Genomic DNA, 72,089 nt, shown 5'->3' with positions numbered 1-72,089 from the left:
AGAGTGGCCCCCACTTGCCGTAACTAGAGAAAGCCCTCGCACGAACCGAAGACCCAACACAGCCAAATAAATAAATAAATAAATAAATAAATAAAGTAGATATAAAAAAAAACAAAAAAAATAAAACAAAAAAAAACCCCTCCCCCGTTCCCACAGCCTTTAAAAAAAAAGAAGAAAAATTGTGTATATTTAAGGTGTACAATTTGATGTTTTTTTGTTTTTTAATTTTTAAATTTTAAAAAATTGAAGTATAGTTGATTTACAATATTATATGAGTTTCAGGTGAACAACAAAATGATTCAAAATTTTTATAGATTATATTTCATTTAAAGTTATTATAAAATAATGGCTATATTTCCCTGAGCTGTACAATATAGCCTTGTAGCTTATTTATTTTATGCATAGTAGCTTGTACCTCTTTTTTTTTTTTAGTTTATTTATTTATTTATGGCTGTGTTGAATCTTCGTTTCTGTGCGAGGGCTTTCTCCAGTTGCGGCAAGCGGGGGCCACTCTTCATCGCGGTGCACGAGCCTCTCACTATCGCGGTCTCTCTTGTTGTGGAGCACAGGCTCCAGACGCGCAGGCTCAGTAATTGTGGCTCACAGGCCTAGCCGCTCCGCAGCATGTGGGATCCTCCCAGACCAGGGCTCGAACCCGTGTCCCCTGCATTGGCAGGCAGACTCTCAACCACTGCGCCACCAGGGAAGCCCAATAGCTTGTACCTCTTAATCCCTACCCTTATCCTGCTCCTCCCCCCTTCTCTCTCTCCTCTGATTATTGAGTTTGAGCATGTCTTCATATATTTGCTGACCTTTTGGGTTTCTTCTGAAAATTGGCTATTCATCTACTTTTTTTTTTTAAGATTTCCCATTTCTTGTTGATTTGCAGTAGTTCTCTGCAAACCATAAAGAATAACAATTAAACATTAAGAATATTGATTACCCCTAGGGTTGAAGTTGGAAGAGGAATGGAATCTGGAAAGATTTATAGGTAATTTCAACTGTATTGTAATGTTTAATTTCTTAGATTAGGTGGTAGGTCAAGTATGTTTATTTACTTACTCTTTATCTCTTTGTAAATCTTATATGGTATGTAACTTTAAACAAATTCTACATGCTGGAATCTACTCAGTATTCTAAATCAGTGCTTCTCAAAGTGTGGTGCCCAGAGCAACAGCATTAGCAACACCAGAGAATTTGTTAGAAATGCAAAATCAGCCTGCATGCCAGACTTCGGGCATCAGAAACTCTGGGAGTAGAGCCCAGCAATCTGTGTCCCAGGTGACTCTGGGGCAGATAAAGTTTTTGAACTATTGTTGTAGGGAAAAACTAAAGCACATTTTGATGCTATCTTCAAAATATGAGATTATACTGTTGAGACCCCCAACTATTCTTTTTCATTTTCATTTTTTATGCTAATTCTTTGTATCTGCAGTATTTTATATGTCTGAACCACATTTCAAAATCTTATTAATTATTTGATACAATGCTACAGCATAAATACTGGGATATATAACTACCTCACTAAGTGTTTTCGAATGAAAGTTAAACTAATCTAATTTCTGTCTAATTTCTTTTAAATCAGGATATTCGACGTTCATCTTTAATAATTCAATCACTAAATTAGTCCCAATTTTTGCATGTTTATCCTTCTTATGAAGAATGGAAATCCCTTTAACAATGTTTGCTACACTTTCCGTACAATTTCTTGAAATCTTGGTGAAGAGAAAATAATAGCCAAACAGTCCTGGATTTCTGTCTCTTTCTCTTGATGCCAGCTCCCCAGGGAAACCCGCGAAACAGTGTCTCTTGAACAACCTTCTGGTAAACAAATACCCCATCTCACATTCCAAAGAACCTTTAATGGGGATGATTGGGTGTCATCTGCTGAGATAAGTGCCTGGAAATTTGCATGTACATTTAACGTCAGCGAATTTTTAAAAGTTTCCCCACGATTTTGCAGAATAATTTCAGAGATAACTAATCTTTATGTCTGACTAATCTCTATTTGGCTGTACAAAGGTAGCCTCAGGTAAACTCTGACTGATGCAGGTGAGATCTGCCTTTGACACCATACCGGCTTTTTGTTGTTGTAAACCCTTGTCCGGGCCTGTCTGTATTCTGATTGTAGGACTCTCCTACCTTCCCCTTCACTGGAGCCCTTGCCCTTTCTTCATATTCTCGGCTGTTGAGGTATCCTTACTGTGCTCCATGGGTCAGGATGTTCATCCCACCTCCTCCTTTCTGCACATGCAAAAATTAAGCCTCGGGTCCCTAGTCCTTCAGAGGTTGGATCTACTGACAAAGGTGTTAAAAGATTTAAATAGAACTAATCAGTCCTGACTGTACCCAGCCTGTGGTTTCACACTTCTTTTAAGAAAATCTTTCATTGACAAAGAAGTAAAACAAACTGGTTTAAGATTTAATTAATCCTGTTGAAGGAGGGTTAAATTTGGAGCTCAGCCAATTAACTCCTTTCTCTTGGTTGCGGGGACTCTCTAAGGAAGTGATTCTCTATCCGACATTGGAAGACCTGAAGAGTGTTGTGAACCATATTGATGCCAAGACTCCATCCTCAGAGATTCTGATTTAATTGTTCTGGGACCGGCCTGGGCATTGGTAGTTCTTAAAGCTGCTGTGTTACTAATTTGGTTCTCCACCTCTTTCAAGCATTAGAATCACCGGTAGGACTTTGTTAACATTTGATCACTGGGTCCCACCAAGAGTTCCTGGTTCAGTATGTCTGGGATTGGACCTGATAATTCGCATTTCTAACAAGTTCCCAGGGGATGCTGAGGCTGCTGGTCCAGGGACCACACTTTGAGAACCACTGCACTGCTCTAGTGAAAACTTGAAAACCACTGTGTTAGGTGAATTTTGTCCGGTCCAGAAAATACTGCCAACCTCCCTTTAAAAAATACTTTAAGAACTTTAGAATGATTAAGAACATTATTCTCCTTAATTCGTTCCATTTTATTATCATCATGAGTCCATGAAAACTCTCATTTTAGTTTTTTAAAACTTTTTACCTTACTTCTCAACCCCTACTCCCATTCCCTCCTCCCCCACCCTCCCCTTCTAACTCATTTGATTTGTGGTCTTTTATAATTATACAATAAAAACTCCCATCTGAAGTAGTGACACTAATCTGAGAGTTACAGTCACAGAGAGTTTGCTCAGAGGAGAATTTTAAATCTGGAGTGCTTTAGGGGAAACTTCAAGTTACAAAAAGGCCCTGTACTACTAAGACTTTATACCCCTAAACTTTAAATTTATTATTTTTTTTTAAGAAATAATATATGGAAACTTTGCCTAAAAATAATAATTAAGGTTGATTTCCTTGTAGTGATACTTATTTTCTATAGGGTAAGAAATCTCTTTAGAGTATTTATTATCCTTGATAAAATACTGCTAACACATATGGGAAACGTTATAAATCATTCCTAGATTATCTTTAAAATTGCACAAAATCATGTGGATAAAATATAAATGGTAATTTGTTTCCCATGGAGTTCCTGGGTTCAGATATTTTCTAATCCTATTGTTTTAATCCAGTTCTTTAATATATTCCCCTCTCTCAGCAAAGTTACTGAGATATCCTTAAACCTTTATGATTGGCTTTCAGATACCAGCAAAGCCATAAAATAAAATGACCTGTGCCAAAAATAAACATATGTATTGATTTTTACTTTTTAAATTTTATTTATTTAATTTTTTTAAACATCTTTATAAGATATATTGATTTTTAACTAGTCATGATGTTCTGGAAGGCTGTCAGGTTTCTGATCCTTTGATATATGTGGGGCACAGTTCTTGTGACTAACTCATCAAAGCTACTCTAAGTGTGTTCGTGATGTTGCTCTGCGTATCACACTTATTTTTATAAATAATTCTATATTTGTATTAACATTCAAATTATCTCATAATACTACCTTTAGAGAAATCATAATGACACATATAATTGACAAATGCCACTAATTTCAGTTATGGAATAAGTGAAATTTGTTAACTATTCAATTAAGGAAGAAAATGCATATTATTGTTGTGTTTTTCATCCTTCCAAATCCTCTTTTATGCACAACTACATAAGATATGCATCTTATTGCCTATAGTGCTTGGTGCAATGTTATGTATAAATGTTTTATAAGTACTGGTTGAACTGACTTCGATAGACCCCAATTTTAGGCCCCCTGTGTCACTGCTCTGATTCCTTCCACTCAGAAAAAAATCTATAGAAATCTATCAGATACAGAAACTCTGTAGTCAAATACCCTCAGAAAACCATTTTCTCAGGACTTCCTTGGCAGTCCAGTGGTTAAGACTCCAGGCTTGAGAGACCTTCAAGATGGTGGAAGAGTAAGACGTGGAGATCACCTTCCTCCCCACAAATACATCAGAAATACATCTACACGTGGAACAACCCCTACAGAACACCTACTGAATGCTGGCAGAAGACCTCAGACCTCTCAAAAGGCAAGAAACTCCTCATGTACCTGGGTAGGGCAAAAGAAAAAAGAAAAAACAGAGACAAAAGAATAGGGACGGGATCTGCACCAGTGGGGGTGAGCCGTGAAGGAGGAAAGGTTTCTACACACTAGGAGCCCCTTCGCGGGCAGAGACTGCAGGTGGCAGAGGGGGGAAGCTTTGGAGCCATGGAGGAGAGCGCAGCCACAGCGGTGCGGAGGGCAAAGCGGAGAGATTCCCGCACAGAGGATCGGCACCGAGCAGCGCTCACCAGCCCAAGAGGCTTGTCTGCTCACCCGCCGGGGCAGGCGGGGGCTGGGAGCTGTGGCTCGGGCTTCGGAGGTCGGATCCCAGGGAGAGGACTTGGGTTGGCGGCGTGAACACAGACTGAAGGGGCTAGTGCGCCATGGCTAGCCGGGAGGGAGTCCAGGAAAAACTCTGGACCTGCCTAAGAGTCAAGAGACCATTGTTTTGGGGTGCGAGAGGAGAGGGGATTCAGAGAGCCGCCTAAATGAGCTCCAGAGATGGGCGCGAGCCGTGGCTATCAGCGCAGACCCCAGAGACGGGCATGAAATGCTAAGGCTGCTGCTGCCGCTACCAAGAAGCCTGAGTGCAAGCACAGGTCACTATCCACACCTCCCCTCCTGGGAGCCTGTGCAGTCCGCCACTGCCAGGGTCCCGCGATCCAGGGACAACTTACCCAGGAGAACGCATGGTGCGCCTCAGGCTGGTGCAACGTCACGCCGGTCTCTGCCGCTGCAGGCTCGCCCCGCATCCATACCCTCCCTACCCCCGGCCTGAGTGAGCCAGAGCCCCCTAATCAGTGCCCCTTTAACCCCGTCCTGTCTGAGCGAAGAACAGACGTCTTCAGGGGACCCACACGCAGAGGCGGGTCCAAATCCAAAGCTGAACCCCGGGAACTGTGCGAACAAAGAAGAGAAAGGGAAATCTCTCCCAGCAGCCTCAGAAGCAGCAGATTAAATCTCCACAGTTAACTTGATGTACCTGCATCTGTGGAATACCTGAATAGACAAGGAATCATCCTGAAATTGAGGTAGTGGACTTTGGGAGCAACAACATAGATATATTCTTTTCCTTTCCCTCTTTTTGTGAGTCTGTATGTGTATGCTTCTGTGTGTGATTTTGTCTGTATAGCTTTGATTCACCATTTGTCCTGGGTTCTGTCTGTCCATTTTTTGTTTTTTTTTTTGTTTTTATTATAGTTTTCAGCACCTGTTATCATTGGTGGATTTGTTTTTTGGTTTGGTTGCTCTCTTCTTTCTTTCTTTTCTTGTTTAATTACTTTTTAATGTTTTTATTTTTAATAATACTTTTTTATTTTAATAACTTTCTTTTTGTTTCTTTCTCTTTCTTTCTTTCTTCCTCCCTCTCTCTCTCTTCCTTCCCCCCTTCTTTCCTTCCTTCCCTCCTTCCTTCCTTCCTTCCTTCCTTCTTTCCTTCCTTTCTTTCTTTCTTTCTTTCTTTCTTTCTTCCTTTCTTTCTTTTTCTCTCCATTTTCTTCCGAGCCGTGGGGCTGACAGGGTCTTGGTGCTCCAGCCGGGTGTCAGGCTTGTGCCTCTGAGGTGGGAGAGCCGAGTTCAGGACATTGGTCCACCAGAGACCTCCCGGCTCCACGTAATATCAAACGGCAAAACTCTCCCAGAGATCTCCAACTCAACGCTAAGACCTAGCTCCACTCAACGATGAGCAACCTACAGTGTGGGACACCCTAGGCCAAACAACTAGCAAGACAGGAACACAACCCCACCCATTAGCAGAGAGGCTGCCTAAAATCATAATAAGGTCACACACACACCCCAAAACACAGCACCTGACGTGGTCCTGCCCACCAGAAAGACAAGATCCAGCCTCATCCACCAGAACACAGGCACCAGTCCCCTCTACCAGGAAACCTACACACACTGAACCAAACTTAGTCACTGGGGGCAGACGACAAAAACAACAGGAACTACGAACTTGAAACCTGCAAAAAGGAGACCCCAAACACAGTAAGTTAAGCAAAATGAGAAGACAGAGAAACATACAGCAGATGAAGTACCAAGGCAAAAACCCACCAGACCAAACAAATGAAGAGGAAATAGGCAGTCTACCTGAAAAAAAATTCAGAGTAATGATAGTAAAGATGATCCAAAATTTTGGAAATAGAATGGAGAAAATGCAAGAAACGTTTAACAAGGACCTAGAAGAACTAAAGAGCAAGCAAACAATGATGAACAGCACAATAAATGAAATTAAAAATTCTCTAGAAAGAATCAATAGCAGAAAAACTGAGGCAGAAGCACGGATAAGTGACCTGGAAGATAAAATAGTGGAAATAACTACTGTGAAGAAGAATAAAGAAAAAAGAATGAAAAGAATTGAGGACAGTCTCAGAGACTTCTGGGACAACATTAACCACACCAACATTTGAATTATAGGGGTCCCAGAAGAAGAGGAGAAAAAGAAAGGGACTGAGAAAATATTTGAAGAGATTATAGTTGAAAACATCCCTAATATGGGAAAGGAAATAGTTAATCCAGTCCAGGAAGTGCAGAGAGTCCCATACAGGATAAATCCAAGGAGAAACACGCCAAGACACATATTAATGTAACTATCAAAAATTAAATACAAAGAAAAAATATTAGAAGTAGCAAGGGAAAAACAACAAATAACATACAAGGGAATCCCCATAAGGTTAACAGCTGATCTTTCAGGAGAAACTCTGCAAGCCAGAAGGGAGTGACAGGACATATTTAAAGTGATGAAAGAGAAAAACTTACAAACAAGAATACTCTACCCAGGAAAGATCTCATTCAGATTCAAAGGAGAAATTCAAACAGACAAGCAAAAGCAAAGAGAATTCAGCACCGCTAAACCAGCTTTACAACAAATGCTAAAGGAGCTTCTCTAGCCAGGAAACACAAGAGAAAGAAAAGACCTACAATAACAAACCAAAAACAATTAATAAAATGGTAATAGGAACATACATACTGATAATTACCTTAAATGTAAATGGATTAAATGATCCAATTAAAAGACATAGACTGGCTGAATGGATACAAAAACAAGACCCGTATATATGCTGTCTACAAGAGACCCACTTCAGACCTAGGAACACATACAGACTGAAAGTGAGGGGGTGGAAAAAGATATTCCATGCAAATGGAAATCAAAAGAAACATGGAGTTGCAATACTAATATCAGACAAAAGAGACTTTAAAATAAAGACTATTACAAGAGACAAAGAAGGACACTACATAATGATCAAGGGATCAATCCAAGAAGATATAACGATTGTAAATATTTATGCACCCAACATAGGAACACCTCAATACATAAGGCAAATGCTAACAGCCATAAAAGGGGAAATCGACAGTAACGCAATCATAGTAGGGGACTTTATCACCAATGGACAGATCATCCAAAATGAAAATAAATAAGAAATCACAAGCTTTAAATGATACATTAAACAAGATGGACTTAATTGATATTTATAGACAGTCCATCGAAAAACAACAGAATACACTTTCTTCTCAAGTGCTCATGGAACATTCTCCAGGATAGATCATATTTTGCATCACAAATCAAGCCTTGGTAAATTTAAGAAAATTGAAATCGTATCAAGTGTCTTTTCCAACCACAGCGCTATGAGATTAGATATCAATTACAGGAAAAAATCTGTAAAAAATACAAACATATGGAGGCTAAACAATACACTACTTAATAACCAAGAGATCACTGAAGATATCAAAGAGGAAATCAAAAAATACCTAGAAACAAATGACAATGGAGACACGATGACCCAAAACTTTTGGGATGCAGCAAAAGCAGTTCTAAGAGGGAAGAGTATAGCAATACAATCCTGACTCAAGAAACAAGAAACATCTCAAATAAAGAACCTAACCTTACACCTAAAGCAATCAGAGAAAGAAGAACAAAAAAACCCCAAAGTTAGCAGAGGGAAAGAAATCCTAAAGATCAGATCAGAAATAAATGAAAAAGAAATAAAGGAAGCAATAGCAAAGATAAATAAAACTAAAAGCTGGTTCTTTGAGAAGATAAACAAAATTGATAAACCATTAGCCAGACTCATCAGGAAAAAAAGGGAGAAGACTTAAATCAATAGAATTAGAAATGAAAAAGGAGAAGGAACAACTGACATTGCAGAAATGCAAAGGATCCTGAGAGATTACTACAAGCAACTATATGCCAATAAAATGGACAACCTGGAAGAAATGGACAAATTCTTAGAAAAGCACAACCTTCTAAGACTGAACCAGGACGAAATGGAAAATGGAAACAGACCGTTCACAAACACTGAAATTGAGACTGTACTTAAAAATCTTCCAACAAACAAAAGCCCAGGACCAGATGGCTTCACAGGTGAATTCTATCAAACATTTAGAGAAGAGCTAACACCTATTCTTCCCAAACTCTTCCAAATTATAACAGAGGGAGGAACACTCCCAAACTCATTCTACAAGGCCACCATCACCCTGATACCAAGGTTAGTCTGATACCAGACTAACATGTCACAAACAAAGAAAACTACAGGCCAATATCACTGATGAACATAGATGCAGAAATCCTCAATATAATACTAGCAAACAGGATCCAACAGCACATTAAAAGGAACATACACCATGATCAAGTGGGGTTTATCCCAGGAATGCAAGGATTCTTCAATATATGCAAATGAATCAATGTGATACACCATATTAACAAACTGAAGGAGAAAAACCATATGATCATCTCAATAGATGCAGAAAAAGTTTTTGACAAAATTCAATAACCATTTATGATAAAAACCCTCCAGAAAGTAGGCATAGAGGGAACTTACCTCAACATAATAAAGGCCATATATGACAAACCCAGAGCCAACATCTTTCTCAATGGTGAAATACTGAAACCATTTCCACTAAGATCAGGAACAAGACAAGGTTGCCCACTCTCACCACTATTATTCAACATAGTTTGGAAGTTTTAGCCACAGCAATCAAAGAAGAAAAAGAAATAAAAGGAATCAAAATTGGAAAAGAAGAAGCAAAGCTGTCACTGTTTGCAGATGACATGATACTACACCTAGAGAATCCTAAAGACTCTACCAGAAAACTACTAGATCTAATCAATGAATTTGGTAAAGTAGCAGGATACAAAATTAATGCTCAGAAATCTCTTGCATTCCTATACATTAATGATGAAAAATCTGAAAGAGAAATTAAGGAAACACTCCTATTAACCACTGCAACAAAAGAATAAAGTACCTAGGAATAAACTTACCTAAGGAGACAAAACACCTGTATGCAGAAAACTATAAGACACTGATGAAAGTAATTAAAGATGATACAAACAGATGGAGAGATACACCATGTTCTTGGATTGGAAGAATCAACATTGTGAAAATGACTCTACTACCCAAAGCAATCTACAGATTCAATGCAATCCCTATCAACCTACTAATAGCATTTTCCACAGTACTAGAAAGGAAAATGTCACCATTTGTATGGAAACACAAAAAACCCGAATAGCCAGAGCAATCTTGAGAAAGAAAAAAACGGAGCTGGAGGAATGAGGCTCCCTGACTTCAGACTATACTACAAAGCTACAGTCATCAAGACAGTATGGTACTGGCACAAAAACAGAAATACAGATCATTGGAACAGGTTAGAAAGCCCAGAGATAAACCCATGCACATATGGTCACCTTATTTTTTTTTTAACATCTTTATTGGAGTATAAATGCTTTATAATGGTGTATTACTTTCTGCTTTATAACAAAGTGAATCAATTATACATATACATATATCCCCATATCTCTTCCCTCTTGTGTCGGTCACCTTATTTTTGATAAAGGAGGCAAGAATATGCAATGGAGAAAAGACAGCCTCTTCAATAAGTGGTGCTGGGAAAACTGGACAGCTATGTGTAAAAGAATGAAATTAGAACACTCCTTAACACCATACACAAGAGTAAACTCAAAATGGATTAAAAACCTAAATGTAAAGCCAGACACTCTAAAACTCTTAGAGGAAAACATAGGCAGAACACTCTATGACATAAACCACAGCAAGATCCTTTTTGACCCAGCTCCTAGAGAAATGGAAATAAAAACAAAAATAAACAAATGGGACATAATGTAACTTAAAAGCTTTTGCACAGCAAAGGAAACCATAAATAAGATAAAGACAACCCTCAGAATGGGAGAAAATATTTGCAAATGAAGCAACTGACAAAGGATTAATCTCCAAGATTTACAAGCAGCTCATGCAGCTCAATATCAAAAAAACAAGCAACCCCATCCAAAAATGGGCAGAAGACCTAAATAGACATTTCTCCAAAGAAGATATACAGATTGCCAACAAACATATGAAAGAATTCTCAACATCACTAATCATTAGAGAAATGCAAATCAAAACTACAATGAGGTATCAACCTCACACTGGTCAGAATGGCCATCATCAAAAAATCTACAAACAATAAATGCTGGAGAGGGTGTAGAGAAAAGGGAACCCTCTTGCACTGTTGGTGGGAATGTAAATTGATACAGCCACTATGGAGAACAGTATGGAGGTTCTTTAAAAAGCTAAAAACAGAACTACCATACGACCCAGTTATCCCACTACTGGGCATATGCCCTGAGAAAACCATAATTCAAAAATAGACATGTACCACAATGTTCATTGCAGCAGCATTTACAATAACCAAGACATGGAAGCAACCTAAGTGTCCATCGACAGATGAATGGATAAAGATGTGGCACATATATACAATGGAATATTACTCAGCTATAAAAAAGAAATGAAATTGAGTTATTTGTAGTGAGGTGGATAGACTTAGAGTCTGTCATACAGAGTGAAGTAAGTCAGAAAGAGAAAAACAAATACAGTATGTTAACACATATATATGGAATCTAAAAAAAAAAAAAAGGTTCTGATGAATCTAGGGGTAGGACAGGAATAAAGGCCAGACGTAGAGAATGGACTTGAGGACCCGGGGAGGGGGAAGTGTAAGCTGGGACGATGTGAGAGAATAGTAGCATTGACATATACACAGTACCAAATGCAAAGTCGATAGCTAGTGGGAAGCAGTTGCATAGCACAAGGAGATCAGCTCAGTGCTCTGTGACCACCTAGAAGGGTGGGATTGGCAGGGTGGGAGGGAGATGCAAGAGGGAGGAGATATGGTTATATATGTGTATGTATAGCTGATTCACTATGTTATGAAGCAGAAACTAATACACCATTGTAAAGCAATTATACTCCAATAAAGATGTTAAAAAAAAAAAAGACTCCACGCTTCCATTGCAGGGGGCATGGGTTCCATCCCTGGTCATGGAACTACGATCTTGTGTGCCACTCCATGCAGCAAAAAAAAAAAAAACAAACAATTTTTTTTTTTTTTTTCAGAATTAGAGTATACCTTGACCCAGGAGAGATTGCATGGTACCAGATGTAGTGGGAAAACATTATTTTCTGTTTCCTTTCAATTACAGTGTTGTTAAACCACATCCAAAATGAAGCATTAAAAAAATTTTAATTGCTATACTTACTGAAGTGTATTCAATTTGAGATGGAATGTGATTTCTGCATTTAAAAAAAGTTAAAGAATTTGCTACATTTTGTTTGTGTAGATAAAAAATTCCTAATTGTACTTTATTGCACATTGCTCAATGCAATTGCTTCTCAGTCTTTTTATGACTCCTTTTCCAGCTTTGCAAGGTCATTTAGAATTCTAATCCTATCCAAAGTAATAACCACTTATTCTAATTCGCTGTCATCTGTAAATGTAATCATTATGTGCTCCAGTCCGTCAACCACACCTGATGGAAATGCTAAACAGCCTTGTATTCAAGATGAAACAATGAACGCCATAGTTTGTTGGGCACTGTTCCTTGCACAATGTCAGTATGATTCTCCAACCAAACTATTTTTCAAATAGCTATACACTAGCGTTTATTTTCTCATGTAATTAATGTGTATAATATAAAATTAATATGTTATTAATGCCAAGATATATTTTATTGTTTTCTTTTACTCTATCAAGTATTTTAAAGGAGAAAATGAATGCCTATAGATTTTGATGCCCCTATCAGGTCAGTAGTTCTACAAAGGCAGGGCCTGGTGATACATTTCTGTGTCTACCCCTCCTCCCTCATGCCGTGGGATATAGACTCGCATCAGGAATGTAATACATGAACAAATTACTAACTAATTAACTAATAAGTAGATATAATTTGATCATCATAACAAAAGAAATTGTGCACTACCTTATCTTTTCCCATAGTCTGTTGCCAAATATATAGAATGCAATCTTATGGGATCTGAATACTGATTTAACATGGTCATAATGTTTTGTAAAATTTGTAACAATGGGACATTTTAACTCTGGTCAGTTAGGACTGATTTTTGCTTCATTGTCTAACACCTCCATCACACTTGCCCTTCAGTTGGGTGATGTGCCTAGATACAATTTGAGATCCAATTAAGGGGATGGTGTATAGGGAATATTTTGGTTTGGGGTTAATGGCATATATTTACCTTGTTTGCAATTGCTCTCATGTACAGTTAGCTGCCCTCGTGTAGAAATGGCTTCCAGAAATAATCCCAGCATCCATTGTGCTGTGCCAACCCCGGCATAGGATGGTATGAAGCCATGAGCAAGTCCCATAGTGCCTGGTGCTGGCAGTATTTGGATAGTCGAGGAGATTTTACCTTTGAGAGGTGCAGATCCAGAAGCTAGACTTTGGAAAATTGTTCTCAATTTTATGGCCATATGTGAAAAAAATAACTTGATAGAGTTCTACCTAAATTTGATAACATTCCTGAAAATTTGTATGACATCACTGATAACAAATTGTGATGCTAAAAATTTTTTTTGAAATTATCAATAATGCCAACAATTTCAAATAATATATGCTAGAGGAAAGACAATTATATTTCTTTATGTTTTCTTTATTAACCATTACACAGTTGTCACATGAAGAGGCAATCCAAGAGAATGTGGACAAAAAATTGTGGAAAAAGGTATAAAGGGAAGTGTCAGGATGTAAATTAATAAAAATGTCACGCTCTCTTTTCTGAATTTTGTGATGTCTATGGCATTTGGCATTTAAAAAAAATTTATATTGTGTTCTTTTCATTCTAAATAAATGTTCACTTTCTTAATAAATTTGTATTTTAGAAACTGTATCACTTAAAGAGAACCCCCAGATTGTGTTAAGTTCCAGGCTTCACAAAGCCTGTCCTTGCCCTTTTCCCAGTGTGCAGCAACGATATGTAGTGATCCCTGGTCCAGTGTCAGTCCTGATTCATCTCCTGCCTGTGATTGGTTTAGGGGTGGACAGTTCCTCTCGCCATTGGCCATGGGCCAGGAATCACATGGTTCCAGTTCCTGCTGGCAGGTATGAGGTCTAGACAGATGCCAGCCCAAGAGGTTGGCAGCACAGAGAGAACCTCAGAGCAGAGGGAACTGCACTTGAAACCTGGTGTGCCTCTGGATGTGCAGTATACAAGTTTGCTGCATTTATAAGAGAATCAGGGCTTTCAAAAGCAAAGCCAATCCTTATATTTTATTGAATAGTTTAAAATGCAAAACTAGTTTAAAATGCAAACACATGTAGAAAAATAGTGCCCAATTCTCTAAAGGATTTTCCTTCTGTATAAAAACCATTCTAATCATTACATCTTTGACATTTTGTAACATTAAAGCTACAAATACTATTAATTTGGATGTTTTCAGCTACTAATTTATTTATTTTTTATTTATTTATTTTTTCAACCTTCCTAACACACAGACACACACACACACACACATGTAGAGACTTTCAATGTCCTAATTCATATCATTAGTTTCAGCTACTAATTTATTAAATGCTGTTAAATTATTTAAAAGCTGCTTATTTATTCTATGTGAAAATACGGAAATCTAGGAATAAGGAAAAGTGAATTCAGGCATTTTTCCAGAAATTTTATAATTTCCTTCTGGTCATTTTTCTATGTTTTATTTGGGAAAAAAATCACTATCATACTTTATATTTAAACTTATATCCCGCTTTCTTCTCTTATTCTATACGACCCTGGTGGTTTACCCTGAGGAGTATCCACGTCTAACAAAGTCAGGGTCCCCTTTCACATAATAGTCTGTGTGAATGGTGCCCTGGAGTTGTGGAGTAAACCATCTGCTTGGCTGTACAAGGCACCATTTGTGTCTGGATGGCTGAGTCTTCAAGGCAATCTGGAGCATCTTCTTGGACCATCCACTTAAACTATAGACTTGGGAATAAAAGGCGGGGCAAACAAGCCAGCTATACCTGGCTGCCAACACCATATACATTTAGGATTTAACCTTTGTGCCATTTTCTTAGACTAGATTTCTCTGCAGCTGTGTCCAACCACTCTTCTCTTGCAGGGTTATACGGGTATCTTTTTCCTACCTTGAGATGATCTGCTGACTCCAGTGAATGAAAAAGGGTATGAAGTAAATGAACCTCATGGTTATTTTAACAATTGTATTTCATCGTTACATCATTTTGCGTGGTTCCAATTTGACTTCCTTCTGCCAGTTTGTTTGCATTGATTTTTTGTCTGCTCATTTTCAGGAATCTATACTGTTATTATCCTTGCCCTATCTCCAGCAACTGTTAATCTTCATGATTCTAATCTTCTTGTTTCAGAAAATGAAGTATTGCTCATCATCCTACAAAAACACCTAAATAATGGTGAAAAGCCAAATTACATAATTATTTATAATGGCAAAACGTCATATTTCTCTAATAGTGAAAATACAAATTTACCAGTAACTGTAGACATATTTTTACACTTAATTTATAATTTTTAGCCCTCTGATCGTTTCCTGCCAAACTCCTCTTAAGCACATATTTTACCAATATATATAAGATGTGGGTGAATGACGGGTAAGTCAGAAAAACTGTAGTTCATTCTCTGCTGATTGCATGAATTCAGGGACCATGGACTGTGCGATAAAATTCATAATTCTCCCCGCCACCCTTACTCCATGAAACTTTTTGTTTTCTAACTTTTATTTTATGCAAACAGGATTGACTCCTCAGATCAGGATTTAAGGAAAGTGCAGCAAATAAAGCAGTTTCTTAAAAGGTTGAGCCCCTAGTCCACAAAAGGAAAGGAAATGAGAAGAATTAGAAGGGAGAGAGGTAGAAGGGGAAGACCAGATGGCTAGGAAAAGGCAGGCAAGGCCAGAGCGGTGAAAGAGGGCCAGGGGTGAGAATGTGACACAATGCTGGCCACATTTTTGCTTAAAAGTTTGAGACATTATCTACTTGAACTGATGTAGGAAATTAAGTTTTACCAGGTTTGATCTTTGTTCCAATCTAATGTTTGTCTTGCAATATGACCATCGTATGTATCAAATATTATACAGTGGAAAAGTAGATATTAATTATAATATTTTTTGAGACCAGAGAACCTGGGTACCTGTTGAAATTATCTAAATGCTCCATAAAGTTATTAACAATTTTTTTTTTTTTTGCCCACGCGGCCTGCAGGATCTTAGTTCCCTGACCAGGGATGGAACCCGTGCCCCCTGCAGTGGAAGCGCGGAGCCCTAACCACTGGACCGCCAGGGAATTCACTAACAAATATTTTTATAAAGCCACGTTCTTCACTACAAATCTCTGTGGAGGGTGCCACCAAAGGCATATATGAATCCTATTTTTCAGAGAGCTCGACAGGAACAGAAAATTCATTCATTCAGCGTATTCAAACCACCTGCACTATGCCACTCTCTGTGGCCGGCGTGTTTGAAATTTGTGGGCCAGTTAGAATGTCAGTGGCTCGCTAGACTTTATGAACAAGTACAAAGGACTGGGTCAGCCAGCGGCGACTCAGCTTTAAGATGGGAAGAAGGGAACATGGGGAAGCCACACTTACCTCTCTGCTCCCTGCTTTCCTCCTCCCAGCGCCGTGCTCCTGGCTGGGCTCGGGGGGTAGAGGGGGATCCTCCAAGAGCCCACAGATGCTTGTCCAACTTCAGCAGGAATCTGGCTCCATGGCCTGACCAGAGTCCTGCCACACGGCCTGGCACTGCTGCTGGGAATCCTCAGTCACTGCTCTCGGGAGGCGCCTGGTGTTGAAGCAAGGCTCTGCAGAGGAGGAAGGGCCATCTGTCAGGTGCGCTCAGCACCAGCATAATCACTGTCTGCTCCTGACTTCCCCAGAGACAGGGTGATGTGTGTGAAAGGAGCCCTTGTCAAATGCCAGGAATAGCACTGTCTCATTATGTGACCTTGGATAAGGTCACTTAAATTCTCAGAGCCTTAGTTTCCTTAGTTAAAGTGGAAAGTGGTTCTACAGACTTGGCACCAAAATTTAAACAGTTAAGGTATGGAAAGTATTATGCAGATCTAGACAAATGAAAAAATTATTTTATAGCACTGTGGAAATAGTATAAGGCATATGGATATTATTTCTACCCTCTACATTTGCAAAAAAATTTTGAGATATCTACAAGATAGTAGAGGAGAAAGGAATGACTCAAAAAAAGTAGATGATCATTCGCAGGTCATTTATTCACTCAACAAACATGCATTGGTCACTATTCTATGCAAGGTCTGTGAGGTACTGTGGGGTTTGATTTTAAAGCATGTATAATCTAGGAGAGAAGATTGGATATATACAAGCAATTAACAAGGTAACAAAAAAATAGGATTCATATATGGCTTTGCTGTGTGTAAAATGTGTATACAAACTAACTGCTATGGAAGTTCAAACCAGAATAATCCTAAGGAAGGCTTAATGTAGAAGGAGGCAATGGCAACCAGTTCCAACATGTGTTGAGTTCCCATTATGTGCATGCTCTAGGTCTCTGTGTATTCCATGAGGACTCCCAGGCAGAGAAAACTGCCCAAGCCAAGGTAGGGAGGCAAGAATCCATACATAAAGTGTGGCAGGAAACAACTAGCTCAGGAGGAAGCAGCACCCTAATAAAGGCCATTGAAATGAGTTTGAAGAGTTGTGTAGGTGTAACATGATGGATGGCTTCAAATACAAGGTCAAGTTTGTCTTTATCTTGCAGATAATGCATGTAATGCTTCCTGTGGAAGCCCTTAAGAAGAATAAAAATCTTTTCTGAGAAAAAGTTTTGTTCTACTCGCAGGCTCACTAGTGAGCCAGAGCTATATAGAACTGGATTACCTCTGAATGTGGGTAAGATTATGTAAGCAATTTTCATGGTGATGACAGAATTTCAACTTTGTTACATGTTCATCCTGAAATTTCTTAAGGCAATACAAGGTAGTAGTTGAGGCACTTGATACCAGTGTTTTATTTACTGGCACCAAAAGAGGAGTTTAAACTATTGTGAATGATCCCCTGGCTAGGGGATTAGTTGTCACCTTAGTCCTCGAAGACACTAGAACTCAAACATTTGTTATCAGCCAGGGTCCTAGTCAGGAAAAAATAGGCCACAACAACTATTTTAAGAGACCATTTATATAGGGAATTGGACATATAGGTACTGCAGGACTGAAGAGGAACAAATCCAACACAGAGAGAGTAATTGCAGGAAGCAGTTACCACCACTGGGCCTGGGGAAGCAAGGGGTCAAAGTTGGGTCATTAGAACCTAGAACCTGGAGGAGGAATCCAGACCTCTGACGTGAGGAGCTGCCCAGGGGGTGCTGGGGCCTCAGGAGCTCAGAGGAGAGCCTGGGGAGTGGGCCCCAGACTTCAGCAGATGCTGGTACTTGAGGGAGCATCATGGGGCTGGTTGTATGAGATTGGAAACAAAGTAGAAACTGGAACCGCCTGCTACTGGAATCAACCACACTTCTGGGATGAAGAGCTGCAGTGGGACGAAGCTGACAGGAACAGCAAACAAACTGGCCTCCTTCCTCCGTTTCTGTTCTCTCTAGTGCCCCCTATTCACAGAACCTAACAGGGAGCCAGGTGGCAAAAAAAGAAATGTGGTCACAGAAACACAGCCTCAGCCTCACAAGTCTGAGTATAGAGAGGTGGGTTTGATCCTGAAAGGTTACTAATAATCAGCACCTCATGTATATAATTCACCAGGATAGCTTACCTACAATTGAGACTCCTGAGATCCACACCTGAAATTCTGAGTGAGTAGTTTTAGAGTGTGGTCCAGAAATCCTCATCTTTGAAAAGGAACCTTGAACAATCTGATTCAGAGGACCTTCAAACTACACTATCAGAAATGCTGCTCTAGTTTTTCTAAGCTAAATCCCTGAATCAAATTAGAACAAGGGATTGTGAAATGCTCCACTCCACTCATTTAGTTTTCTGAGACAGTTACGCTCATTTTGCTTCCTCAATTTTACTTCCTTAATTTTTTTTCCATTTTAAGAAAATGCTAATATGAAGAATGCCTCTGTAGTATCTGCAGAAACAACAATTGAAAGTTCTGTCCGTCATTGTAATAAGGAAGAACAAATCTGACTCCATGTTGGATCTGTTTCTTTTACCTTAACCCTGTGCTCTGTTGCCTGTGCTTAGTCATGCTGGCTCTGCACCTTTTGTAAAAGAATGTTGCTTATGGCCTGAAATATACAGGATAGCCCTTTCTCAAGGCTCTGACCTTTAAAGGTATACACTTTTCCATTCATATGGAGATAAAGATTTGTAGAACAGAGAATAACATTTGTCTTGGAAGTTTACAGGAACATCATGAGCTGCCCTCCATGGACAGATACCAGAGCAAAGGTTTCTGACGCCAAGAAGTCTGCAACAATCAGCCAAACCCCCTCGCCTGAATTCTAACTCGGGGAAGATGGTTCTTTCGGACACGAGTCCCCCATCTTCTTGGTCTGCTGCCTTTCCAAATAAAGTCACTATTCCTTGCCCCAGCACCTGTGTCCCGATTTACTGGCCTGTCATACAGTGAACAGAAAGAATTTGGATTTGGTAACATTATGATATTCAACATCTGTTTTTGGCATTCATATATAATTTCTTCTATGATTTAGTACCAGGAAAAGAAAAAAATCTATCTTTTCACATGAATTTGTATATTTTTTCTTATCAGACAAAAGGAAAGAAAGAAAATAACACCTTGAATTTCTCTTTTGCTTTGACTGCCTGGAAGCTCAGAGTCATTATTGCAATCTTTCTCAAGGTTTCTGGTTTAATCATTTTGTTTTTATATTTTTTGAAGTTATGAGTTATTTCACATCTTTTTTTCTTGAAACAGGTTGGACATAAAAAATACATACATAATTAAAATTATATCTGTTACATTTTAAAAAATACTTTGATACAGTACCTTAAGGTTTCTCACTGATTAGCTCAAGGTGTGGTGAAGGCCAAAGTTGATGTACTTTTAGAGGAAATGCAACTCCTGTGGTAGTTTTGAGAAGATACTGGGCTTGAATATGGAATAATTTTTTATATTAATGTACATTGCTAATATGTGCACTTTATAAACCAAGTTAAAAGCCTATGGGTAAAATTCTACCTTTTCTATATCTGATTTATTTCTACTGTTTTTATGATTATATCTTGGAAATTTGGGAATGACAACAAAGCATTATTATGCCAGGAGTAGGTGATCAGCTAAAAGTTCAGACCAGAATGCTCTAGGAGGGTAAGATATTTTGGCCCTGTTTTGAGGGGCTTTTTGCAGATTGATATGGGATTTCATTTATAAGCATCATATTATGTACAATACCTGAGAAAGCACATATGAACAGTGCAATATAGTAAACACCCTGGATCCTCACTTTATGGTTGTTTTCTGATGATTTTTAATCTTGTAAAGGAGATCATATAACTACCTCTTTGTCTGAACATAGTACTTGATCGGATGCACAGAATTTTCCACTGTAGCAGACAGCATTATAGTATTGCCCCTACTGCCCAAAGGATAGCAAATCTGAGTAAATATATGAGCAAATATTTGTTTTCTGGCCATTACACTATTTTACACTATACTGTTATTGTGTTCTTTTGACTAATATGAACAATATAATTTGGGGGAGCACTCAGCGTATAGTAGCATCTTTTCTGTTTCAAAGAGGAAGTGCTTCCCACTGTTCTCTTTGCTTATGGAAAGAGTCTTGGTGAGAGTGACAAAGAACTCTGGCCATTGACAACACCTCAGCCAGAGTCTCCTAATGAGAATTATCTGCTACAAGGACTATTTATTTGTTGTTTATCATCTTTTTCTCTCACTAAAATTTTTCAACAGATAAGTGGTGATCTCACATCATGGATATGGTTTCTTATCCTCATAACTATGAAAATTATTCAGACACATTCAAATAAAAGCAGAAAAAGTAGTTTGCAGTGTAGCTGTTGAAATGCTTTGGAGAAAATGTAATGTAAAATCCTATAAAATCAGAAAAGCATAAATGTGAGGTTGGGATAAGAAATTCAAGAGCCCAATATGGAAGACAAAGGACTTAGGCACCTACTTAACAAAATGTTCTCACTGTGTGATGTGATCCGATACATAAAGCATCATCCCAGGGAGTTTGTGGGAAAGAGCATGAGAGAGGGACTCAGATGGCTTGATTCTAGTCTGGGCTCTGCCACTAAGTGAGTGTGCACCCCTGAACAAATCAGTACTCTTCGGCCATCAATTATCCCATAGAAATAATCAGAGAATTAGATTAATAATTTTATAGTAAGATTCACATTGGTCTAACAGTCTTTCTCTAAGTGATCCATAAAATAGCCATGTAGGTAAATTTTAGAGTTAGCTATCTGTTGAAAACTAGCTTGAAGTTTATTTGGAATCCACTCTGCATATGATACTGGAAAAGGAGGCAAAAGTCTCGGTAGGGCCAGAAAGTGGGTGGGCGAAACTTAAACTGTTAGTGAGCTACAGCGGGGTGGCAGTGAGGGGGAGGCACATCTGCTTATTTTGCAGTTTATACAGGTCAAGGGGAAGTTTCTAAAATATATGCTATTTGTTTCCAAATTATGTTTCTTTAGGAAGGAAATAATTTTGGTGCTTAATGTTAATACTTGTAAAACTTAGTTATGGCATTTAGCCATCTGTCATTTACTCTTTTTACAGGTGTTGTTTATATCTTTTCAGTTTTTTAGGTAATTAGCTGCTTTTTTGCATTTCTACACAGAAGGGTGGTTGCCTCTTCCTGATGCTTCTTCTTCTGAAAGAATTAGATTGAGAAAAAAACTAAATGGAGAGCTGATAAAAAGTAATGTTGATTTATTTTATGTTAAGATATGACAAGCCAGATATTATTTTCTGTGCGCTAATTGAAAACTTATGTGCTATTTTTTTTCTTTTCTTACTCAGTTTTAAAACTGATTATCCATTAGCACATGCCCTATGGCACATGGTCTAATTAAGTGGTGTCTTTACCCCCTGTTTATAAGAGAAAAACTAAAAAAGAATAGTAACCACTGTCACCTTGACCATGATGCCTTAAACACAGGTCTGAAGTTTATTAAGGGGAACAATTCTTGTGCCAAAATCTTTTTCAGATGCCTACTTTCATTTTTTGTGTTTTACTATTTTTCCTAGTTCTTAGCAATATTAATTGATAAATCTGAAGACCAAGACCAACCTATTTCAATATTTGAAAGTAAGAATTGCGTAAACATCTCATGAGACGTAGAATCAAGGAAGACTGAAGAAACAATGAGATGCACACAGAAGAGGAGAAAAAATATCAATGAATGTTAGAGTATAATGATGTAAGAGGTCCAGTGGTTAATTTTTATTTGATAGCTATATGCCTACTTGCAAATTTGTCTATAGTTCTAAAATATGTTGGATCCAGATATAGAGGCTCCTCAACAGATGACAGATGATGACACATTAAATCACCCTACAGTTTTATCTAGTTACAGGGTAGAAATGATTGCCTGCTGAATTTTAATGTGTTGAGTGTTTTTTCAAGTCCACTTGTCAAAGTAAAGTGTGGTAACAAATGTCTTTAATCTGAACAGGATGAACCTTAATGGTATACTGATGATTGAGTTTCAGGGACTAATAATCTATTTATAGTAACTTCTAATTTTCTTAATTGTTTATTTGCAAGTTAAGTGTAAACGTTGGAAGTTAACTATAGTTCTAACATTGAATTGGAACTGTCACATGTGAATTACTTAATAGCTTACCTGGGTTTTAGTAGACTGACCTGTATTTCATTTTCATGGCCTACTTTTTAATTCAACTGAATCACATAATGAATTGTAATTGAGTCACAAAACAGGAAACAATCTTGTGCCAAGTATGTGGAACACTATTGGCCTATACAGTGTCTTCTCTCTGTTAGTGGAAAGTCAGTTCTGGTAACTCAGTCAGTTTATCATTAGTATTTCCCTCACCTGGTAAGACAGGACACAGTACAGTTCTACGTCCCTTACCTGCAATTATGAAATCCAAAAAGCTATGAAAAGAGGAAGTATTTTAGAAATTCAAAACCTGACCTGACCTGAACTCATTTAGCAATGAAAACTACTGAGCTGATGCGTGGCTTTTATAGTCTTTATCTATCCCTCTTACTGTGGATATTCATATGCTTCATTATAGAAATATTAATGTGTTTGGTAATGGGTGCTATCCAGATCCTTCAGGAAGTGTGTCATAATATATATATGTACCCTATTTTCTTTCTAAAATTGAAAGATATTGAATTCTAAAACTTATCAGTCCTCAAGAGTATGTTTTCTTTGAGCTGAAATATCTTAATGAGAATTTCTCAATGTTGAGTCCCTTTTTTATCTTTTCTGCCACTTTCCAGGTACATTCATGACTATTATGTTACTCTTGCAAGTATGCAAGTATTAAAGGCAAAGTCCTGCTTTCACACTTTCTGCTGTCAGTACATGCTGGAGGCTGGATGGCTTGCTGGAAAGAGCCCTCGCCACAGAGTTAGATCTGGAATCAAATCCTAGTTCAACTGCACACAAACTGTGTGACCTTGGTCAAGTTATTTAATACCTCTGAGCATTACATTTGTTTACATGTGAAATTTTAATGTTGATACCTACATCCTTTTATTTTTTGTTCTCAGTCTCAAAAATGTATCCTGGTGAAGTGAATATGGTCTTTATCTTTTACCACTGTTAGATTCCATTGCTAGTTCTTTCTTTGCAATAGGGATGCCTAAAATGCTAATTTTATACTTAGCAATTATAAAATTTATTCCTGTCTTTTCTGCCAGGGCCTCAAGATACCTGGGCTGTGAGTTTAGGTACAAGTAACTATAAAGGTAAATAAAACTAACAAAATTTGTATTGCTCTTATTAGGGAAAGTGAAATAGCAATCTAAGATGAGCTCCGGCCTCAGCAGAGTTATGGAAAAGAGGCGAAAATCATGTCAATGGATTCTTTAAAAAACTATTGGGTTGCATTAATAGAAATCTTTTTATGACATTATTTTGGACATTGTCTATGATACATATTGGACAATTTCAAATGATTCTTGATAATTTCTAATGTAGAAATCATATATATATATAATTTTATTTATTATCTATCTATATTTTTTCCAGTAATAGTCCTTGTTTTGAGCTTTCAGAGTTTATTTCCCTTTCCAAAATTGTTTCTTTTGGGCATAGTGCAATTTTTGTCAATTAAGATTATCATCAGGAGATCCATCACTCAGAGGGTTTTGCTTTACGGGATACCACATGTACATACCTTTATTTTCCATTTAAAATATTTCATTGAAATTCAGTGTCCTTCAGACTGAGAACATTAGGAAATACTTGATGTAAGAAAATATGCAGTTACCATGGGGATTAGGAGCTGTTTGATTTCTTTTCTTTATTGCAAGTAATTTATTCTAATAACACAAAAAGTTGCATCTCAGGAGAGTTTATCCTTTGATAAATGTCTTTTTAATTGCTTAATACCATTGGTTTGAAAGGTAAGCTTTTCTATATATATTTTATTTTGCTGAATATTTGGCTCATAATATTGTCTGAATAATAATAATAATAACAGGCATCATTTGTTGTGCCCTTACTATACAGCTGGCACACTATCTCATTTAATTCTCAAAAGCTTTCTTTTTGGGAGTATTATCAATTAGGATTAAGGTTGACAGAGAGAAGAATTAAATACTTTTAAACAATGGCTTAAGTCAGATGTCTTATTTCTCTTTCCTGTTCAAGTAGAAGCATACCTCGTTTTATAGTGCTTGTTCACTTTATTGTGCTTCGCAAATACTGTGTCCTTACAAACTGAAGGTTTGTGGCAACCCTGTGTTGAGCAAGTCTGTCAGTGTCATTTTTCCAACAGCATTTGTTCACTTCATGTCTCTGTGTCATATTTTGGTAATTCTTGCAATATTTCAAACTTTTTCACCATTATTACATTTGTTATGGTGATCTGTGATCAGAGATCCATGATGTTAGTACTCTGACTCTCTGAAGGCTCAGATGATGGTTGGCATTTTTTTAATCAATAAAGTATGTTTTAATTAAGGTACGTACATTGTTTCTTTAGACATAAGCTATTGCACACTTAATAGACTACAGTATAGTGTAAATGTAACTTTTATAGGCATTGGGAAAGCAAAAATTCATGTGACTTGCTTTATTGTGATATTTCCTTTATTGTGGTGTTCTGGAACAGAACCTGAGATGTTTCTGAGGTATGTCTGTAGTTCAGAAGTAGTCAGTCCAGGGTTGATATGACAATGGTGGCAGGGACTCAATCTCTTCCTGTCTCATACTTCTGGCAGCTTCCATTCCCAAGGTTCCCTCATGGACAAAGGAGGATGTTAGAGCTCTTTCCATCACGTCCATATTCCAGCTGTAGGAAGAAGGAAGGGTGAAGGGGTCACAGCCCCCTTTCTTTAAAGACACTTCCCAGAAATAACACATATCGGTTCCACGAGTATCCCAAAACTTAGGCACATGACCACACCCAGTTGTAAAAGAGATTATTTTTCAGTCACTTTTATGCCCAGACTAGAATTAAGAATTAATGCCTAGAATTAAGATTCTATTGCCAAGGAAGAAGGGGAGAATGGGCATTGAGAGACAGCCAGCAGACTCTGCTGTGTTTGAGCTATTATTATCATCAATCTTACAAATGGAGAAATTGAGTCATAGAGAAATTAAATTGACTTACTAAGGTCTCACAACTCATAGAGCCAAGATTCAAATCCAGATCTATCAAATTTCAGAGCCCTTAAGTACTACTTTGAGGTGTTTCTACTTTAAAACAGTTATTTGACTTTATTCTGTCTCTTCAACTAAATTAGTATAAAGAAAACCTTTCTGACTAAGTTGCTAGGTCAATCTATTGAAACAATGGAATTCTTTATTTTACCAGGCATTCTTGGCAAAGAACATAGTGCTGGTATCAACTTGTGTAATGAAGCCTTTACTTCTGCTGACCTTTTGGATAAGAGTATTCACAGAATTTAGTGTCAGTTTTAGAAAATTGCCTGGCTGACAGATTAAAGTCTTGTTTTCAGTCTTCTACTTGTTTGGGGTTACAACAAGTTTAAACTTCATTAAAATATGCTTTGCTATACTCTTGACAGTTTAGATTTCAAACAAGGTAATAAATAACAAGGTTTTCAATAGAGCCAATACAAAACGATTTACTATAGGAAAAAGATTAACAGTATTATGATGATTTTTTTCTTCAAAGATATATTTTTAAGTTAATGACAGCACATCTTAGAATAAATCAGATCATACTATTTCTAAGTTATTTGAAAATTATTACATTTGGATGATTATCCTGTGATTCTCTAATATCCCCTTGAGTAAAAATCTAAATCATACAACATAGTATGAACTAAGGCTTCTTTCCTTCCTTCCTTCCATTCTATAAAGCATAATTTGTTATTCTTTTTTTTTAAGCTTCAGTTTTATTCAAGTTCTTGTCTCTGCCTAGCTTGTGAGGGTTTTAAATCTTTCTTATGCCTGTCTAGCTCTTTGCTTTCCTAGCACCAAGGGAGAACATGTGAATGTGAATGAATAAATCAACAAGAAAGTAATTGCCAAGTTTTATAAATGTCACAACTTAATGTTGCTATGTGGCTTCAAACTTTCAACATCTTAAGGAACCTCTAAATTTATCAGTGCTTTTCAGAAATGCTATTAAGATTGATCATATATATCAGTTACTCAACAGAAGTCCTTCACTTAACTAGACACAGCTACACCAGGGACACAGTGGCCAATGACAAGCTTTAATGTTTCAATAATTTGCCTAGACGGAAAGAGACATTTTCACTGCAGTGAAAACTTGCAGAAAAGGCACTTTAAAATGAAGAAACATATGCTAAGAAGTCAGAGGGAACAGTGTTCACAGAAGATATTAAGAGTCGGAGCTCAGCAGAGATTTCTACTTATTTGCTGTTAACTTTGGTCTGGTTCTTTGCAAGTTTTAAGCAAGAATAGGGCCAGGGACCAGATGATGTGGACAGAAGAGCATACATAAAATATATTTAATAATTTTCCATTAATATTTTTATTTGCTATTAACTTGTATTTAAACAAGTGACACATTAATGCATATTCCTTATTAAAAATTGGAAAGCCTCATTTGAATTAGGACAAAATCCTCTTTTCCAATGATTCTTTACCTGCAGTATCTTTATTATGTTGCAAGGAATCTCGAGAGAGTTTGGCTCTTGGATTGGCCCAACAGTGTCAATAAGGACCCAAGTTCTTTCCATCTCTCCAGGTTCCCATTCTTGGTGTGGTGGCTTAGTCCTCATGCTTCATCCTTCATTTTGCAAGACGGCTGCTGCAGAGCCTGTCATCACACGAAAACCTGAGGAGAGGATCATTTCCTTCCAAGCACCATATTTCCTTAGTGATGAATACCTTTCCCCCAAATTCCCAGAAGAATTAGCCCCATTGGCCACAACTGCCTTGCGTGCCAGTCATAATAACACTAACTCACTGCACAAAGTGTATGAGACTACCATGATTGGCTTGGACCAGCAAGATAGATTTTCCTGGGACTGGAGAAGGGTCTATTCTCCCTCAAATCTGAGATTTTGTTAGCAAGGAAAAAGCAGTGTAAGGCAAACAAAATTTTCATTGAATATTTTGTTTTTGGAGAAATTATGCTCAAAATAAAAATTCAATATAAAATAAATAAAATATCTTTACCACCCACAAGATTAGGTATCTTAGTATCTGATCTAAAAATCTATTCATTTATAATACTTTCAACAAATCTTCTTTGCCCACTTACTCCATGTCAGCCACTGTTCTCAGTACTGAGGCTGGAGAGATGAACAGGATGGATGTTTATCTGCATTAGGAATGCTTTCAGCAGCAAGTAACAGAATAAGCATTTACAAGTGGCTTAAAATATAGGGACATTTAATGTTTACCTAACAGAAATTAGGACAGGCAGTCACTCTAAAATGTTTCCAAGGATACAAATTCTGTCTTTTCTTGTCCTTCACATGCTGGATTTTGTCTTTATTCTTGTCACCTCATTGTTCCATGGCTGCCATAGCTCCAAACATCTCATCTGCTTTCAGTTCAGAAAGAAGTGGCAAAAGAAGCTCTCTTCTTAGTCTTGTCCTTTTCACAAACATTGAAAAACTCTCAGAAGCCTCTTAGCAGATTTTCATGAAGCCTCATGGGCAGGACTGTGTCATGCTGGTATCCTCACTAGGAAAGGAGTCTGGGAAGGTACTTATCTCACAAAGTATTATGGGCAGTACACATTGCTGCCCCCAATAAATTTGAGATTCTGTTTACAAGGGAATGGTTAGCCAATTACAATGTCTTCCATAGTCCCCTTCATGGAATTAATTCTCTGACCACTTCATGGAAAGGTAAAGATAAATCAGGAGTTTTTTTGTTTTACTCTAGTCTTTGAAATTATGTCTGAGGAATTTGTATAGTAAATGATCCTTAGTGTTTGTTTCTGAACATTCAGATAGAAAAGCTATTTGCTTATATAAACCTGACATGAATTGGGGATTCAGATCTGTAGGGATTCAACTGGGTTCATCTTGTGGACCTAAGATGTTGTGGAGAGGGATGGAAGTGTAGACCAGACATGTGTTAAATATTAGCTGATAGCACTCTTTGGTAAAAAGTGCCATGAACAGAACATCCACTGATTTCCTTATAGCACCAACAACATCTTATTGCCATCAGCAGCTTATTTGTCGAGATGCTCCACTAAATAATTAACTTCTTTAGGGCAGAAACTATGTTTAACTTATTTCTGTATCCCAAGCCTGAGGATGGCATCTGGCACATAGTAGGTACTCAGTGAAGGTTGGAGGTTGGAGATTATCTTTCAAGGAGTAAAATGTGGGGAAGAGAGTTCCAATATTACATATTAAAGAGTTAAAACTTGAAGGGTTCAGAAAACTAATTTTTAAAAAATGGTCAAACAATAGAAACAGGCTAGGTGGCAATTAGAACTTAGGGGGAGTAATTTGTCTATTATTTTTTATTTTTTTCCTTCTCTCTGAGAGGTACAGTTGAGGTCACATGGGGTTTGTCTAAGTTGCTTGGGTCTACATGGCACAGAAGTGAGGCTAAATTACAAATGAGTTGGAACTCAGAAACAGCTTGTCAAAACAAGCTTGATTTAAAGCAGTCACTGCATAGGTTTTGTCATTTTTAAAACATTAAAAGCAACAACGATGGACTTTATTGCAGTCACAAGCTATGTTTACTATATTAGATGGGTGAATTCAAGCAGGTCTTATAGCAGTTCAAGGTGTGTTGTTGCTGTTTCTTTCTTCCTTTAAAAAATTCAAAAATAAAATTTCTCCAATATTAATTTTTGACATTTGCTTTGTTGTTATTATTGCATTACAAATTTACATTTCATTGGTGATATTGCTTAATTCTAATTCGCACATACTCATGTTTTGAAAAGGTGGTGAAGTGTTCTTTAGAGAGCAAGGCTTTGTGTCTTCCCTCTGTACAGAGTAAGGGGGACAGATCCCTCTCCTAAGTCTTTGACTAACTAATCCTGGATCCTGGCCAAGGCAGTTAACCTATCCACTGCTTGGTTTCTAAATCTGCAAAATAGAGGTGTCTGAGAAGATGGTCTCATGATTTTTTTCTAGATCTAAAATTTTATGGTTATATCATGTTAAATGCCTATGTTTATAGGAACTGAAGAGGATTAATGGTTAATATTTGCTCTACAAAGTAGGGTTATCACCTCATCGTTTGTAATAAAACTTTCACCTTACAAATTATTATATTGTACATTAAAGAAAATATGGCAACTACATAAAATAACAAAAAAACTAAAAAGTACAATTAACATTTGCATATTTGTCTTAATGTCTATTTCTACAAATATCCAACATGCATATCCATAATTGGAATCATATTGCATACAGAATTGTGTATCTTTCTTTTTCCCATTGAATTTTATATTGTGAGCATTTTCCCATACCATTAAAAAATCCTTAAAAAACAATATTTTCTTTTTTAAAAATTTTATATATTAAATATAACACAAATAGGGAAAACTGCAAAATGAAATACTATAAGGTAAACATTCTTGCGGCTACTACCTCTCTCAGCAACCCTAGAAACACCCGTCCAACATAACCCTCTCTCTCCCTGCTAAAATGTATTGCCCTAATGACTTTATGGTAATTGTTTCCTTATTTTTCTTTGCATTTTTACCACCCAGTGTGCATCCCTGAACATGATTATTTAGAGTTGCCTCAACATATGATTTTTAATGGATGTTTATTATTCCATCATATAAAGATACATCCGTACATGCAAGTACTTATTGGATTATTTACCCTCCTTCTTGGCAGCTTATTTGTTTTATTTTATTTTTTAAATAGATGTCTGTTCACATAATGCAAAATTTTAAGGGAAAATTTTAAGTGAAAAGTCTCCTTTTCACTTCTGTCCTCCAGCCACTTGGCTATCTCTATGACCAATTTCTAGGAAGTTGTTTTTGAGGAAAAAGGAGCCTAAGAATGGTATTGATATTTTTCCACTTTTAATGTTCTAAACTAACCCAAGAAGATACAAAAATATAATATAATCCTTATTAAGGTATGCAAAAATCTCTGTAGTTTTTCTTTTATATAAAGTTGGCATAATTTCTGGAGTGAGATATGTAATTTTCTCTTGGGTTATTTAGATGCATAACATTGAAAAGTTGTGTGAATTGGATGTGAAATAACCACAGAAGGACGTCTAGGATCAGATTAGATATAAATAGTGTCGTGGTGTTTTACTTTGCTTTACTGTAGAGCTGAAAGACCCAAGCTACTTTCTTTGTAACTTGAGCACAATGGAAAACTCAGTTTCTTATGTTTTTCTCTAGCAGATCAATAAAATAATGTCATGGTGATAACCTATGTTATTCAAAAATATATAATTCACTTTGTAGGAATGGAAGAAAGGGAATTTGTTGGAAGGATTCAGGTACTCATTGGCAGAAAGGCTGAAGAACCAGGCTTTGAAATGGACAGAGCCAACACAAATTAGGAGGTCCAGGAATTGGGGATGACAGGAATGGTCTCATATCAAAATTGTCTCTGGATATTTTATCAGATTCGAGTAGTAACTATGTGTCTGATCATGGAACATCAGGTGCCTGCACAACTAGAGCTGCCCACCATGGTATTATCAGATACAATGAGTGATAAGTTTGGGTGGATGTATCAGTAGACTTATGATAGAAATGAAACATTGGGCCCTAGCTTGAACATGTCCAGAATCCATGAATAAATTACATGTACATGTATCTTAAACTCTCATGTCGCCTGTCACTGTTTCACCACTGCCCTTCCATCAACTCACACCTAGGGCCTCATGGGGGAGGGAGGTGGAGACTGAGTGGTCCCCTGTGACTAAGGGATGGAAAAAGAGAAAACTTAGGCCCAGTTTACACATGAATTCTCACAATATATAAATGTTAGGGAAAGTGGATTGCCACCATATTATAACCTCACCCAGGGATGGAAGGACAGTCTTGAACAAATTCTCCCTGTAGGCAGTGTTATAAGTAGTACAAGTAGTTACTGACCTAGTATGGAAAGGGAGAAATGTGCCGAGGTGTGGATATTCGGGGGCTCTGGGCAGGCAGGAATGGCCTGGCTGCTTTGTCCTGGATCTGACAGAAGCAAAACGGGAAGATGGTCTTGGTAAGTTATCTTTCTACTGGCTTCCTCATCTTCCTTTCCTCACTCTTCTGTTCCCTTGATTGCAGGGATATTAATAAGGTAGTAGGATATGAACTTCTGACTCAGCTTTGAGGAGAACTAACTTCTCTGAAAAGTTCAGTGAAATATTTGTGGGCCATTCAGACTCCAAGACCAAATTATACATTGCTCTGTCCAAGCAATGATACATGTCTACTGACGGCTCTTATGACAGTTTCTATTATTTGAGAAAGAAAATGAAGAGAAGCTTGTCCAAATTATTTCTGATAACTTTCAAGTATACGCCTTCTCTGAAAGTATCTCTAACTTAACCATCTATACAATAACTAGGCTAGCAATCAGGGATGAAAACCTGTCTACGAACAGACAGGATAAGAAAATTTTCTCAGCAAGGGGACAAGAAACTACCTCATTCCCCTTACCCTGAGAAAAGCCAATATGTAATCAAAAATTTTATCTTTTTCTTAAAACTACCCAACAGGCTGTATTTGACTATTTCTCAATACTACTGTTAACTCTGTCAAAACCTAAGTGAAGAATATGAGTGCTTCTTAAAGTATTTCTCCCACTTTGCTCCTTGATGAGTCTGAGCTGTTAAACAGCTGGTAACTGTCCTCCTTAGTTTAACACCTCTCCTATAAGGACTTCTGAGACACCCTGTGCCCAGTAAAAATAAAGAACAGGAGGATTTCCTTGCTAAAGAGAAAGGAAAAAGCATAGTAACAGCATTCCTTGGCCTCACTTTGTAATGCTTCGTGGGGGGGGGGCGTGCAGGGGGTAAGATATTCACAAGGTAAAAAAAGCAAGTCACCAACAGGAACAAGGAAGCAACAGGGACAGTCAACATGTGGGATGAACTGGGCATTCTGGGGAATACGGGACAGAGGAAGAGAAGGAAGCCATGTCTGCGGAGGGGACCGTCCAGCTGGTGTGGAAGAGAAGTGACGCACAGCTGATCTCATCATTTTAGGTGACGCCATCCATACCTTTCCCTATGACTCAACGTAATGTGTGACAAGCCACTTTCTCATCATATCAGCAGATTGTATCACCACTCAGCAATGGGGAGAAAACCCTGAACTCCACCACTCTGAACTCCAGCTTGAATAAAATCCACTTAGCCCTTCCTGTAGTTCAGTGACTGAGGTTATCAAGCAGATGACAAGGAGCTTCCTGGGTTTTCAGAATGGCTGTAAAGAATTATTTTCATTTAACCATGAATTGAAAATAGGTAAGGTAATTAACAAAAAATGGTTAGGGACGGTATATTGGGCAACAGCAATTTGTGACTGCCCAGAATTCATTACCCCTTCTTGACAACACATTTCTTTTAGAGGAATAATAATTGTATTATTATTATTGTTATTAAAGTTTTTTTGATTCAAGCTAGTGGGCTTGTACTCCAGGGACCCTTACACTTTCTTAACTGAAGCTTGAGTGTGTGATTGAAACTAAGTCTTGGGTCAAAGATTAAAGACAGAGAAAATGGTAAGAATTCATCTAATCCAGGGGTGACGTTTGGATCTTTGCCGCCATGACACTATGCCCGTCACCCCAGGTCCGGGACCACCAGGGATACCTTGTCTTTGCACATTTCCAGGTCCGGTTCTCTAGACTTACTGCCAGATAATGAGGTCTGATATCTTTCAGTAAGTTTTCTTCGTATAAATTAACCACAGCCTATTTATGTTGTTTGCACTTATAGAACTCTGACTCATTCAGAAGTTGTACCTTACCAATTAGGCAGGTTAAAAGAAGTCGACTTTATTGCTGTAAGACAAGTGGTATGACCATATTAGAAATAATGCCTTACTTAATTATTTAAAAAACAAATTTTTAAAAGCCTGCAGAAAACATTTATTAATGATAAATACAACAATTTTATTGGGGGAAAAAGAGACTGGAAAAATATGTAATATTGAACAAAAAAACACAAAACATATTTTTGATAATTATTTCATGACAAAAATATGAAATAGATGACAGTAGATTTTTGAAAATATCTGACATAGATTGATTAGTTCATTGATTGCCATTGACAGTTTGGAGCATAGGTCTTATTCTAGCTGGTGTTATTTCCTCATTACTACTTGTTCCTCACTATTTAAATCCTATGGAAATTTTCTGGCTAGGCCTGTATTAAGTAGAGAGGCATAAAATTTCAGGGCTGTGGAACTTGATTTGACTCAAATCCTCCCAGAAGTGAGAATTCTGTAGTGAGTTTAGTCAGATGGGATTTAATTGGATCCAAAGTTCAGGATTTATTTATTTTTCCGTTTGAAGTTTCAGCAACATTGATGACTTTGGTGTCGGAAGAAGGTCTTGATATAGTAAAAAAAAATGTGAAGCCCTGATTGCTTGTCACATTCCATCTGTATCATTATCCTAAAGGACCTCATCCTCTTTATCAAGAGACAATATTATTACCTCTCTTTTTTTTAAGCATTTTTTTTTTTTTTGGCCATGGAAATGAAGGCTTATTTGTATCCCACATCTGAGTTGCATTCTCACAGAAATTATGTAAAACAGCAGAGAATGAGTCATAGAATATGAAATATCATAAACTTTACTACAGAAGGACTTTGAGAATTATTTCCCTAACAGTAACCAGCTGGCATAAAGAAAAGATGGAATGAAGTCTGATGTGACAATTACACTGCGACTTAACTCTGCTTTTTCTCAGAAGAGCCAACACTTATCCAACAGATAATCTCCATCTAAGGTGAGAGGTTTCTGAAGTCCTTCCTCTCATTCTATGGTAATGTCTCCCTTTGCATCTAAGTCCGTGTGATTACAAATTTTTGACCTAAATTGTACTCACCACAGAAAATTTACAGTAATGTTTAGTTAGTGATCCAATTTTCCATATAGCACTGGAATCTTCTTAAAAGATCCCAAAACAGAGGATCCCCCTTAAGAATGATCTTCTTAAAAATATGATTATGCCACTATTTTGCTGTAATAGGAATGTTTTCAGATGCAAATAATGGAAAAAAATCTAACAGTTACTAAAACAAATAGCATTTTATTTATCTCACATTAGGTGAAGTCTATTTATCTCACCTCACATTAGGTGAAGTCTGGCAGCAGATTTCAAGGCTGTCCAATGACACAATAAGTTCATCAAGGATGCATCCTTTTGTATTTTTCTATTCAGCCATACATAGCCATACATAGCATGCTTATTGCATCACAGTCTCAAAATCTGCTTATGTTCTTCCCTGCCAGAATATAGCCTCACACCTACCTCAAAACCAATCACTGGTGAAGGGGACCAGCATTGCCATGATTGGTTAACATCAACTGTTACTCATCTCTTGGGTTGCGGGAGAGAGGTTCCAGAGGAATTGACACTCCCTGCATAAAAGTATCTGTGCTGATCCCCAAACACAAAACAAAGAAGGGGAGAATGTTGTTCCGCATGGAGTGGTAGTCTTTCCACCCTTTGCCCAGCTGGTTGCTTCTCGTTCTTGAGGTCTCTCTTTAAAGGCCACCTCTTCAAAGAAGCCTTTCCTGGCCACATAAACTGATGTGGCCCCCCTGATTATTTTTGATCACTGAGAACTGCCTGGAGTGCTGAACTGGAAATTTCAGCAGCAATTAATTAGTATTCTTCTTAATTAGTAATTATGCATTTTTTGTTGCATTTTGTTTGTAATTTTAAATATATTTAATATAAAATATAACATACAATATATTAAATATTAATATGTATCAATTAAAATTAATTTAACATATTAATTAAAACAATATTTAATATTTAAATATATTATATACAATTATAAATATATTTATAATTTTATAAATTATACATTTATTTTATTGTCTGTCTCCTCTTTGCCTCTATCACCTCAAGGATGATACCCCTCTGGGGAGAAAGCACTTTAATGGAACTTGTGGTTTACAGAGCAAAATAAAAACACTATTCCATTATTGGTGGGATACAATTAATAAGAAACTTAACTGAGCTACATAATAATGAAGTTGTCTTTCTTTTGTGTAGATGGCAGATGAATTTACCGAAGGGCAAGAATGATTTTTCACCAATTTCTGAATCCCAGAAAAACTGGAGATTTAGACGTGGGGGATGGACGAGTAATGAGAATGATATTGTAGGAGGTGGGTTAATCCCTAAAGTGCGATGGCCAGCTGAGCACTAAAGAGACACAGGCAGAAATGATAATGACAGCAACAATAATAATAGCACACGGTTATTGGATGCTCTCTAGGCATCGAGCAGAAGTCTAAGTAATACTTATGGTGACTCATTTATTCAGGATATTTTTGTGGGGTGGCTGATTTCTGAAACAGCGAGATTTTAAATAACCTGTCAAGCTCACTCTTTGATCCAGGCTGTCCATTTCTCAAGCCCATGCCCTTGACCACTGCCTCCTTTGGGTCAGAGACGGTTACTGTGTAGGATTACATTCTCCTTTTCTTATTCTATTTCCCTCTCCACATCCCCAAGTCTTCAGTAAGTTTTGTTAAATGCTATACCTTGGTTAGCTTGGTTTTAGCTTTGCTTTCTGTGTCTAGGGAGGGATCTCTGTTAGCGCATACCAGGAAAGTTTGGGTGGGCAATGCTGGCTGATTCAAGTGACCTGCAGTGACCTGGAGAAAAGTATGGAATTATAGTTATATGGAAGCTTAAATGATCTTATCTGGATTTGTAAATAAGGACCTCAGAAGGCAGAGAACTTGTCTATCTGGCTGTATGAGTCTCTGGCATCCGGTTTCCATCCTAGGACTTAATGTAAATTGGGCATAACAAAATCCCACCTTGCCGCTAATTCCAAATCCAGCCCTCCATCTTATCCTGTCCATTTCTTGGACACTGTGAAGAGGGGGTTAGATTGGTCAGGTTGCACAGACCCTAAAGGTGTCCTTGCAGGGGAGGCCTTTGAACAACACAAAAGCCATGACCAGATGTCTCATAGGTGATGTACAGAGAGGAACCCATACCTGGAGTGCTGAACTGGAAATTTCAGCAGCAATTATGAAGATTTTTGATGCACCTGAAGCAGGAGAGAAATATGGTTTGCTCAAATGCCATGAAAAGAGAGGGCTGTTTCTCTATAACCCCTAAATCCACTGTAAGGAACAGGAGGGATTGAAAGGCTCTTAAAGCCCCACGCATAGAAGCTGGACAACTTTTCAGGAATCTAACGTTATGTGATAAGATAGCTAAATGTTGAGCTATTACTATTTGCCAGACATGTTTATTTAATTCTCACAACTCTGTAACTTAGGGGATCTTCTCCCCATTTTACAGACTCCAGCACCACGTTTCTTATCTGTGGTACTACAGCTGGTCAGTGGTGGACCTGGGGGAACTCTACTTTTTCTTGTACTCTGTTCAGCTTTTACACAAATTCCCAAGGTTCTCTTCCAACAGGAGACCACACAAGCCCATAGATCGATGTGAAAGTTATTATGATTCAGATGTTTAAATGAAAATTCTGTGCATCATGGGTCATATACAGGTTGTGGACAGATTGCTAACTAATCAAGTAAGCTAATAGAACTGATTTACCTTTGGATGTGGCAGGAAAGATCCCAGAAACAATGTGCAGACAAAGCAATGCACTTGACTTCTTCACTTTAAAAAGAAACTTCGTAAAAGAATATGGGATGTGGGAAAGAAACTCTAAAGATGTTATATTTAATGTGAATTTTTTGTTAAAGCATGTATTTTCAGTAGGGACTGACAATAAATTAATACATTTATCACTGTAAACTCAGTGTAAACTCAGGTAAATACAAAATGACCGTTTGGTATTCTGCTGCTATACGGTTTGCTTTCTACATCTGGCTGCCCTACCATCTTACCAGTGTTAGTCCAAAACAACCACTTTTCTATGTCGGGAAGAGTTTCCTGTAAAGTTCCCTGATTAATTCCTGTTTTCTTTCATTTGCTGCCCCGTTAACTCTTGTAAACGAGCAGTTATCTCATAGCCAGAACAGTGGGAGTGGGGGGAACCACAAGGATACATGGCTCCACAGTCCTCTGCTTTTTCAACCAACATTCCACTGTTATTGATGGAATGGGGATTTGGGTTTCGCTCATTTCTGCAACAAACCTCGATTGAGTGCATACTGCTTGCCAGGTATTGTGTGGGTAAAGATCAGAGAACAAGACTGACCCCAGTCCCTGCTTTCATAGAGTTTTTATTCCAGTGAGAGCAAATAGAAAATAAACAAAATGTAGAGATAAGCCATAGGGGTGGGAGAGAATGAGATAAAGACCAATTGAATAGGGGGGAGCTTTAGCTTGTGCTGCCAGGTCGGGAAGGCTGCTGTGACTGGGTTTCCTTTATTTTTATTTTTACTTCTTTACAAAATGCATATTATTACTCCCATTTTATTTTTTTTATTTTTAATTTTTTTAAACATCGTTATTGGAGCATAATTGCTTTACAATGGTGTGTTAATTTCTGCTTTAGAACAAAGTGAATCAGCTATACATATACATATATCCCCATATCTCTTCCCTCTTGTATCTCCCTCCCTCCCACCCTCCCTATCCCACCCCTCTAGGTGGTCATAAAGCACCGAGCTGATCTCCCTGTGCTATGCAGCTGCTTCCCACTAGCTATCTATTTTACATTTGGTAGTGTATATATGTCCATGCCACTCTCTCACTTTGTCCCAGCTTACCCTTCCCCTTCCCCATGTCCTCAAGTCCATTCTCCACATCTGCATCTTTATTCCTGTCCTGCCCCTAGACTCTTCATAACCTTTTTTTTTTTTTTTTTTTTTAGATTCCATATACATGTGTTAGCATACAGTATTTGTTTTTTTCTTTCTGACTTACTTCACCCTGTATGACAGACTCTAGGTCCATCCACCTCACTACAAATAACTCAATTTCATTTCTTTTTATGGCTGAGTAATATTCCATTGTATATATGTGCCACAGAATCAATGCAATCCCTATCAAACTACCAAAGGCATTTTTCACAGAACTAGAATAAAAAATTTCACAATTTGTATGGAAACACAAAAGACCCTGAATAGCCAAAGCAATCTTGAGAAACAAAAATGGAGCTGGAGGAATCAGGCTCCCTGACTTCAGACTATACTATAAAGCCACAGTAATCAAGACAATATGGTACTGGCACAAAAACTGAAATATAGATCAATGGAACAGGATAGAAAGCCCAGAGATAAACCCACACACATATGGTCACCTTATTTTTGATAAAGGGGGCAAGAATATACAATGGAGAAAATACAGCCTCTTCCATAAGTGGTCCTGGGAAAACTGGACAGCTACATGTAAAAGAATGAAATTAGAACACTCCCTAACACCATACACAAAAATAAACTCAAAATGGATTAAAGACCTAAATGTAAGGCCAGACACTATAAAACTTTTAGAGGAAAACATAGGCAGAACACTTTCTGACATAAATCACAGCAAGATCCTTTTTGACCCACCTCCTAGAGAAATGGAAATAAAAACAAAAATAAACAAATGGGACCTAATGAAACTTAGAAGCTTTTGCACAGCAAAGGAAACCATAAACAAGATGAAAAGACAACCTCAGAATGGGAGAAAATATTTGCAAATGAAGCAACTGACAAAGGATTAATCTCCAAAATTTACAAGCAGCTCATGCAGCTCAATATCAAAAAAACAAGCAACCCCATCCAAAAATGGGCTGAAGACCTAAATAGACATTTCTCCAAAGAAGATATACAGATTGCCAACAAACACATGAAAGAATGCTCAACATCACTAATCATTAGAGAAACTGAAATCAAAACTAAAACTACAATGACGTATCACCTCACACTGGTCAGAATGGCCATCATCAAAAAATCTATAAACAATAAATGCTGGAGAGGGTGTGGAGAAAAGGGAACCCTCTTGCACTGTTGGTGGGAATGTAAATTGATACAGCCACTATGGAGAACAGTATGGAGGTTCCTTAAAAAACTAAAAATAGAACTAGCATACAACCCAGCAATCCCACTACTGGGCATATATCCTGAGAAAACCATAATTCAAAAAGAGTCATGTACCACAATGTTCATTGCAGCTCTATTTACAATAGCCAGGACATGGAAGGAACCTAAGTGTCTATCAACAGATGAATGGGTTTCCTTTAAATTGTACTCTACTTGACAAGAAGGAGCCAAGTCATGCTCTGACCTGCTTGAACCTCTAATCAGAGGAGAGACCAGCGACACGTCCCTAAAACTCTGAGTCTTAGTGTTTTTCTCTCCAAACCTAGAGAAATAACAAGTTTATAGAACTGTGAAGAACAAGAAAATAATTTGTCAAGTAACTTTGTACACGGGAATAGTATAACCATATTCAGCCAGTGAATTTAGAATGCATGTTAATTATCTCACTAAACACAAAATATAAAAGGCTATAAAAAGGTCAGTTGTTGTTGTATGTCTTTCTTTTTATTATTATTAAACTCCCTTCACCCCACCCCCATGGTCCCCAGGTCAGCCTTCTGTACTCCTCCTCTCCTAAGATGACTTCCTGGGAATGTTCTGAAGCCCACTTAAGCTGAACGTGGAAAAAAGAGCACGCCTGCTTCTTTTGCCCCTGTGCTCTCCCATTTCAGCTTTCTCTCAGTGTTAGGGGTGATATAACTTTCTGAGGTTCCAAGCAAGAACTTTCGTTATAACCTTTGACTGTTCTCCTTTACTCTTAGCAGGCCACTTGGATGCTCAGAGCACCCTTGGCCCCTCTCTGTGGGCAAGGGCAGAACAAAACTGCACGATTTCTTGACACAGCGACTTCCCGCCTGGCTGATGTTAAATTATTTACCTCTCTGTGTTTCATCTCTGAAGTGGGGATAATAATAGTACTACCTCATAGGATTGTTGTGACGAGTGGTTCACTGCCGCTAAAGCCCTTCAAATAGTAAGTACTCCATAAATGTTGCTTCTTTTATAGACCATTTCCCTGCTCTATCCTTTCTTTCTCATTTATCTTATCCACCCCTTTGCTCTCTCATGTAAGCTATTGCCATTCCCTTGAGTAGAGCCACTCCACACAGCCATATACAAAATTGCCTTAATTGCCTGTAACTCCTTCATTCATTCACTCCACAAATATTTATAAATCATTTACTATGTATGTGTCATTGCACTAGTAGCTATGGCAGATTCCTAAAATAGAAGACACAATCTGCAGTTGGTAAGGTCAGGATCCAATTGAGGAAAGGATTCATATACGTGCAAAATACTAAACAACAGTATGGATTAAATAACCAAATAAACTGATACAAGAGGAGTCACAAATTATTACCTGTGAGTTTCCCACTTAGCAAACATGCGTGCAATTCTTTACTGCTTTAAAATTTTACATGCGTGTTTTCAGGCTTAGGCAGTATTTATGCGATTTTCCCTTTGATCCTTAATCTCATCCTCTCATTAGACTGAAGTACCTTTGAGAAGGAGGAGCAGATCTGAGGTGGAGCTGTTAGTACCTAGGCTCTGGGGACAGAAGCATCTCTGCTCTGCTACTTGCTAAACAGGAGATGCTGGGAAAGCTGCTCAGCTTCTTTGAGGCTCATTTCCTCTCTATAAAATGGGGATAAAATAGCACTTTTTTGGGTTAATGGGAAGACTGAATGATATAATCCATGTAAATCCTTAATGCAAACCCTGGCACTTGTAAGTGCTCAATAAACATAAGCTATAAGCATAATTGCTTTTTATAGAGCTTGTATTAAGTGAAAAATCTGTATAATTCTCAAAGTGTCTAGTACAGTGCTTTGTAAATAGTAGAAAATGAATTAATTTTATTTATTTTTATTTTTATTTTTTTGAATTAATTTTATTATGTAAGTTATAGACAGTGAAAACTCCATGCTCTCCCTCAAAAGCTTACAATGCATGATACTTTAATATTTACTAACATAAGACTTGAAAACTTACAAATAAAAGAATTATTCATATTGAAACCAGTAGCCAATGTTCTCCCCGTAAATATCTTGTTTCAGAAAATTCTTCTACTGATATTATCTAATTTAGTGGAATGTTAAATATTTATTACCAGACTCTAAATGAATAAACAAACTTATCAGACTCTATAGAATTTGTAAAGGGAACAGAGCAAGGTAAGAGTTTTTGCCTCTAACACATTTTCTTTTGAAGGAGAGCAGAATGATTTAAACATTTTCAAATGCTATTTCTCTTTAGAAATTGGTTGATGGGCTTTTCAATGATTGGAGGCATGCCAATTCTCAAGTAACTTCAAATGTGGATCTATAATTAAAATCAGAAATTTGAACCACAGAAACATATGTTCTCGACATGTTCCACTATTTTTCTCATTCTTTGAATCTTTTACTCCTCTATTGCGTCTATCTATTTATCTATCTATCTATCTTCATGAACTGGATGCCAGACGTCTGCAGAAACGCCCACCCCTGCGGAGAGCCTGACGGCCTGGGTGGCAGCCGCGTGGCAGGCTCAGGAAGGCAGGCTGGCCTCCCTTGTCAGCTGGTATCATTCTCTTCTGTTCACAAGCTCAGGATCCTGTGTCCTGCCTGGGGGCCCGTCCTCAGCGGTGTGCCCCGGCGCCTGGCAGTGGACTTCCGACACTGCCGAGTGGGCTTCCCTGACCTGGTGGTGTGGAGCCCCCCAAAGTCATCACGTCAAGCTGCTGGAAGTGAAAGACCCCGGCGACAGCCTTTCGCAGAAGAAGGTGGCCCGGCTGGACCAGCTGCGCCGGCAGGTCTGACACTTGGCTGCGGTCAGAGCCGAGAGCAGGGGTCCCGACTGAGAGCTGTGGGCTTGGGAATAACCTGCTAGGATTTTCAAAGGCGTTGTGTCACTACATCTTATTTAATTTTGATTTTGTTATTGTCATAATGAACTTGCTAGTTTAAGGAAAAAAATCTCTCTATATAATACATATATATTCTGCTTACTGTACATATTTGACACTGAGACTTAGTGAATATATAAGACTTGTAATGATAAACTGCTATAGGCTGCTGCTTTGGGGTGAATATAGAAATCCAAGGACGGTAGAGATGATTCTTCTTTTCCTCTGCTGCAAGGGAGGCTGAGATGTAATGACTCACCTTTTCCATTGTTGGAAATTAAATCTGCCTCTGAAAGCAATTTTGGTTTTATAAAGCCAAAGTTTACAGAACTTCTGAAATCATTCCCAGAAGCCACTTGAAAACGAATTGTCACAGAACTGATACCTGAATCAGAAGGAGTGATCCTTCCTGGGCTCAGGCAAATCAGGCCAGTGGCTCCTGATTTTGCTTTACAAGACACAGAGGACAGGAGAGATGGCTGAGGGGCCCTTGTCACTGTGCAGGCCAGGCCAAGGCTGCCTGGGCCTCGACCTGACGTTCTCTGCACACAGGGCCTCAGGGTCGCGGGCGATGGCCTGAATGCTTCCACACCTGGATCAAATGCCAGAAACTAAGTTATTAAACTAGAAACCTGGAGAGTCCTATAGAGGTGCCAACCCCAAACCACCAGGGTTGAAATCTAAGGAACATTTCTCCCATCTAACCTGAAGAGTTGGGAGGAGAAGGGGGGAAAAAGGGGGTTTTATAGTCTATAAGCTGAGTCAGGCTGCTGATTGCATTTTATTAACCTTGGGTATGAAATCTGTGCTTTGTGAAATGACTGCTTTCTACACTTTTGCATTTTCTTTACTTCCCCTTTTGTGACCTCACTCTCCTAAGAGTGATTTCTGTTGAAGTAACTAATCAAAACAGGGTATTCAGGGAAAAATAATGGTATATTTGGTATATTTTCTTATCAAAACTGGAGGGGCTGAGGAAGGGTTTTGGGGAGGAGAGAGGAGACCATTAATTAGACAATGGAGGAATGTTAATTAAAAGCACCGATGGGTTCACTGCTGTAAACATAACCCAGAGCAGAATATTCTGTAAAATGTGATGTTCAAAGCCAAGTCAGCACTTCGGGCAAAAGTGACTCTTCTTTCTTGTCTTTATGAGACAGAATCCTGAAAGCCACATACCTTCCAACATCTTGAAAAGTGTAATCGTTTCTCAGAAGTACTCAGCCTGAAGTATGATTTTAAAGTTCTGTTGAGACATAAAACTCAAGCCATTACACCTGTGTGTTTACTGAACTTTTTATAGATGCGTATGTACTGGGCAAACGCTGATATTGTCTTCCTTGAGTACATGGCATTCTGTGCCCCGAAAAGGTTTGTTGCCTCTGTGTGCTGGTCTTAAATTTCAAGGCTACTGGGCAGCAGCGCTCCTACCCCAGCGAGCTGTGTGCAAACCCGCTAGAATTAAACAAGAAGCAAAGTTCGTGGGAACAGAGTGAGGATACTAAGGTGTCCTTTGATGCACAAACCCTGTCTGTCTCGATGCTGACCTCACACCCAACTTAAAACACCAAACACCAGTTAATCACATGATTGTCGAGAGATGCAAAGTCCCTGTATAATTACTGCTGTGTTCAAAGGAATTAACATGTAGTTACTATAAACAACATGTTCTATTTTGTGGAAACTATGCAGTTAACTTGTCCTAGGCTAATAAATTAAATATAGCATAAGCTCATATTACAGCTGCTTGGAAGGAGGGGCTGGTTGGCAACACATTTATTGAGATCACTTTGAAATCACTAGCCTCTATACTCAGTACAGAAGTAGGTGTCTCCTGCTTTGGGCAACTTATGCACATGATCCCATTTACTAAATAGATATTTTAGGAAGTTTAAACATATTTGGTTATGGGAGAGAAGCTGAGGCAGAAGGAGGAAAAAGAGTGAAATGGTGCTAAATCATTAGACACTAATTTGGAGTTGAAATAGAATGGCAGTAAAACATACAAATCTATATGAATCTATAGTCAATAGTCCACACTTGCACATGACACTTGCAGAAATTCAGATTAGAGGCAATTCATTAGGAACATAACTGTCACAATTAGGAAGGCATCCCTGTGCCATGCCAGGAAGTTCTTGATATTTTATGATGTGTTAAAAAGAGAAGACCTAGTGCCTCTCAGCTTAGGTGAGAACTGCTAGCAGTGAAGTGGATCCCTGAAGTGGATCCAGCAGGCCCATGGTCTTGGAGGACTCTTAGCTCCCAGCCAGGGGCACTTCTTTAGCGGTTCCTGTCAGAGAAGGGGACGGCCCCCTCTGTCATGTGACAGTTACTAACTCTGGTTAGGGTGTGGTTAAATGTTAGGCTCAATGACTGGAAGGAAGGATTTTCTTTCCCTGTATCTTCAGCTTGACTGATAAGTTGTCCACCTTATCTCAACATCTGCCAGCAACCTAAGAAATGGTCCATTTGCTTACAGAGGTAGGAATCATACATTCTTATTTAGAACTGCCCCTCTTTCTTAACTTTCCTGTAATCGCTCACCCACTCTCAACCTTACATAGGTTACCAGTGAAAGCAGATGGGAAAGAGGTATGATTGTTGTCTACCTGGAAGCGAGACGGAGGCAGACACTCTTCAGGCATTAGTGAACTGGTGTCCCCAGGCAGCTGTGTAAAGACTTTAAACCAAATATTTTACATTTGGTGAAATCTTTTGCACATGTGCTGGAGTATTTGCTTTTCCTATGTAACAGTACATTCAATAAGGCATCAGTTCATGGTTTTTTGCTGAAGTAAAACCCAGTGGCTAGTCTAATAACAAAAGGAACTGTAGGACAGATAGCATTTTCTTGATTATTTTTATGTTTTAAAAGTAAAATATAGACTTAATTTAGCTTTTGAATTAAAGAGAAGTCTTATTCCTGGCTATTTAGACATAGCAGAACCTTAAAATTGTATAAATATGGCAAATAAAGCTCTTATATCTTCAACAGAATGTAATTAGTGAATATATTATATGAAAAATTTTGTAGAGCAAGAGTATTCATTTAGGTTAAACTAGTCTATGAATTGATTTTATAACCTATTTCTATTCCCGAGTTTGTTATATTTAAAAAATGATCCAAAGATGTGCATTTTTGTTTAGTAGTATATCAGTGTTACTTTAATGATTCTTAGCAAAAAGATAAAGATAATTTTACCCACTCTGGTATATGCTACATTTATTTGTTATCTTCTTTCAATTCAAAATTGAAAGAGAAAATTCATCTTCAAGTGATTTCTTCCAAAGTTTCTGTCATCAACATGAAGATAAAAACTATTTCATCTATTCAAACTTTTGTCAAGATTTAACACTCTTTGAATTTCTTCTACCAATTTATTTTCTTTCTTTATTGCAGAAGAGTCTTTCTGAATACTAAAAAGGGAAATTCATACCCCAGGTTACATATATTCTCAAATTTCTTTAGACATTATTGAGAAAGGAAAGATGTAGGGAGCTTACTGGTCAGAGAAGATGAAAGACATGAATTTCCCTTTATGATGAAAGCTGAAAGGATGACTGGGTACAGAGGAGCTGGCAGTGGCTTCCTGCTCTTCAAGCACAGAACAGGGCTCTGTGGAGCCTGGGAACGGGAGTGGACAGACCTGCCCGTACTTCCTGTAGCATGTTGGGCAATCACCTAGCAGCCCTGACTCTCCCTTTTCTCACTTCAAAAGTAAGACAGTACTTAACTCATTAAGTAGTTATGAGAATTAAACTAAACGATTTAATATAACTAGAACACTTAGTAGAGATCAACATCATTTTTGATAAAAGGTATATATTATCAATTTTAAGCTTCTAGGCCCTTCCCTAAGGAGAAATTATTCTCTGCTTAGGTTATTTGTGATTATCCTGTTAGAAAAGCAGCTGGATGTAATTTATATGAAAAAGCCTTTCTGATGCACAATTTGGTTAGTTGGTCACAAAAATTTAAGAATTATGAAAGTATTTAGAGTTTATAAGATTCAGTGCCTTCAAAGCAAGTAGATTTTTTTTTTTTCACCTTCAGATCTGGTTTATTAGTAGAGTTGGTTACATTCAAAGGCTGTGGCTTGTTAGATGTTTTTCTCTAGAGACTAAGCCCCCACCTACTGAGGAGACAAACCATCACCAAGGCCCCAAGGTGAGACAAGTCTCTGTAAGTCTCTGCCCCTGCAGTTCAATCCCCTGGGTAATCACCCCCCAGGTAGCAATGGGAATGGGGCACTGACGGCTGGGATGTAGGCACTGGGCACCAGCAACGCAGGCACCTGTGCCCCACAGACCAGTTAGTGGACATCATTGAGCTGCCGTGCCACATCCAAGATGTTCTTGGCTCCTTTGTTCAGCAACAAGGTGGCCAGGCTGATGCCCAGGCTCTCAGCAGCCAGCTGGGCTTGTTGTGGAATGTTCCGGGCAGTGATGCCCACCAGCTGTGGATCATCCTCAGGGCCATCTTCATGCTGGGCAGGGACATGGATGGTGGCCTGCATGATCTCTTGCATGCTATCTGTGCCATTCAGACTCCAGACTCCTCCAGTCAGGTATAGTCGCCCATCCTTCATAGCTGTATGCTCTGCCACTGGCACACTGCAGCCTCCTTCCAGGTGCCTCAGGAAGGCCTGTTCAGCAATGCAGTGAAGCAGAGTCTCAGGATCATGCAACACCCCCACCAGATCCAAGATGTCCTGGTCCTTGGCTCGAACTTCCACTCCCAGAGCCCCCTGACCCGCACTCTTCAGGGTGCAGGATCTGCCCCACCCGGTTCTGCCAACCCATGCACTGCAGGCCAGCTGCAGCCAGGATGACGGCACCGAACTCCTGCAGTTCATCCAACTTCCAAAGCCGTGTGTTGAGGTTTCCCCGAATACTCTTGAACTCCGGATGTGGGAACTTTCTCTGCAGCTGGGCCGCTCTCCGCAGGGAGCTAGTTCCCACCACGCTCTTCCCTGGCAAGGTTTCTAGGGTCTTCCCAACAAATTTTGGGTGAAAGACAACAGCATCAGAGGGGCTCTCCTGCTTGCAGATGGCTCCAATGGTGAAGCCAGGAGGAAGCACCGTGGGCAGGTCCTTCAGGGAGTGAACAACCAGGTCCACTTCATTCCTCTCCAGTGCATGTTCTAGCTCCTTGGTAAACTCTCCAGTCTTGGAGAGAGCCGTATCAAGAATCTTGTCCCCTGTGGTGGACACAGCAATGATTTCAAACTGCGAGCCTGGGTATAAGGCTTTCAGCGTTGCCACCACACTGTCCGTCTGTATGCAGGCCAGCTGGCTCTTGCGGGTACCCACGTGAATCACTCTCATCTTTGGGCTGTTTTCTTCCTGCAGAAAAAGTCCCGAGGTCACAGTCCCTGCTGCTCTCAGTGCTCCTCAACACCTTGTCCAAGAACCAGAATCACTGGCTTGGAAGAAAGGAACCTCAGCCCCTGGCCTGTGGCCAGCTGAGCCTCAGAGTGGGAAAGCAAGTAGATTTTAAAAAGTGTCCCTCTGGGACTTCCCTGGTGGTCCATTGGTTAAGACTCCGCGCTTCCATTGAAGGGGGCACAGGTTCAATCCCTGGTCTGGGAACTAAGATCCTATGTGCCGCGTTTTGTGGCCAAAAAAAAAAAAAAAAAAAAAAAGTGTCCCTCAAGGCTTTCCGTCTTCTCCAACACAAGGAATTGCTGCACATATTCTGATGACTGTCTCAGGCAGAAAGAGTCAACTAGCAGAAGATGTCATAGAAACACATCATACCCTCGTACGGCACATGTATGTAATGTTGTCATTGTAAAAATTTAGTTTTTACTGATGTAATACTTGCTTCTATTTATCCCTCCTTTTAGTGGCATCATGTCTTATTCACTTTTGTACACTCACACTACATCTGGTATTTAGTAGGTTATCGATATCGATATGATATTCTTGCTGAAAAAAATAAATGCACGAATAAGTAAGTAAAAGGGTACAGAGATGACCACTATACTTTACGGACATGCTTGGACATCTTTCCTGTAACAGAAACTAAACTATTTTCCTCCACGACTTAGTGACTAAAACCACCAGCTTTCCCCTCCACTGCTGCCAGGAAGAACTGTTTGTTACTTACTCATACCCTAATCCCTTTTCTCACTGCACGATAACCTACCAACCTGCTGAGGAGGGCTAGCAATTATAAAACAGCAATCACTCTTTTAGTACAGTGATGGTTTTCAACTGTATTTTGAGGGATATGAGCTTTTGAGGTTGCTCAGAGGCCAAGTTGATCCAGAATCCAACTCAGGGAGATAAAGGTAAAGGGGCTGAGGAGAAGTCCCAGCTCATGACAGCTTCACCTCATCTCCTCTGCTTTCATCTGTTTTATACATTGAGGCTACATGCAAGATTCTGCTTGAGATACAGGATGCACTACTTAAAAAGTTTGAAGACTGAGTTCATGATTATACAAAGTATTAAATAGATTTACCTTCTGGAGTCAATGCAAGAAGACAATCTTGAGTTCTCCTAACACCCAGGCTAACTTTTGAGTCATCAGAGCAAAACATATTAAAAGGTAGTGCTGAGAGATAATCCTGGCATATCTGGATGTCTTCTGAGCAAAAAGCATTGATAGCTTTGTTCAAGGAGATTTGCAGATCTTCTCCAGGCAGGGAGCAGATTTGCTTATTCTCCAGGATAATGAAGCTGGTTTCCTTCTATCCTTGGAGATAGTCCAGGGTGATAAAAATGATCTCTCTCTCTCTGAGTCAGAAGGTAGATTTGTTTCCTGATCAGAATAATAAAGATATTGCCTCTCTCTCTGTAGGGGTGGATGGACAGGTTTACTAATAGCTCCTTTAATAGATTGGGTTTTTTTCTAAGCGTGAGCTTCCTTGCTATGACACAACTGTCATAACTGTGCGTGCAGTGTCTACCTGGCCTGGACACTGGGCATGAAACTTGTGGGGCAAGAGGAACGAATGTGAAGATGAAGCTCATGCCATCTCCTCTGCCAAGTGTTACAAACTGTAAAAATTCAGGTGGGCTCATCGTCTCCTTACTGGCTGCATCCACAGGAGTCCAGCAAGCTGACCCAGCAGGACATACTTGGCTGCTCGACAGGTGGGACCTTCACTGACCAGGAGTACCTTACCTGAAAGGTCCATTCCCACTCTTACCTATGCTGGGAGAGCCCTTAGTCATGTGATAGACTTTAGTGTTCATTCACGCCTTTGAGCTAACTATGTACAACTATGTTCAAAACAAAATTATTATTGTTGTTAATATTTCTCTTCCTGTTATCTTAAGGAGCAGTTTTTAAAAAAAAATCTATCCACCAAAGTAAATATTTTGTATATGAGACCCTCATCAGCTTTTAAAAACAATGTTCAAGTTTTATTGCGTATAAGAATCACCTGGAGAGCCTGTTGCAAAAGCAGATGACTGGGTCCCATCCCCAGGGAATCACATTTAGTGGGTCTGAGGGAGCCATGCAGCCTGCTAATAAGACCCCAGGTGATTCTGATTTTGCTGGGAAGGGTCACAGTTTAAGAAACAAGATTTTTAAAGACAAGAGTGTCTTTTTAGGTAAAAAGAAAAAGTGGATGAAATTCACAATTTCCTTCAAATCCTGAAGGTTTGATTAGGGAGGCTGATAGGGGAAAACAGGGTGTCTACATTCTGATACATTAACTCAGCACTTTACCCCTACTTCAGTTCTAAAATACTGAAACCACCTCAGGATTTCCTTTGTAAGGACATTATATATATGTATATATATGTATATATATATATATATATATGTATATATATATATATATATATATATATATATATATATATATATATATATATATATATATATACACTTTAACAATAATAGCAAGATATTGTTACCGAGTCCAAGCTCATACTGCTTGCCACACAACAGGCCAATAAATCGAGAGATGAGGTTTTGGGACAGGGAATAGTGACTTTATTTGGAAAGCCAGCAGACGGAGAAGATGATGGACTAGTGTCCCAAAGAACCATCTTCCCCGAGTTAGAATTTAGGCTTCTTTTATACTAAAAGGGGAGGGGGTGTGGCTGGTTGTCACAAATTTCTTGGTGTTGGAATCCTTTGCTCTTGCAGCTGTCCACATAGGTCTGGTCACAATGTTCCTGCAAACCTCCAACAGGACAAATACTATTCTCTGTTCTGCAACTTTTAATCTCTGTATGAATGGAAAAGTGTTATACTTTTAAAGGTCAGAGCCTTGAGAATAGGCTATCCTGTATATTTCACGCTATAGGCAACATTCTTTTACAAAAGATCCAGAGCCAGCATGACTAAGCACAGGCAACAGAGCACAAAGGTTAGAGCTAAAGGAATAGATCCAGCATAGAGTCATGTTTGGTCTTTATTACAGTATTACTGACACAACTGGTCCAGAAGTTATTCACTTTGGGGTCAAGTCATTCTTCAATACAATGTCTTGGATAGTAAATCGTCTTTTAGTATGTGCCTTGGTGTAGAATGCAGGTTTGCAGTGCGACTCTGAAGCTAGACCAAGCCTGTCCACTTGCCAAATGATTGAAAGCACTCCTGTAAGCCTCTCTATTTACATGCCCTCAATTACTTTCACACCTAGGCAACCTTCTGGAATTTTCTGTGTGAGCTGATGCTTATTTATTTTAGGGTCATCTTATGGTACACACATTAATTTTAACATCAATTTGGTAACCTTGAAACTTAGTCTGTTGTGTGTTATGGGCTGAATTGTGCTCCAACTCCCCCGCCAAATTCATATTTTGAATTTTGAAGCCCTACCTCTAGTACCTCAGAATGTGACTGCATTTGGAGATAAAGTCTTTAAAGAGGTAATTAAGTTAAAATGAGGTCATTAGGGTGGACCCTCATCCAGTATGACTGGTGTCCTTATAAGAAGAGGAAATTTGGACACAGATAGATTAGAAGAGCGTGTGAGGACAGGGAGAAGATGAGCATATACACACCCAGGAGAGAGGTCTCGGGAGAAGCCAACCCTGCTGACACCCTGATCTCAGTATCTGGGGGTTAGGAATGGGAGTAGTTTAAAGGATGGTCAGAAGGGCGTCTCTGAGGAGGTAACCTTTATGAAGAGTCTGTATGAAGTGAGGGATGCAGATGTGTGCCACCCAGGTCCCCCGTCAAGGAAGGACTTTCTGCCCCAGGTGCTGGAGAGCTGTCAAAAGACAACCTTCAGCCTCGGAATGTTTGGGGGGGGCCTCTGGTGCCAGGAGCCTCTCTCAAGGCCGTGTCCTTCCTGAAGGTGGCCCATGTCCAATGACTCATCAAGGTGGGGATAGAAAAGCCCAAACAGGACCTACCTCGTGGGAGATTTCTGTTTCGTAGTCTCCCCCCAGGGCTAGCTGAGGCTGCTAACACTACCTCCCTTCCTTTCCCTTCTTTTCACAGCTGATTCCAAGTGTACCCCCCATAAATATTCACATCTAATGGTCAGAAGCCTGTTTCAGAGTGGGCTTCCTAGGGAACCCATCCTGTGACAGGGAGGGAGCCCTGTGCACATCTAGGAAGAGCATTTCCTTGCAGAAGAAACAGTAAGTACAAAGGCTATCAAACCTCTACCCATATGGTAATGACATGGCTATACAAAGAAGGGACAGAACAAAGTTGCTTGGCTTTGTATGGCCATCCCAATGGGACCAGCTAAGGGTGGTACAGAGCTGGCTAAGGAAGGTATTAGATAGGGAATTCCTAATAGGGGGTAGTCAGAAACTTCCTAGAGAGGAAGAAGTCAAAAAAGGAAACACACATGGAGGTGGTTTTGATTTTGAATTAAAGTGTAAATCCAACAGACTTCTTTGATACTTCTAGGACTCTGAGGCCTATGCGTTCTCCCACTGATGAATTGTTAGAGTGCTCCCCCATCTCAAGGATGTGCTTGACCAGTTTTCAAGTCTAGATCCCATATCTCCTCTCCAACTCTCTGCAAGCTGCCACCACCTCCTCCTCTTCTTCTCCATCCTCCTCCTCCTCCTCTTCTTCTCCTCCTCCCCCTCCTCCTCCTCCTCCTCTTCTCCCTCCTCCTCCTTCCCCTCCTCCTCTTCTTCTCCATCCTCCTCCTCTTCTTCTCCTCCTCCCCCTCCTCCTCCTCCTCCTCTTCTCCCACCTCCTCTTCCTCCCACCCCTCCTCCTCTTCTTCTCCCTCATCCTCCTCCCCCTCCTCTTCCTCCTCTTCTTCTCCCTCCTGCTCCTCCCCCTCCTCCTGCTCCTCCTCCTCCTCCTCTTCCTCTTCTCCTGCTTCCCCTCCTCCCCCCCTCCTCCTCCTCCTCTTCTTCTCCCTCCTGCTCCTCCTCCTCCTCCTCTTCTTCTCCCTCCTGCTCCTCCTCCTCCTCTTCCTCTTCTCCCCGCATTCCTCCTCCTCCCCCTCCTCCTCCTCCTCTTCTTCTCCCTCCTGCTCCTCCTCCTCCTCCTCTTCTTCTCCCTCCTGCTCCTCCTTCTCCTCCTCCTCCTCCTCCTGCTCCTCCTCTTCTTCTCCCTCCTCCTTGTCCCCCTCCCCTCCTCCTCCTCTTCTTCTCCCTTCTCCTCCTCCCCCTCCCCCTCCTCCTCCTGTTCTTCTCCCTCCTCCTCCTCCTCTTCTTCTCCCTCCTCCCCCTCCTCTTCCTCTTCTTCTCCCTCCTCCCCTTCCTCCTCTTCTTCTTCTCCTCCTCCTCCTTTCTTTGACAGCAATCTTCTCACATATTTTCATTTTTCACATTCAAGGCTCCCAGAAGGGATGGAAATAGCTTTATCCAGCCTAGGACACTAATTGATCTATTAGGACTTCAAAAATGCTGTTAGTTGTAAAGAAATTATGGAAGTTAATCATGGAAAACAAGCAATATCTCCTCAACTTCATCTCCCTAAATAACAAAATAAAGTACAATGCCTTGAAACAAGCTCAAAGAGAAGATGGTTATAGAACCCAATTTTCTTCACAAAGGGAAGTAATTTCAAAATTAAGTCTTCACTTTATTTACATAGGAAATAGGGGAGAAGGTGTGCATGAAAATTAGACATGGCTTGAATTGTATGACTAAACAAAATCCCATAGTGCATCTTCTGATTTTCAAACCATTATTACTATTCTTTCTACATATGTCTGTATTAGGGTGTCTGGTTCCTAAATTAATAAACACCTTAATTGTTTACTCAAGATTGTGTTGGATTTTTGCAATTCCCTTTGAGGGAATAAGTTTAAATTCTTGAATCTTTACAGATTCAAGATGAATTATGATCATCTGTATGACTAGAATGAACCATACGTGGGGGTGGTGAGGCAGCCATTTCAGCTCAGGATTATTTTTGGCTCTTTGTTCCTCAGAACAATTCTTTCCTGCTTACCTCTCACAACCCCACAAGGATGGTGTAACATAACCTATTTAGGATTGATGATGGAAGTTTAGGATTTCTTCAGAATAAGAACAGGTTCTAGGGCCCTAGGAGTATTAGCAAAAACAAGAGTTGAACTTTATTACCAGAACATTTTCATCACCTCCAAAAGAAATCTGTACCCATTAAGGCATTCCCCATTGCCCCTCCCCTAGTCCCTGACAACCACTAATCTACTTTCTGTCACTATGGATTTGCCTATTACCTAATACATATTTTAAATCCCTTTTAGCTTAATACTTTACTAACCTTTTAAAATCCTCCCTCATTGCTTTAAATAGCCTTTTTAGTTTAATTTAAATGGCTGTCTACTAAGCTGAAAGACTTCTAAATTAGGGAGGTTCAGTGAAGAACCATGCATTTGATTCCATAAATTCTTACACTGGAAGATATACAAAGATTCATGTTTAGTTTTTCCTCTTTTGTTTTGATTTTCCTTCAATATAAATCCAATTCAAGGATACAGAATACTAAAGAAAGGGAAAAGGAATATAAGAAGCATGTAGAGCAGAAGGAGGAAGAGAAGCAGTCGGAGGAGAAGGAGGGGGAAGAGGAATATGACAGTATCATAGAGGAAAGAAACTTATATTGAAGAAACTAAAGAAGAAACAACCACTGATTGATTCTTAAAAAAAAAAAAAAAATCACGCCATGCCCCCATTCTGCAAACAAAAAGGGATGAAAAAACAGAACCAGATCTTACATGATGAAACATTTTTTAAGTTTCACAGTCTAGGACAAGACCTCCAAGGCATATTTCAAAGAAACCCTCTATTTCCCTTTTAAGCTCTAATTTCTTTTAATAAGGCATCTGATTTGGGGTGTGGACTTTAAATGCTTTCTTAGCCATGAAGAAAGAAGATACAGCAATTTCATCATTTTGGGGAAAATAAGAATATCCTTTTACTCTTTATAAAGCTTTCAGAGATCAGAAACATCTTTTTACAGAAGAACAAAAGAAAAAAAACTGATTAAAAGTAAGATTATGAGTTTTTAATTGTATAAAGGTAATTTGAGATTAACTAGGAACAGACTACATAACACCAAGTATACTAGAACAGCATGTAACAAAGAGAAGTCTATTGCCTGTCTTTCCTGATTTCCAAGCTTAAGAAACTTTGTTTTGAATTATTTCTTCAAGGAAGATTAACTGAAATTCTATATATTAAATTTTAACTCAAAAATTATCACAAACTATGGATGAGAAATGTTGCTTCTAAAAGTTTTGGTATTGCAAAACAGTCGATTGAATGTTAGAAACAAACAAACAAACAAAACATAGAGAAGTTATTTTCCATACCTCTAGGCTTGACTACCAGGAAGGGTTTCAATTAAAACCTATAATTTCAGAGTAAAGGATGTCAATTTCCAAATTTAGATGATACCCCTTTCATAGATCAATGGGATCCATTGATTCTGGGTTGGTCTTAATGATTTCATTGACCAATAAAGTTCAGCACCAGTGTCACTGAGTGAATTCAACATTAGGTCAAGAGAGGTCTTGCAACTTCTTCCTCCGTCTCTTGGAACATTTGCTCTCTGTGCTCTTGAGACTCTCCCTCTGAAGATAATGGCTCTTGGAATCCGGTGGCTCTGCAGCGAGAAGACCCAGCTGCACTGAGAGACAGGATGCAGATGCGGGGCTAGCAGCCCCAGCTGAGCTCTCAGCTGACATCCCGTCCAGCTGAGCCTTCAAATAATTACAGTCCAGCCAATCTCTGGACTGCAACTGTGTGAGGGGCTCCAAGAACTGCCCAAGTGAGACCTTCTTGAATTACTGATACTTCACATTGTAAACAAATAAAATAGTTGTTTTAAGCTGTTAAATTTCGGGGTCATTTGTTATGTCATAGAGTTAATCGGAACAGTCTGGTTTTGTCAGACTGCTCTAGCAACTTCTGCTACATCAAGGCTTTCTCCAATGAGGCTGTTGGATTTGCAAGGATAGGATAACCCAGTTTGGAAAACTTGCAACAAAAAGTCATATAATTATGAGGTAATTCTGTAACACCTGAGTGAACTTTAAGTGATTTTGTTGCTTGGTGAAGAATCTCCTTAAATCTCTAGCTCTTATGTTTTTATTACATCTAGCAGTCAAAAAAAAGAAAAAATTCTACATAGTAAGGTCCTTTACCTTCACTCTGCTCTTGATCTGATGTTAGACTGAAGGGATCAGTACGCTACATGCTTCACCTTTGCTCCAGACCCCCTGCCCTTCTCCTCCTCCTGGGAATGGCTGCCTTGATTATAGCACTCTCGGGTCTTGTCAGGACTTGGGCAGCCCCTGCTCAGAGTCCGTTTCTGGGAAGGCTGTCCTGAGGCTGTCTTGCTGACATCACAGCCCGTGTGTGACTAAATGCTGATCTGCTCAAAATATTTTCGGACTTTAGCCTAGGTCACCTACGCTGCCTCTTCTCCCTCTTTCTTGCCTAATCAGAGCTTGGGGGATTTATTTAACTACCATTAGCCCAAATGTTAGAAGTGTGTTCCTGCCATATCAATCAGCCCCTGTTTCCTGTCTGGAATACTCTATATCCAGTTGAAGTATATTTTAGTTCTTATTTCTGTAAAGCTCTGCACTAGTCTAGGACAGGAGAAAAAATTCAGCACCAACTTGTTTGGAATATCCAGTTGTATAAATGCCTCATTTTCTGTATCACCATTAAGTCATTGAGTTTTATCTCTTACCTGAAAGTATACACATATCACATCTCCATGATTTGTAGTCACTGTTAACCAGAAATATACCATGTTGTTACGGTATTTTTGGATGACAGGTATGTTGGGTCCATGTGGGTAGTGATGGGGGAATTGGGCGTCATTTCTTTTTGTAGATTTACTCTTTTAGAGCAAAAGTTGCAAACTCAAAAGTCAGTGGGGTGGGATGGGGAAAAATGTGGAAGGTTCTGGTGTAGGGGGCTGTGATGAGGTACATGAGTGAAGACAGCCAGCTTTGTAAATGCATTTCACAGCAGCATTACCACATCCCCAAACAGACCCTGACACCTCAATTTTTTAAATTATTATTTATTTCATCACACTTGTTTTTCCCTACAAGAGGTCCCTTGTAGAGGTTTTTCCCTTGTACATGGTCCCTTGTAGTTCTCATAGCAGTTTGTTTTGTAATTATGTCTTAAGTTGAATGCTTTCAACTTAAAACACACTTTGCATATTAAACTTGTAAGAAAAATTTGTTATTGCCACCAAAAAATATAGTCCTATCTAGTTTTTCACAAAATCTGTGAGGAAGTCTAGCTTTCCTTTTCCCACTTTTGATATAGGCATGGGTGCAAATAAATACTTCTGTAGTCTAAGAAAATCAGCAGTTCACACTTGGTTTGTGTGTACAAGAGAAAACAGAAAGTGGTGATTATTGGGTTAAAACGGAGAGAGCAGGCAGCTTCTGAAGGAGGTGCTGCCGCTTAGCCCCAGAGGTGTCAAATGGGGGTGTCAGAATAAGGGCCAAGCTTTGCCAGTTCTTCTGATTTTCCATGAAAAGTCAAACGTTTGGATTAAAATCTTCCAATTTCCAAATATTGGTGAGCAAGTCAAATTATAAACAAATGTGTGGGTCTAACAAAGCGCACTGCAGGCAACACATGGCTTGAGGGCTGCCTATTTGGGAACCTTGCCTTTAGAGGATGTATCTATCTGTTTCTGAATCTGGGGGCTTATGAGATAGAATTCTAGGCCCTGGCTTTTCCACATAATTGCAGTGCATATTGTTATTTACAGCTAACACTGAGCAAGTATAACCAAGGACAATTTTCTAGAGACAGAATGAGTCTCAAACAGGGAAGTGACATCCCAAGGACTTGCATGAAACGAATCCCATGTGGCAGGTACAGATGGAAATATTGGGTGGGCCAAAAAATTTCGTTTGGTTTTAAGTAAAAATAAAAGACACACTTTTCATTTTCACCAAGAACTTTATTGAGAAAAAGTAGTCATTAACCGAACGAACTTTTTGGCCAACCAAATGAATGAGGACAAGCTGGACTCCAGTCTGGAAGACAGCAGAGAGTCTTCTTGACCACACTGGCCAAGGGTTATTTTACCTGTTTCATAATAATGAGGAAATAAAGAATGATGTAAAATCTGTTGTGATCTATTTCTCCCAGACGCTTTGGGTGTATGGGGTATGTGGTAGGGTCAGGAGAGCAGGGCTGGTGCAGCTGAGAAGTTGGTCTAGCTGAACCTAAGCATGGGCTGGAGTGGGAGTGGATCAGTAAGATACCTTCTATGGAGACAACCTTGCGTGGCCTTCCTTGAATTGAGTTCAGGACAGTGTGTCAAACTTCTTTTCCTGGAGCCCAGTTAATTGGTGGACTTACCCCTTGCTGAAGTGAGAGATACCATTGTTTACCACATCCTGATTGGTAGAAGTACCAAAACTTATAAAGGATAGCTTGGAATTGAGCACAATTTTCAGGGAAGGAGTTGTCTTTTTTGTCCTCACTTGTTGGTGGAATAAGAGGCTTCTCCAAAAACAGTGTGTCATATATATATATATATGTATATATATATATATATATATATATATACATATATACATATATATATATATATATATATATATATATATATATATATATATATATATATATATATACAATCTTACCCTAGTATCAGAAAGCCCAGATATTCCATGGATTGATCCTTTAATCTCTCCGGGGAGCTCACAGAGGTAGGAGATTCTGCTGACACATGAGGGTGGCACTTCTGAGTGCCTCTATGAGGCACCAAGTGTCGAAGTACTTCAACCATCACTAAAATCCAATCCATTTTGTATTGAGGAATTTTGGAATCATTTTTTTTTTTGGCTGTGCCACACAGCTTATAGGATCTTAGTTCCCTGACCAGGGATTGAACCTGGGCCGGGCAGAGAAAGTGCCAAGTCTTAACCTGCACTGCCAGGGAATTCCCGAATTTTGGAATCTTGATAACATTTTCTTACCCGCTCCCCACTCTCCATTTCTATTTTTGAATAAACTCTCAACCAAGATGGGGCCAAGCCAGATTGAGTCAAGTGTGGACTAATGGGCTGTAAATTGGGATGGGGTTTCTTTGGACAGGGAACTAGAATAAGAGTTGTCATTGGACACAAAAATTGGTAAGATTGTGCACCATCAAAAACCATAAATGGGGACTTCTCTGGTGGCACAGTGGTTAAGAATCCACCTGCCAATGCAGGGGACACGGGTTTGTGCCCTGGTCTGGGAAGATCCCACATGCCATTGAGCAACTAAGCCCGTGCACCACAACTAGTGAGCTTGCGCTCTAGAGCCTATGAGCCACAGCTACTGAGCCTGCATGCTGCAACTACTGAAGCCCATGTGCCTAAAGTCCGTGCTCTGCAACAAGAGAAACCACCGCAATGAGAAGCCCGCACACCACAACGAAGAGTAGCCCCTGCTCGCTGCAACTAGAGAAAGCCCATGAGCAGCAACGAAGACCCAATGCAGCCAGAAATAAATAAATTTAAAAACCATAAAGGAATACAAAGATCAAAAATACAAGGAGGTGAATCAGAAGGACTGTTAAATCTGTGGCTGCAGGGGCAAGAAATAGAGTTAGAATTTGAGGATTAGAGAGATGGAGAAACAGAAACAATCCTGGATCAAACTGGGGTGGGATTAGGTGAAAGAATAAGAGTCATTCCTCAGAACAGTGTGACAAAATCTCTTAGTGGCACAGCAGGAAAATCTGCAGGAAAAAAAACCTCCCTGGAGCACTTTCCTGGAATGTCAGTTGTGTTTAATGATAGTTTACATTACATTACTTTCTACATTACAGAGTCAAATGCAAATTTTGCATGAATTTTTAAGATAAAACCTAAGACTTCAAAGACAATTTACCCTTGCCAATTGTTGCTTTGGGCTATGCTACAGCCATCCAGGGTTGCATACATATTCTCTCTCCTTTGCTATTATAAAGATTATCAAGGATACTTTGGTAGGAAAATCTAAAAAGCAATGGGAGAAACATCAGAGAGTGCTCTGGGCTTGCTTTAATGGGCAGTAGGTGCATGGTCGCATGGGAGGATCAGCTGACCTAAAGGGCAGGGTATGGAACTCCTTGCACATCTTTCTCGTCATTACATCCTTGCCTCCCTCTATGCATCATCATCAAAAGCGCTGTTTCTTAAACTGTGAGTTAAAATGGTTTAACAGGTCAAATCAATTTAGTGGGGTTGTTACTTATGTTAAAAAAAAAGAAAGAAGTGGAAAAAAATTACATTTTTCGTGTTATTTTGTGAAGATTTTGTTATATTAGGGTGAGTGCAATGGGTTATAATATAAAATGTTGGTTGTGCTAAAAAATTGTCACTGTTCTAAAATTTTTTGGTTCATCAAGATATTAATAGGTATCATTAAAAAAAGTGTTTCTTGGTCAAGTAAATTTGACATTTTAAACAAAGTTAAAGGCCTTTTAAAATTTTAACTAAAGTATATTTCAGAACAATAAATATGCTAATGGAAGTTGTGAAGTTATATTAGATTCGAAGTCTGTAGGATTTTCCCAATTTCTTTGACGTGGAAACTTTTTCTGCACAGAGCATTTCATGAAACTAGTGTTATCTGGACCATTAGGTAGTTAGTAAAATGAATGTAAATCCTCATTTCATCATTGTGGTTTAGTGATCCTCAATTAACTGTTGTGTTATCTTCAACAAGTTCCTAGGTAAAGATGCCCGCCTGTTACTCACGTTGCTGTCTTTATGGAAAGGAATGACTCAACTACGTTCAATGTTTCAGTATTCAGAGTCAATAACACCAGGTACCACCTTTCTCATAGAATTCTCTCTTCATGTACTTATTTCTACCTGGGCATGCTACCAGCTACTTCACCCCTCAGGAATGTTCTTTGGCATTCTTCTTCTTGTGCTCCTACTAAGCATGACCTCAAAGTGGGCATAGTCTACAGCAATATTTCTATTCCTCCCCCTCCCCCCAAAATAAACAAGTCCTTTTCCATGTTAAAGGTTTACAGCTTATCAGAGCAAGCTAACAGGTGAAGATAAAAATGCCCTAGTAAACCATGAGAAGTCACAAGTCTCCAGAATCTTTATATATTTATTTTTTTAGGTTAAAGTAAAAATAAGTACTTATACACCTCCTAGAGAATATAAAGGAGTCATGTTTTCAATAAGTAATTTTCTTAAGTTTTGTGACTCCCCATCATATCTTGAATATTGGTGGTCCTGGTCCACAGAATTTTTTCAGGGTTTGATTTTTATCTTTATTTCTAATAGTGATGCATACAGCATTGCCTTCCAACATCTGACTTGGATTTTAGTAAGGATTATGTAGAATTTTTCCTGCCTGATTACCTACTCCTCTTCTTTTTTTTTTTATGGAGTTTTTTTTTTTTAACATCTTTATTGGAGTGTAATTGCTTTACAATGGTGTGTTAGTTTCTGCTGCATAAAAAAGTGAATCAGTTATACATATACATATGTTCCCATATCTCTTCCCTCTTGTGTCTCCCTCCCACCCTCCCTATCCCACCCCTCTAGGTGGTCACAAACCACCGAGCTGATCTCCCTGTGCTATGCGGCTGCTTCCCACTAGCTATCTATTTTACATTTGGTATACTCCTCTTCTCAACATCAAAACCTAAAGATGCAATCAAAGCAGAGTAAGAGCAGCACTTATTTCTTAGAGAGACATTTTCATTTCTGAAGCCGGCACCCTGGGGCATGCTCAGTTCCCAGCCTCCTCTACTCAGCTCGGGGACGTTCTCTTTGGACACTTTCTCACGTGTACCTTTAATAAAATCATTAAAAGTAATATTTGAGCAAACCAAGTATCCTATAATAGTATTGACTTAAAGAGGACTAACATAACAATTATAGCATACAGTCCTACTTGAGTATATCTCTTAGAATTTTGTTAGTAAAAATCGTGTCATTGATTGTTGTAGACTAAATTGTGTCTCCCCCAAAATTGAATTCCTAACCTCCAATGTGAATATATTTGGAGAGAGGGCCTTTAAAGAGTTATTAAGGCTAAATGAGGTCATAAGTTTGGGATCCTAATCCAATAGGAATGCTGTCCTTTTAAAAAGAGGAAGAGACCCTAGGGGTGCACAGAGGAAAGGCCATGTGAAGACACAGGGAGAAGGTGGCCATCTGCAAGCCAAGAGGAGAGGCCTCAGGAGAAACCAAACCTGCTGACACCTTCATCTTGGACTTCCAGCCTCTAGAACTATAGAAAGTACATTTCTGTTGTTTAAGCCACTCAGTTTGTGGTATTTTCTTATGGCAGCCCTAGCAAACTAATACACTGATTGTGTTTCCTTTTTACTTTGAGTTTTAGGAAACTCAGAACGAAACGTGAAGTTCACAGTAACTATACTGTTTCTCACAGTTCACATATTCTTAGTCTTTCTATTGACACAGACTTTTTTCTATTTCTGTTTTATTAGCTTATTATTTGTTTTCATTGTTTGCTGTCTCAAAGGCTTTGTAGGAAAGAACCAGGGTGCAAAGAAATAAATAACAATGGTTTTACAAGCTCACCTTCTCAGCCTTCTGTGCTGGTTCCTTTTCATTTCTTAGACCCTTTGATGTTGGAGCACTGCATGGCTCAACACCCAGACCTTAATCCTTAACCTCTTACCTTTTTAAACTGTCCCCCTGCATGATCTCAATCAGCCTCATGGCTTTAAACACCAGCTAAACATGCATTTAGCCTAAACTTTTCCCCTGAACTCCTCACACAAATACCCAACTGCCTATGTAATATCTTCATCAGGATGTCTAATAGGCATCCATTTAATGTGTCCAAAGCCAAACCAAACTCCCACTTCTTCCCTCCCCTTCCTACAGTCTTTTTAAATTTTTTTAAAATTAATTAATTAATTAATTTATTTTTGGCTGTGTTGGGTCTTCGTTTCTGTGTGAGGGCTTTCTCCAGTTGCAGCGAGCGGGGGCCACTCTTCATCGCGGTGCGCGGGCCTCTCACTGTCGTGGCCTCTCTTTGTGGAGCACGGCTCCAGACACACAGGCTCAGTAGTTGTGGCTCACGGACCCAGTTGCTCCACGGCATGTGGGATCTTCCCGGACCAGGGCTCAAACCCATGTCCTCTGCATCAGCAGGCAGACTCTCAACCACTGCACCACCAGGGAAGCCCCCCTACAGTCTTGATAAACACCATCCTTGTCCTCTCCGTCCTGGTGAACACCAACTCACCCTCCAGTTGCCTAGGCCCAAACTGTACGTCCTCCTGGACTTTCCTTTCTCTCATCTCCAATTGCCAATCTTTCAGCAAGTCCTGTGGACTCTCGCATTAAAATATATCTAAAAGGTGACCATTTTGTTATTTTTCTTTGAATTTTATTTTAGTTATTTTTTTATACAGCAGGTTCTTATTAGTTATCCGTATTATACATATTAGTGTATATATATCAATCCCAATCTCCCAATTCATCACATCACCACCACCTCCCCCCACCACTTTCCCCCCTTGGTGTCCATACGTTTGTTCTCTACATCTGTGTCTCTATTTCTGCCCTGCAAACCAGTTCATCTGTACCATTATTCTAGGTTCCACATATATGCGTTAATACATGACATTTGTTTTTCTCTTTCTGACTTACTTCACTCTGTATGACAGTCTCTAAGTCCATCCACATCTCTACAAATCACCCAATTTTTTTCTAAAAGGTGACCATCTTAAACATCTCCCTACCACGGAGGTGAAAGCCAACATCACCTCTTCCTTGGACTATCGCATCCTACCTGATCTTTCTGCTTCTGTGTTTCCCTCTGGCAGTTTACTCTCCACAGCAGCTACAGCAGCCTATTAAAATGTAAGTCAGATCAGGTTACGTCTCTGCTCAGAACTCTCCAGGGCTTTTCTGTCTCTCCCAGATTAAAAGGTGGTCTTTATAATGATCCATAAGTTGCCACAAGCGCTGGCTTTTTTACCACTCTGATCTCAAGCATTTCTTCTTGGCTCCCTTGCTTATAGCCACACTGGCCTGCACTTGCTGCTTCCTCTGCCGGGAACACTCTTCCCCAGGACGTCTGCAAGGCTCACTCTCATCTCCAAGTCTCCTTGTCACTTTATTAGAGAGGTTTACCTGTGATGTGCTGGTAAATGCTTAAGAACTGGCTCTCTGAAGAAAAATGTGTGATATTTATATTATAACACAATTTTAAGTTTCATCTGTATTGTTGACAATTTTATTCATCATTTGCTGAAGTTTAGGGCGACCATCACCAAACAATGAACCAAGCCCTGATTTGTTGCATTCGCCACATTTCCCAGTGTAACTACTTCCACCCTGGGCAATTTCAAGCTTCTATAATGGGGTCAGTGTAGGGGAAGCTGGGAACAGACGGGTAGCAGTGGGCACTGTCACACAGCAATTCTCCCACACAGACACGGACGCAGACACGGACAACCCGTGGCAAGAATGACAGTGAAATGCAGGAAAGCAGTTAGGAAGTGATGAGTTTTAAATATTTATTACTTTTGTTTTTATAAAATTTATTTAATTTTAAATTGATGTAATTTAATTTTTAGTGATAATTGCGTTTTACGACTGGCCTACAAAATTTCTGAAACTTAGTTGGTTCTCCTGAGCTGGTGAGAGCAGAGTCTAGCACAACACCGCCCATCTCCTGAGCACCCCAGCTCAAATAGCTGTCCCCTTGCCATCACTCTTTATCCCCCTTATCCTGCTATATTTTCTCCATTAGCATTTAACACATTCTATGCATATGTCTTTTTTTCTTTTTCTTTTTTCTTCCCACTAGAATTCAAGCTAAGGAAGGCAAGTAATCTGCTTATTCTATTCACCTCTGTATCCCCAGTGTTGAGAACATTCCTTGCACATCATTTAGGCGTTTATTTATTGAAAGAATGAATGAGTTTATTAATATTTTGTTCAAAGTGAATGTTAGCTTGTTATGGAAAAAGCAAACAATGAGGAATCAGAATAACAGTGTATGAAGAGCTGCCTGCAGCTCATCTAATTCTCACAGCTTCCCTATGAGGGGAGCACTGCTATTATCATCATTTTACAGATGAGGAAACTGGACACAGACTCACACAATGGCAGCTGGCAGATCAAGAACACAGCCAGGAGTTATACTGATATTTTGGAAAATCAGAAACACATTTTTTAACTTAAACAATGTTTTTTAAATTATGGAAAAATTTTAAAAAGAACAAAAGTAGATGGAATAGGATAATGAGCCCCAAATATCCGTCATCCGACTCCAACATTTGTCAACTCCTGGCCAATTTCTTTTCATCTATACTCCCTTCCCCAGTTGGATTATTTTGAAGAAAATCCAAATAATCATTTTATTAATATTTCAATGTTTATCCCTAAAGATAACTATTAAGCCACATTCTGGTTGGATATTTGGTACTGTCCATAAATTTCATTGTCTGAAAAATGGATTTACTAATTTTTTTCAGATTTTTTTGAGTATTGAATGAGACAATATATTCAAAACACTTTGTTAAACTACAAACCACTATATAAAGGTTGGGTTTTCAACTCATATGTTATTATCCAAGTTGCACTAGGGACATAGTTAAAGGCTCTAAATCAAAGCCTAGTTTGGTCGGGTACACACAAGCATGACCTGCTTTCCCTCGGCAACATGGCTTCCCGATAACGTCATGCCTAGTAAATAAGCCAGAGTTCCTACAGAGAGTCAGCAGTCACAGGGCACGTGTAAGCCCTTACAGGATTGTAAATCCTTATGAGAAAACAAATAAAGTACTACTTTTATGTTATAGTAAAGAGGAGCTTTTGAACATCATAAGTATTTACAAGAATCTATCACAACTTGCTTCTCAAAAAGAAGTATGAGCATTTCTAGATGTTGTGACATGTAAAGGTGAGAGAGGTGGAACAAGGTGAGGAGACAGATCCTTGTCGTATCTTAGTGGAGCCTCAGTTTTACTCTACCATACATAATGTGAAACATTTAAAACATAATAATAATATCAATATGTGTCAGGCACTGTTCTAAATGCTTAACATATATTAACTCATTTAATCCTCACAACAACTCTATGAGGTAAGTATAAATATTACCTCCATCTGGAAGGTGGGAAAATAGAGGCACAAAGATGGTAGGAAATTTGTCAATATCACACAACTAGTAGTGGGGAAGCCATGATTTAAACTCAGGGGTCTGGCTTTAGAGTCTGTGCTTCTACTACCATGATATCTCTCTTATCAAAAGAAAAAGGAACCAATATAGCATGTTTTCCAAACATCTAGCTATTCAAGTCCTCCTTTTATAATTCTTATTTGTGAAATAACATCCATGAAACAACAGTTTGATCAGCTGATCATATTTTCTCCTAAGCTGCACCTGAAAATAAATTCATATTTAAGAAAATAGAAAAGAAATATATTTATCTGTATTTCATTCCAGATGATCTCATCTGTTACATTGGGCACATTGGATTATGGAGTAGCCTGCAGCAAGATGGAAACAAATGATAATCAAGATGTCAGAATTTGAATTCACGGCAAGTACATTGTGTAGAATTAGGCCTCTTGACCCTCTGGACACATCTTTCTGCTGTCAGAGACATGTAGGTGAGAAGTGTGAAATAAATTGCTTAGGGAATAAGGTTTAGAAAACATAAAACAAAATCTAGTTTATATATCTGTAAAGAGCGAGTATTAGTCATGGAGTTTTCCAGGAGTTCCTGTTATTTCTGGACACTAGGGCTACACCCTGAGTAAGACACAGTCCGTATTCTCAACTACCTCAGAGCCTACTGAGCAAGACAGACCTACAGATATTCTGAAGCAATGTGATGTGGAGGCTGAGAGAAGTCTGTAGAAGGTGATAAGTTTACAGGGTAAGGAGAGTTCATGCTCTGCCTCAGAAAATCCGAGAAGGCTTATATGTGACTTTTAGAAAAGACCTAGAAGTGAGAGAGAGGACTTTGAAGCTTGCAGAAGAGAAGAAAGAGAGAAGCCTGATAGCACCAGGCCCTTTTCAACCCTGGAAAATGTTCTTAGCCAATTGCATAGAGGAGAAAATCTCAGGGTCGGGGGTCTATACAAATACTTGCAAAGCATGTATCCATGCCCAGGTCTTCACTTCTGTGGAGCGCAAGCTCCCTTGACCGCATGCTAACACTTTTACACATAAGAACTGGAGTCGGGGCCAGAATCATGTTAGCTTTAGGATTCTAGCATGTCTGGGCACGTCTTGTGAAGAAGTGTCACGCGACCTCCAGGATTCCCTGACATTGAGGCTGTATAATATGAGGTTTAGGAAGCAGCATGTCTGAAACACAAATCACTAGAAAGTGGAAAAATCTGTGTGTTATACTTCAGGGTTTGGGGCTGGAGACCAGGTTTAATTCTGGGTTCTGTCTCTTGTCAACTATGTTATGTAGGGTAATTAATTTAATTTCTTGATGCCCTGTTTTTTCATCTGTAAAATTGGTGGCACCACCTTTTCCGGGGGTGATCAAAAGGATGAAATTAGATCAGGTATAGTAGAACACACTGTGGCAACAAACACACAAAGAACCTGTGGGAAATAACTTGTCATGTGGGAAGAGAGAGTTCAGTGTTGATAGCCTAGGTTGGGCTTGAGAATGGTCAGCCAGTGTTTGGGGGATGAACTCTCCCCTAGTTTAGGCTCCTTGGATTCAGGACTAAATCCCAAGATAAGGGAGTATAAATGGAGAACAAGTGAAAATCAAAAGAGCAGAGGTCTTTAGGGTTTGTGATGGCAATGACAGTGGTGCCGGGAGCTACAGAAGATAGACACTCCCCTGAGGCCCAAAACCAGGCGTCCAGCGCAGACCTCAGTGGGCTGCAGCCGTGGGCACGCTCTGGTATGGGGCCATGGTCACTGTCTTCCTGGCTACTGCTTTGGATATCAAGAGCAACAGGAGGTATCACTTGAGTGCTCTTAAAAAGAAGACAGCAGCCAATAGAATATTCAGAAGAACACATTCTTGAATTTTTTGGAGGCTCAGTTTTCCCCAGAGCATGCTGGGGTGTAACCAGAAAAATCCTGGTGCCTGATTGCCATTGTGATTATTTTTTTACTCTTAGGCTGGTGTGTTCTGGGAAACACATTTTCCACTTAATAATAATGGAAGGAAAGGAACTAAGAAAACTTCTCCTAATAATAGAAATGAACAAGAAAACGTCAAGTGATATTCAGCCTGGGCAAACATCATGGTTGACATCCTGTAATGAATAACAGAAAACATGATTTCAAGGTAAAAGATGTCAATTTGAATGTAAGGGTAGAAATTTTCATTTAATTACTCAATGTGTTGTTTTAATACAAGATAAATGAAATACTGGATATTATTAGGAAACATTGTAAGATGAAAGAAAGCATAGTTTTCTTTTCCTCAAAAGCCATGATGTGTTTTTGGACAACACACTCAAGGAAGAAAATAGAGCTAAAAATACATAAATAAAGGTCAGTAAAAGAAGGGTAATAAAAATTAAGGAATGGAAAACTTTCATCTGGAAGGAGATTCGAAAGACTAGGATTCTGATGTGGAAAAGGCCCAGAAGGAGATAAGATCAAAGTCTCTTGCACAATGAAGGGTGTGGATGGGAGGAATGTGGACTTGGTTATCAAATCCTAAATTCCAGTATGATTAGGTAATCACTGAAGCCTCAGAAAGTTTGCTTCAGGACAAATAAAGGGGAAAAAAAATATTTTTTTTTAAATAGGTAATATGCATGTGGAATTCATGCTGAAAGAATGAACAGGTTGAAAATTTAAATGGAAAATTGAAAACTTTAGAAATGCATGAAAATCAATTTGTAATAAACTTAGTAAACATTTAGGCATTATTTTGTTATTTTAGAAAACTAATTTAGGAAAGTTTAGAAAGTTAACTTAGAAAACATAGTGGGTGTTTTTCAAAGCTTTCTATATTAATGCCTGGAGAACAATTAACATGGTCTCTACCTGTCCACAGTGATTGGGGTAATTGGTTGAATGCCATTTTTTCCATCTTTTGAGAGAATTGAAATGGCTTGACATTTTATTGTCTCAAAAGTTAGTAGCTGAGTTAAAAATATAAAACCTGACTTCTGACTTACATTTTAGGACAACAAGGAACAGTGCCTATATTTAATGAGAACATCATTGATATTTTGAATTATAATTGTTAATATTAACAACAACAATAGATTTGGTCTTTTAGTACTTTTAGAAAAGTATTGTTAGGCAAATCACAAGCCTCTTAGTCTGAGAGCAACTTGCTAAATAATTCTTAATGTGATATTTTAGTCTATGAATAAACAGAGCATTTCACATATCATTATTGCTTTAGTGGGAACTTTACATAGTAGAAACAAAAAACTCAACCTAATTAGTCTCTTCCAGTAAAAATATCTGAGAAATGTTCCATTGCCTAATACCTTCCCAAAATGGAAAATACACTGCATGGGAGGTATTTGTAAATATTTGATTCGTGTTTAACTGATTTCAGTGTCACAACCTATCAATCATTAACACTTCAAAAAACATATACCTGGTTAGTTGTTTCCAAAGTACATTCTTTCTCTGAAGGATTTTTAGATGCTTAGAATTAAAGAGGTCCCTAGTGAGCACCTAGTCTAATTTTTTAATGTCTTAGGTGGTAAAACTGAGACCAAGAATGTTTGAATGACTTTCACAAAGTCTTCCATCCAACCTTAGCTGGCTCTTAGGACAATGATCTTCAAAGCTTCCAATTCAGTGCTCTTCTTAAGATATTATGAGATACAATACTAAGAAGAATTACTGTTCACACTTTGTTCTGAAGGAAGGTATATAGAAATCAAGTAACATTGCCATAGTTGTAGAAATGAAAGTGAAGAAATTTAGAAAATTGTAGGCACAGACATTTGTTTCCAATGCTATTATAAGTGGTCACTTCATAAAATTAAATGGTAGCTTCTATAGAAAGAATTGTGAGTATATTAGCTTGAGGTTCTACTACTTATGACACGAAATAAATAAAGGTTCCCAACCTAGTGCCTGGCATATGATCAGCATGTAAAGGTGTTAGTTCATCTGATTGGGATTAGAAAAATATCTAGATTATTCAATTGCCAGCATATATCTATTTAGAAAGAAAAAGTAGAGACTTCCCTGGTGGCACAGTGGTTAAGAATCTGCCTGCCAATGCAGGGGATGCAGGTTTGAGCCCTGGTCCAGGAAGGTCCCACATGCTGTGGAGCAACTAGGCCCATGTTCCACAGCTACTGAGCCTGCACTCTAGAGCCCATGAGCCACAATGAATGAGCCCACGTGCCACAACTACTGAAGCCTGCTCACCTAGAGTCTGTGCTCCAAAGAGAAGCCACCACAATGAGAAGCCCCTGCACCGCAACAAAGAGTAGCCCCAACTCGCCGCAACTAGAGAAAGCCCGCGTACAGCAATGAAGATCCAACGCAGCCAAAAATTAATAAATAAATTTTAAAAAAAAGAAAGAAAAAATGCATCTGTAAGAAGACAAAGAAATTAACTTAGTATAAAAAAAAATCATTCAAGCCAGGAATTTGGTGTAGTGTGGACTAAGCCACCACCTCCCAGGCATTTATGGTGTCAGTGGTCTCTGGTGGGTGGAGGTGATAATGAGGGGAGGGCCAGGGTCTGAGCAAGGTCTGACTGAGTTAGGCATTTTGACTCTTGAATAAAAACACTAAGGTTGTTTTCCCCACATTTAACTGGAGAAGCAGTATGATTGTCTGGGTAGAGGTTAAGGGACTCTAAACTCTTCTGTTGGAAATTTATGTTCAGAGTGAAGCCTACAGAACTTGTCAACTCATTCAGAGAAGCCAGCAACAAAGAGTTGGGGGCCTGGCCTAGTGGTAAAATAACCATTTCTTCCCTTCTCTGCTTTGATGAAAGGGATTCTATAGAACAGTTTCTAAACCCCTGTTCTTTGGCTAGTACCAAAGCCGACATCTTGTCATGGTGTTTTCAGTCTCTTGGGAGCAGAGACAATGTGGGGTGACAGACTAGAGCCCAAGCTCCAAGGAACTGCTGCAGGATGAGGGGGTTCCACTGAATTTGGGGTGCTGTGTGGTATTTCCAGGAAGCACTACTCAAAGCCTTACTCTCTTCTGAGACATAAACTAATTACTGAGATTCAGAAGGTGCTATTAGTGGGGTTGCTCTCACCTATTTTCTTAAATAAAAAGTAAAAACTTTTAGTATAGATTTTGACCCTAAACCTGGTATCTGTTAATAAAATAAATTATTGTTAACTTAAACAGAAATAAGTTGACAGGCAACAGAAAGAAAAGTGGAGTTCAATACAGGTATTCACAGACAAGTGATAAAGAATCTTACCACTCTTTTCTTTTGGCCCCAGAATCAATTCAGGGAAATAAAAAATACTTTAATCCACATTTTAATTTTCCTCATGCAAAATGCTAATAACCTTACTACATCCCATGGAGGTAATGGGAAAAATACATTATTTGAATATTTTATTTATATTGGAATGTAAATGGAAAAAATTGGCACTGAAAATATTATGATCTGGACATATTTGAGAAGTAGCATCAGGAGAAGACTAAGAGTTCTGGAATCAGGCTGGGTGAAGAGGAAGTACAGGGTAGTGTCAAGTACTCTATTTCAGTTTTCTCACGTGTAAATTAGAGAATGATAATAGTACCTAGTTCATAGGGTTGTTTTAGAGATTAAATATAATGACATGTTGGTTAAAAGTAAAAGGACAGAAAACAATATACTATGTAAACACTAACAATACAAAGTAAAAAGGCTGGGGTGATTAGATTAATTTCAGATAGAGTAGACGTTATGATAAGGAATATTGCCAGGGACAAAAAAAGGCGTTACATAATGATAAAGGGGTCAATTCATTAAGAAGCCCTAAAAATCCTAAATGTATATGCACCTAAAAACAGAGTTTCAAAAAACCTGAGGCAAAACACTCATAGAACTAAAAAGAAAATATATGAATCTGTAATTCTAGTTGGAGATTTCAACCCTCCTCTCTTAGTAATTAGTAGAACAAATAGACAGAAAATCAGTAAGGATATAGAAGACTTGAGAAACACAGTCAACCAACTTGGCTTATTTAGTCTAATATTTAGGGAAATTTTCATACAACAGCTGCAGAATATATATTCTTTCTAGTGCATATGTAACGTTCATATTCACCAAGGCAAACTGTTCTAAGCCACAACACAAATCTCATTAAATTCAACTGGATTGAAATAAAATAATACAAAGTATGTTCTCTGGCCACAATGAGATTAAAATAGAAACCAATAAGAGAAAGATATGGAAAATCTACGTGTGTTTGAAAATTAAAAAAATATACCCTAAATAAAACATGGGTCAAAGAAGATATGGCATT

The 72,089-nt window shown here is 38.9% G+C and overlaps 1 pseudogene; it reads right to left on the bottom strand.

The window, feature by feature from the left end:
- Positions 1-46,649: 46,649 nt before the first annotated feature.
- Positions 46,650-47,664, bottom strand: LOC137769306 (porphobilinogen deaminase pseudogene; annotated as a pseudogene).
- Between the last annotated feature and the right edge of the window lie 24,425 nt (positions 47,665-72,089).

Source organism: Eschrichtius robustus, chromosome 9, assembly GCF_028021215.1.
Source record: "Eschrichtius robustus isolate mEscRob2 chromosome 9, mEscRob2.pri, whole genome shotgun sequence".
Classification (NCBI taxonomy): Eukaryota; Metazoa; Chordata; class Mammalia; order Artiodactyla; family Eschrichtiidae; genus Eschrichtius; species Eschrichtius robustus.
The sequence above is the reverse complement of the archived record's forward strand: the minus strand, read 5'-3'. Positions and strand labels throughout refer to the sequence as shown.